Here is a 72,089-nt window from a genome sequence, read left to right on the forward strand (position 1 = left end):
TGACCCAGTTTCTTAATGAGAAGTCAGCTTTTGATGATGGAGCACTTATTGCTCACGCAACATTTTAATGCCTCATTATAGTGGTCTCACTTGTTCACATTCCCACCTTTAATTGTTGACTTTAGTCTTAAACAACTTAATTTACTGTTTCCAAGAGCTCCTTATTAGCAGTGAGATGCAAATGACAAAGGAACCAGCAGTTCTCCATCTATTTTGTCCCTATTCACACCTGTGTGTATTGATTGTGAATTATCTGGTTTAATAAAACATTTGGAAGAAAACTAAAGATATAAACCGGGAGTGGTCTCCCCTTGACTTTCTCATATACTCAGATATGGGGATGGATATTTGAGGAGCAAACCACAAGACAATGATTATATTTTTATATTATGTACGTTAAAGAACCATTAACAACAAATCACATCAAGTTAATAATATATTGAAGAATTATTATAAAAGTAAAGTTGAATAAATCGGACTCTGCAGTTACATGAATTAAAGGTAAAGTACCACCTCCGGTTAGTGGAAATAGCCCAAACATTGATAGAAATCCACGTTTTGTACCTCAAACATTTAAACAAAATTTGGTTGACCTAAGAGAAAGCGAACTCAAGTTATCGTGTTTACAGACACACACACACTCACAGAGACATAATTCCAGAAATTATATTTTTGGACTCAGGGAGGTCTAAAACATCGAGATTCATCACAATCTCAAAATGGGATTTTTGGAGGATTCCAATATTTTGCCTCTACTTCATACACAAGAAAGTCAGGGAGGTCTAAAACATCGAGTGTCGTCAAAATCTCAACATCAGATTTTTGGACGATTACAATACTTTCCCTATAGTTCATACACAAGAAAGTAAAAAAAGTGAAGGAGTGAGAAATACTCATCTGTTTATAACTACAAAACATTTGGATGATATTTTTGGTAGGAAAATAATCTATAATAAAAGAATGACCTGACATGGCAAAGTTAAAACTCTAACAAGCTACAAAATTAAATAACATTGATTGTTAGTAAGGACTGGACTGAAACAAAAACCTTAGGTTTAGGTTTAGGTTTATTTGTCATAGACGTTGCTTACAACTGTTGTAGAACATGAAAAGGATGTCACAACCCACAACTAAAAATGCAGTCTCCATATAAAGAGTCTGCTCTGCCCTTTCTTCTGCAGTTCCTCTGAGTTACAAGACCTGTCCAGCCAGTTATTGATGTGGACCCCCAAGTATTTGTCTGAGTGTATCAGTGGTGAGTGTATCAGGAGCCTTTTCTTTATTTAGCCCAGAGCTTTACATTTGGATAAACAATGTCCAGTCCAAATCTAAAGAGAGATGATTGGTTGTTGGGAAGCGCCACCTTCCATACTGTAAGCTGTGATGAAGGCTTGGAGATTGGTTTGGTGACCTTGGAGGGAGTTGGGACAGGTGGAGAAGGCATCAAAGGAAACATCCATCCATTATCCAACCCGCTATATGCTAACTACAGGGTCATGGGGGTCTGCCAACACAGGGTGCAAGGCCGGAAACAAACCCCGAGCAGGGTGCCAGCCCACCACAGGGGGCGCGCACACACACACACCCACACAGTTTAGGATTGCCAATACACCTAACCCTGCATGTCTTTGGACCGTAGGAGGAAACCCATGCAGACACGGGGAGAATATGCAAACTCCACGCAAGGAGGACCCGGGAAGCGAACCCAGCAGTGCTACCACTGCGCCACCGTGCCGCCCATCAGAGGAAACACACAGAGAATGTCCTGCGACTGACAGAGAGAGGTCGACGATGGCTGTTAGAACCTGAGCTGATACACCACCCTACTCAAACTTTGTTTTAGCTTCAGTCCAAAAAGGTTCAAAGGGCATTAATAAAACAGGCCATTTTGTTTTGTTTTGCTTATACTCTTCAGGATTATGGTGGCTCATTGATTCTTTGTTAAATGAAAATATGTATATGGGTAAATCTTGTTTTTTTGATTTTAATGTAAAAAATGCAAACTTCAAACTCACACCAAATCAGTTTTTCATGCCACGGTAAAGTAACGACACATTGACAAACAGCTTGAGTCCAAGCATATTTATTTCATTTCACCATTTCACTGTGTGGTGCTGTTACCCTTCTTTGAAGAAAGTGTCCAAAAAAAAGCAAAAAAGTGAATAAAAACATAAAAATTCTTACAGTTCTTACAAGTTGGCACCTGGGGTACCAGCAATATGTACACAATGATCACAGAGTACTGTACAGATAAATTGCATTAATCTTGACTTATTCCTTTATTATTTTTTTTAACCTTAACATCTTCTTTTAAAAGTGATGTGCCCTTTTCTGATTGAATGACGACACGATAGAACCTTATCTAAAAAAAATACAAGTCTTAGGGCAACTGGGAAATCAAATGAGTGTGTCATTCTAAAACCTAAACATGACAGATAGATAGATAGATAGATAGATAGATAGATAGATAGATAGATAGATAGATAGATAGATAGATAGATAGATAGATAGAGTTAGGTCCATAAATATTTGGACAGAGACAACTTTTTTCTAATTTTGGTTCTGTACATTACCACAATGAATTTTAAATGAAACAACTCAGATGCAGTTGAAGTGCAGACTTTCAGCTTTAATTCAGTGGGGTGAACAAAACGATTGCATAAAAATGTGAGGCAACTAAAGCAGTTTTTGAACACAATCCCTCCATTTCAGGGACTCAAAAGTAATTGGACAATTGACTCAAAGGCTATTTCATGGGCAGGGTTGGGCAAGTCCGTCGTTATGTCATTATCAATTAAGCAGATAAAAGGCCTGGAGTTGATTTGAGGTGTGGTGCTTGCATGTGGAAGATTTTGCTGTGAACAGACAACATGCGGTCAAAGGAGCTCTCCATGCAGGTGAAAGAAGCCATCCTTAAGCTGCGAAAACAGAAAAAACCCATCTGAAAAATTGCTACAATATTACGAGTGGCAAAATCTACAGTTTGGTACATCCTGAGAAAGAAAGCAAGCACTGGTGAACTCAGCAACGCAAAAAGACCTGGACGTCCATGGAAGACAACAGTGGTGGTTAATCATAGTATCATTTCCATGGTGAAGAGAAACCCCTTCACAACAGCCAACCAAGTGAACAACACTCTCCAGGGGTTAGGCGTATTGATATCCAAGTCTACCATAAAGAGAAGACTGCATGAAAGTAAACACAGAAGGTGCACTGCAAGGTGCAAGCCACTCATAAGCCTCAAGAATAGAATGCTAGATTGGACTTTGCTAAAGAACATCTAAAAAAGCCAGGACAGTTCTGGAAAAACATTCTTTGGACAGATGAAACCAAGATCAACCTCTACCAGAATGATGGCAAGAAAAAAGTATATAGAAGGCGTGGAACAGCTCATTATCCAAAGCATAGCACATCATCTGTAAAACACGGTGGAGGCAGTGTGATGGCCTGGGCGTGCATGGCTGCCAGTGGCACTGGGACACTTGTGTTTATTGATGATGTGACACAGGACAGAAGCAGCCGAATGAATTCTGAGGTGTTCAGAGACATACTGTCTGCTCAAATCCAGCTAAATGCAGTCAAATTGATTGGGTGGCGTTTCATGATACAGATGGACAATGACCCAAAACATACAGCCAAAGCAACCCAGGAGTTTATTAAAGCAAAGAAGTGGGAAATTTTTGAATGGCCAAGTCAGTCACCTGATCTTAACCCAACTGAGCAGGCATTTCACTTGTTGAAGACTAAACTTCAGACAGAAAGGCCCACAAACAAACAGCAACTGAAAGCCGCTGCAGTAAAGGCCTGGCAGAGCATTAAAATGGAGGAAACCCAACATCTGGTGATGTCCATGAGTTCAAGATGTCAGGCTGTCTTGGTTTTCAACCAAGTATTAGAAATGAATATTTGATTTCCAGTTATTTCATTTGTCCAATTACTTTTGAGCCCCTGAAATAAAGGGATTGTGTTAATAAAATGCTTTAGTTGCCTCACATTTTTATGCAATCGTTTTGTTCACCCCACTAAATTAAAGCTGAAAGTCTGCACTTCAACTGCATCGGAGTTGTTTCATTTAAAATTCATTGTGGTAATGTACAGAACCAAAATTAGAAAAAAGTTGACTCTGTCCAAATATTTATGGACCCAACTGTAGATAAATAGATAGATATTAATTTTAGTACAGTAGGCAGGATAACAGATAATTAAATCTTGATCTTATACAGTGTTTCTCATTATTTATGGCTTAATATACATAGGTTGGTTTTGTGTCCACATATTTTATATGGTGCCTTTCATATTTACCAGATAGATTTATCTTATATAGTGTCTTTTTGACTAAGACACTAGATAGATAGATAGATAGATAGATAGATAGATAGATAGATAGATAGATAGATAGATAGATAGATAGATAGATAATAGCTCTTCCCTAAGCACATTGTATTTTATATCCCACTTTTCCTATTTGTCCGGTAGACACAGACCCAAAGACAGAACTCTGACATATTACGTTGTCAGGTGATTTCCCAGTCGTGTGTCAAAGCCACACAATTGACAGCCCTGGTTTCTGGACCAGAGTAGAGCAGATCTGATTTATTTGTCACCTTCATGATTAGTATAGTGCACTGTTTCAGCCATAACTTTATGACCCTCATTTCCCCTTTGCAGCACTTCTTCCTGATGCTGTCTGTCATTCTCCTTATCAGGAGGAGTCTGGTGTCACTTCTACAAATAACACCATTTTTCATTTCTGTCCTGCCATTTTTCTAACACCGTTTCCAACTCAGAGATTTATTTTCCTTGCAACAGTACAAGAAAAATGTGTTGTTACCACATAAAGGCATTAGCAGTGTTGCAAACTGGAATAGTACAATTCTAAAGACACACAAGCTAAAACAGGTTTATTTCATTTCAATAACCAGGACTTCTATGTATTAAATCACAACTCAGCCTGATTGCATTCACAGTACTTTAGCTACTGGTGTTTGCTTTGAACACATTAAGAAGCACAAAGTGAGAAAGGAGTCAAAAACGACCATATTTGGCTCACTAACTGTAACACTTGCAGTGATGGTAAAGGCAGCTGGTGCACTACACGCGTGAACAAACCTCACTTTTCACCAAAAAAATGAAGCTGCAACATTCAACCATCTACTGACACTGCGAACATGGACAAAAGTGTTCACAGCTTGATTTGGTTATTACTGGCACTGTGTTCTCAAATGAAAAGTAGAAAAAGGAAACAGTCATATTCATCATTGAAATTAGAATAATGGGTAGGAGACCTCTTCAAAACGTTTCTGCACTTTTTATGTCTCCAAGCCATTTTTGGTGAGAAGGCTCACTGGGACTGTGCATGGTTAAAAGTCTTTGTCTGCTGGACTGGTGCTCTGCTACCCATCTGTATGTTGTTTGCAGGGCTTTGTGTTGTGAGAAATGTCAAGGAGGGCATTGAAGGAGTTTAAAATCACACCTGGTTCTCCACACAATATGGGAAGAATGCGTTACCTTGCCAGAGTGGACAGATGTCAGTGACAGACACAGCATAATCATCATGGCAGCCCACAGCTAAAAAGCTGTCGCTGCGGAACATGGATGGGGTGGAGACAGAAGTGGGCAAAGTCAGATGTCAGACTGTTACAATATCATAGGAGGTTTTTGTTGTAACATCATGCCTTCCTTAAATGGCAAATGCCTAACATCTGACTTCACCCACATCCAGCCATGCACCATTCAACATTCCACCAGAGGGTTACTTGATAACCTTAACCACTGATGAGAAGCCACAAGAAGTGAAGCAAAAGTTAATGTCTACATTAAGCAAAGTGTAGCAAAAGAGGAAGCTGTACTATGACTAGGAGTGGAAGAAGATTTGAAGTTGGTGGCGGGATGAAATAAGAAGCCCTTAATAATTGGGTTTACACTCAAAAAAATCTGGAGTGGTCTCCCCTCGACTTTCTCATATACTCAGATATGGGGATGGATATTTGAGCAATAAACTACAAGAAAATGATTATATTTTTATATTATATACATTAAAGAACCATCAACAACAAATCAAAATCAAATTACAAGTAATAATATATTGAACAATTATTAAAAATGTAAAGATGAATAAATCGGACTCTGCAGATTCATGAATAAAAGGTAAAGTACCATTTCCGGTTAGCGGAAGTAGCCCAAAAGTTAATAAAAAATCGAATCTGTTTTGTACATAATACTTGTATGCAAAATTTGGTTGATCTAAGTGAAAGTGTACTCGTGTTTACAAAAACACACACACAGATGTAATTCCAAAAATGGTATTTTCACACTCAGGGAGGTCTAAAACGTTGAGATTCATCAAAATCTCAAAATGGGATTTTTGGAGGATTCCAATACTTTCCCTATACTTCGTATACAAGAAAATCAGGGAGGTCTAAAACATCGAGATTCATCAAAATCTCACGATCAAATTCTTGGACAATTACAATACTTTTCCTATACTTCATATATGAGAAAGTAAAAGAAATATGAAGGCATTCAGAACTTGTAGATTACTGGTGTAAGTGTACTGAGAAGGTTTGACAATATACTAAAAAAATAATGAACTTGAAATATTACTTTAACCAAAAAAATATTAAAAATAAAGTGTAGAATTTTTGAAGGTCTCTTTTAGATAGATAGATAGATAGATAGATAGATAGATAGATAGATAGATAGATAGATAGATAGATAGATAGATAGATAGATATGAATTTTAGTGTAGTAGGCAGGATAGATAGATAGATAGATAGATAGATAGATAGATAGATAGATAGATAGATAGATAGATAGATAGATAGATAGATAGATACTAACGTTAGTGTAGTCGGCAGGATAGATAGATAGATAGATAGATAGATAGATAGATAGATAGATAGATAGATAGATAGATAGATAGATAGATAGATAGATAGATAGATAGATAGATAGATAGATAGATAGATAGATAGATAGATAGACTTTCATATGTTGTTTTCCTCACAATATTTCATCACAGCATTGCAAATGAATTGCTAAACTACATAAAGGGTTTTAGGCCGATTAGATAACCGACCAGGCACTTTCATAGGCGGTGGGATGGCAAAATATCCAAGGACTGCTACCCCAAGTTCTCTGCCAAACCCCCCCCCCCCCCATCCTCACCACCCCCAGATGACCACTTTCAGCCTCCAGCCCGACTCGCTGTGACGAGCGTTATTAATATTTCCCAGGCCGTCTAGCTCATAAGAGGCACACCCACACATCCACCCACAAGAATGCGGTTGGATTCACAAGCAGTTGTGGCAGCCTGGCAAGCTTGTAGTTACATATCACTTTGGGGAAGTGGAGAGAGCCATGTTAGATAGCGTGACAACAACACATGGAAAAAAAAAAAAAAGAATTGCTTTTCTTGCTGCTGGTTCCCAGTACCATTGTATTTTCCTTCACATCTCCCAAAACCACACAACCCACATTTTCAACACTAAATCATTTCATTAACAGCCTTGCCAGGTTTGTAGTTCTGCCCAGACAAGTAGTAGAAGGTGCTGCTTGTGAATCTGCCCTTCAGAAAGGTGAGGGTGGGCGCACGTGGGCCCATTTTTTTTTTTTTTTTTTAGTTTACTTCTTCATCTGGTGGGCCCCTCTGACGGCGCTCTTGGCAGGACTCAAAGGGCCATTTTGTGGCCCCTCCAAATACGTCAATATGCCTGTCGTCCCATGACGCCACGTTGCCCATGCTAGTCTCCGTGCAGTCGGCCAGGCTGTGTATCTCAGAGGGAGTGAGGACTCTGTCCCACAAGTTGAATTGGGCAAGCTCACCTACCAGGGCTTGGGTAGCATCAAAGCGTCCTCCAAGTGTATCCTGCAAAAGAGGAGGAAGAAATCAGTGCCACACATATGCACCAATGCCTCAGACACTGAAAATATGTGAACGACTGACTCACAGTAACTTATCCAGCCATCATTTTATTTCTTAATATGTCCAATCTAAACCAGAGACACAGACAGCCTGGGACAATGTGTGACATCACAAGACATGTTCATACACAAACCCAAAAGTTCTCAAAAAGTAGGTCAGTTTAGAGCCACCAGGTAACCAAATCTTTCATTGTGGGAGAAAGCGGAAGTGATCTGAGGAAAGCTCATGTGGACAAAGAGAAAACAGGCAATACACATTGAGCATGTCACAATCTCAGCACATGTTAGTTTTCTAATAATTGTTGTTTATCATGTGGCTAATTATTTTTTATAACTTTAGTTCTGTACAATAGTAAGACTGTTACATCACCATTTTGGATTTTTGATTGCTATTTACACCATGTCTAACTTGGAGGACTGTCCCATGTACAGTATACATGAACTTGTGACATCAGATGGCATAGTCACATGGTTTAGTCATGTGATTTATTAACTGTCTGATATTTATTTTGATAAATAAAAGACTGTTATTTATTTATTTATTTAGAGAGAGAAAGTTTCCTTCTGGGCGGCACGGTGGCGCAGTGGGTAGCGCTGCTGCCTCGCAGTTGGGAGATCTGGGGACCTGGGTTCGATTCCCGGGTCCTCCCTGCGTGGAGTTTGCATGTTCTCCCCGTGTCTGCGTGGGTTTCCTCCGGGTGCTCCGGTTTCCTCCCACAGTCCAAAGACATGCAGGTTAGGTGGATTGGCGATTCTAAATTGGCCCTAGTGTGTGCTTGGTGTGTGGGTGTGTTTGTGTGTGTCCTGCGGTGGGTTGGCACCCTGCCCAGGATTGTTTCCTGCCTTGTGCCCTGTGTTGGCTGGGATTGGCTCCAGCAGACCCCCGTGACCCTGTGTTCGGATTCAGCGGGTTGGAAAATGGATGGATGGATGGAAGTTTCTTTCTTCGGCAGTTATTAGCATAGTTTTATTGCTTGTTCTTGTCATTTTAACCTTAAACCAGCAATGTTTTTGCTCAAACTTTTTTGCTCTATCCATTTTCTGTTTATTTTCTTAATGTTCTGCTATGGTGATGTTTACTAGTTGCAAACCCAGATTAAGACCCTGCCCTAATGGTTTCTGGGTGACTTAGCTCCTTAACAGAGTTGAACATACGTGGGTAAATCAGAAACTAAAGGCAATTTCAAAATTATGCAGTAATCACAATGGACAGAAGTTGAAACAATAAAACATGTTTGAATGGATTGTTCAAACACATCAGAGCACAGTGCTCTGACATTAGTGGAATTGAAGGCAAGCTCAAATAAACATGGTTGTCAGCCACCAAAAAATACAAGGAGAAATGAACATTGATGCACTGCTATGGGATTGCACCACTGTTGAACATCCTGCTTTGGGCTGAGGGAGTGAAACCTACTGGGTATTACCTTTTTATGGCGTAGTCGGTGAGATCTTACAATTAGATATATAGTAGACTTTAATGTTAGTATGCTTGGCAGGATTAGATAGATAGATAGATAGATAGATAGATAGATAGATAGATAGATAGATAGATAGATAGATAGATAGATAGATAGATAGATAGATAGATAGATAGATAGATAGATAGATAGATAGATAGATAGATAGATAGATAGATAGATAGATAGATAACTCAGTCTGAGCTGAGGGCAGAGGAAAACGACCCAGGAACAAATATTCATATTGATAAGATGGCTATTCAATTTTGGTTGATGTGTTTTTCCCCAGCTACCGATAGTTATAGTTGATGCATATAACGAAGAATTTGATTCATAAATAAAACATTTAAAATCAATATTGTTATTCCAGAAAAGACTAAATGAAAACAAATGTAAAATACAAATGCCTTTGTTACCTGTTCCTGTCCCAGAATGAGCACTCCGCCTGGTTTGATAGGATGCCAAGGTGCCAGGTTCTCCCCCTTTCCTTTCAGTTCTCCATCCTGGTAGGCTTGCCAGACCCCATCCCGGATGGTCCAGGTCACACAGATGTGGTGCCAGTGTGCATCTGCCAGCTGCAGTGGGAGCTGAGCCACCTGGAAACAGGAAAAAGAGAGCAGAGATGAACCTCAGTATGTAGGTCAGCTGGACACTAAAAGAGTCATCAGAAGTAAAATAAATCCTTTTGAATTAGGATTAAGGAGCAGTATAATTATTTTTTCCTGAACTACGTGATTGTGCCTTTTGGTAGATTTACCTGGCACCAACTTTCAGGCACCATACCTTATTGCAGCCTTTTTACAGTAACTGTCTTTTTTTTTACTTTGATAAACATTATGTTTCTTACTAATTATAATTTGTATTAATTGTCAATGTTAAGTTTTGTCCTATGGCTTCCTATTAAAAATTGCTATGATTTTTAAATAGATTTTTAAATTTAGGATATGAGCTTTGGCTGTTCTGAGCTGCCTTTCTGAGGAACTGTGAAGATCAGAAATGTCACAGGAAGAGCACTGAGGATCTGAAGGCTACCTTAGGTCTACAACATCTGAGAGTGTAAGCGACTCTGAGGAACGTAAAGTGGGATATATTAAATATATTAAATAACCCTGCACTTAGTTGGTAGCCCTGCGATCACGGCCACTCTGTTACAACTTATCAGAGGAGCAGCTCGAACAAAGATGGCAGGGGCAAAGATCCAGAGTGGGGATAAAAGTAAGCTAAAAGTAAGCTAGGCAAGTCTACATTGCTTTTTAAGTTGAAAGAACTAGCGAGTTTCAATAAATTTAGCTATTGTGGTATTCTAGGTATTTCAGAGAGAGAGATAGAGGGGTTGGGGGCACTGATACGGCGCATTGCCAAACCACCTCAGGATCCCAAATTAGGATCTGAGCACAGCCGTGCAACGGTTGATACCTCAGCACCACACCAGTTCGAATGGAGTGGAACAGTGTGAGGCTTTTTACAGTGGCTGGAGTGCAAATCCTGGCACCAACCCCCAAATTTTCCCTGTAAGTTGGAGGTCCTGCTTGCAGGCCTGGATGCAGGTTAATTTCATACCCAGGACGGAGTAATTGCAGGTTAAGGGCCTGTTATGGTGTATAAAATCTGTACATTTTGGTTTAATTTTCCATTATATTTTGTTCGAGACATGACAACAGATGAACTACATTTAATACAAATCAAAGCAGGTTTTCTTCCCTTACACCTCACTTTTAAAACAGCTGTTCCAACATAGAAAGGAAGACATGCTAGTGGCTCAATTACTTTATAACATGGGAAAGGAAGACTATGCCAACACCTCTGGTCATTGATATGGACATCTGGGACAACAATTTGGTTTACAGCCTGGGAAAGATGGACATGAGGCAACATCAAAAAACTTTGTTATCTGGGAAAGAGTTTCATCGATTATATTGACAGACAACCAATCAGGTGCATTTGTTGTGAAACCACGGCATGACATTTCATAATAAATATGCCTCATTTTGAAACCAACGCCAGAGAAGAAGAAAGTAAAGAAGAAGAAGAAGAAGAGAAAACAGCAACGAAGACGTCACTGGTCGTCAGAAAAGCATCACGAACATCGATTGCTAAATCAAACGCCTCCCTGGGACATTCATCCTTGTCATCTGTAACTTTTTTTCGTAAGCTTTTTCTAAAGACTATATATATTCAGACTTTCCTATCAGTACCTATTTTCTGTTATTCTTTGTTCCAATGGTATTATTATTATTCTTGTAATAAATGCCATGCTGCTTTTAACTTTCTATGCTTTGTCTTAATGTCTAGAGTGATTGAAGTAATAAGTTAGATTTCTTTGAGCACCTGGAGCAGCCACAGACATTCGCCATTATATCTGTGCTGCGAGGTTTATAAGGCTGAGAGTGAGGAGCTCCACTCGATAGTTGGAACAGTACGAAAAGAAGGTATTCTTGGCTGATAAATGGCCTATAGTCAAGAGTGCCGAGTCTTTGTATGTTTAAATGTATTCTTGTAGACCAAAAGTAATGTTTAGGTCTGAGATATCATTAAAACATCGTATATTGTTTGTGCCGATAATAAGTAAGTCCCTTGAAGTGCTGAGTGACAGGCTGTGTTATTCCTAAAGCACTTGTGTGGTTTAAAGTGCTAAGGGTTAATCAGCATGTGTGTGTCATTCATGGGGCACTGTTGTGGTTAGGGTCTGTGTGTATGTGTATAGCTATGTACAGTAAGTGTGTGTTCATCTTAAAGTGCAACAGTACACCAATCCAATAACGAACTTGATGAGAACACTTACCCTTGAGGGAAAACAGGTAAAGGGTAAGTAGAGGGAAATAATACGATAATACAGGGCCTGTTAAGGTTTAGGATACCCAAGTATCCCCATATCCACATTGAAGTTATCTGTGAATGTCACCTAGGCAGATTTTCACCTTCACAAGAAATTAAGTCACCGCACATCTTTAGAAGGACATGTCCTTATCAGAGCAGAGCTATGAAAATAATGGCAGGATTTATGTTATTTTAGTTTGAGGTGTGAGACGGCAGATGGAGCTTCTAATTTCAATGCCTGGCATTTCAATATTGTCAAGCAGGTCTTGCTAAGTGTTTCTTTTATAAGGGTCTTGTGGGACCTTCATATTTAACAATCAAGATGACCAATACATTTATAAATAGTCATTCTCCTTTAAGTTTTTCTAGATGACAATTAAGTCACAAGTTGACTTGTTAAGTTGAAGATCTTGCTGCATGCTGTGGTGCAAATCTGCTTATATATACAATACATATTCACATCCATAGCAACAGACAGGCTCAACAAAAACAAGAAAAATATTCCTGTAATGTCACATTTGTTATATAACTTGTTCTTTGGTGTGTAATTAATTGCTGCTAGGTTATGTCAAATATATTCTGAGATATTTCAGGTAGGGAAGAGAGAATTTTCAAGGTAAGGTTATTCTACTTACTAATCAATGATGAAATGTTGCATGTTAATTACCCCATGGATGAATTTCAAAATATTCAGTACATGTAACAAAACCGACCCTGTAAACCCATGATGTTACATTTCAGAGCGCGTGTGTTGAACCTTTGAGATCTTTCCATATCCAGAGAAGATTCAATATGGAAAATAATGAAATAGTGGCATTAGGGATGAGGTCTGGGTGATGCAGAAAGGGACAGGAGATCATCAACTAAATCACATCCACCAAACAAAACTTGTAATCTCTGAGTATGAAATCAAAGTTAAAACCTAAGACTAGAAATGAAAATGGAATAAAAATAACTACATTCAGCATCCTAATGACCACACTAAACAAAGGACGGTGCCATCAACACACAACTTGGCACGTAAAGATAAACAAACATCACACAAATTAAAATGCTACAATGCCCTGCTACTTTGGATGGCATGCAAGCGTGTGGTAGTGACACCTGAAATATAAAAGTGGGACACCTGATGACATCCAAAGAATCTCACATGGGCCCATTGGTGACTTAACTTTCCAGAATGATAGTTCACCTGTTGTTAGCCCTCAACTTCTGGGGTACACCTCAGGATGCCCACATGCCCTAAATAGCATTTATTTCAAATTAATTTTGGAGCAGCAGATAGGCAATTAAGTTTAAAACGACAACTAATTTTAAGAACAAACAAAACCAAACAACTTTTAAATAAATAATTAAAGAGAAGATAGGAGAAGGGAACAACAGACACAGAGAATAACTCAATGCCTGGGACCTGTGCAGCCTTTAAATAAGGTTGATGATGGCAGCACCGGGAGACCCCACCTCACTAGGCTCAACATACAATCTAATAGAGACAATTCTATGGAATGGACTGTAGATGATGGCCTAGGAATCCCGATGGAGGCCAGATACTTCATGCAGATATTCCTTACTGTACTGCAGCTTTGTGGGATCAAGCACTGCCCTGTCCAAACTTGTGGGACTGATTTTGCACAGGTGTTGACGCTGATCCTGGTTTCACCAGGCTACAGAATGTTATTTCTCACAATGTGAGAGCCCTTCAGGTGCCTTTTTGCAAACTCTACATGAACTTCCATGTGTCTTTTACTGAGGAGAGGCTTCTGTCTGGCCCTTCTACCCTAATGTCCTAATCGGTGGAGTAGTGCAGTGATGGATGTCCTTCTGGAAGTTTCTCTCATCTCCACACAAAGTTCTCTGGAGCTCAACCAGAGTGACCATCAGGTTGTTGGCCACCTTTCATTCTAAGGCCCTTCTCCCACAATTGCTCAGATTGGCTGAATGGTCAGCTCTGTTTGATGTTAAGAGTGGTGTTCTACAGGGGTCAGTGCTAGGGTTGCTGCTATTTTTAATATTTACAAATGATTTAGATAAGAATATAAGTAACAACCTGGTTAAGTTTGCAGATCATACCAAGATAGGTGGATTAGCAGATAATTTGGAATCCGTTATATCATTACAGAAGGACTTGGATAGCATACAGGCTTGGGCAGATTTGTGGCAGATGAAGATTAATGTCAGTAAATGTAAAGTATTACACATAGGAAGAAAAAAAGATAGGTTTGACTACTTAATGTTGCGGTCAGAAAATCAAGAGTACACCTTATGAGAAGGAGTTAGGAGTCATAGTGGATTCTAATCTAACGACTTCCCGACAGTGTTCAGAAGCCATTAAGAAGATAAACAGAATGTTAGGTTATATAGCGCCTTGATGTGTGGAGTACAAGTCACAGGAGGTTCTGCTCAGCCTTTATAACACACTGGTGAGGCCTCATCTGGAGTACTGTGTGCAGTTTTGGTCTTCAGGCTACCAAAAGGACACAGCAGCACTAGAAAAGGTCCAGAGAAGAGCGACTAGGCTGATTCTAGGGCTACAGGGGATGAACTATAAGGGAAGATTAAAAGAGCTGAGCCTTTACAGTTTAAGCAAAAGAAGATTAAAAGGTGACATAACTGAAGTGTTTAAAATTATGAAGGGAATTAGTCCAGTGAATCGAGACTGTTACTTTAAAATCAGTTCATCAAGAACACGGGGACACAGTTGGGAACTTGTTAAGGGTAAATTTCGCACAAACATTAGGAAGTTTTTCTTTACACAAAGAACAATAGACGCTTGGAATAAAAACCAAGTAGTGTGGTAGACAGTAAGTCTTTAAGGACTTGCAAAACTTGACTTGGAAGAACTAAGTGGATAGGACTGGTGAGCTTTGTTGGGCTGAACGGCCTATTCTTGTCCAGATTGTTCTAATGTTCTAGAAAAAGTTGTTGTTGTTCCAAACTTCTTATATTTAATAATGATGAAGAACACAACGTTCTTAGGAACATTCAGTGCTGCCAAAAGACATTTTCTGGTAGCCTTCCCTGATCTGTGCCTAATAACAATTCTATCTTTAATCTCTGCAAACAATTCCTTTGACCTCATGGCTTGGTTTAGGTTCAGCTGTGGGACCTTCAATAGGCAGGTATGTGTGTCTTTCCTAATCATGTCCAATCAATTGAACTGACCACAGTTGGACTCAAAACAAGGTGTAGAAACATCTCAATGGTGATCGACAGAATGGTGCGACTTGTCAGTCAAATCTCCAGTGTCATAGCAAAAGGCCTGAATACTGACAGTAATGTGATATTTCAGTTTATTTTTTTATATAATCGGCAAAAAAACTCTAAAATTCTGTTTTTAGTTTATTATTCTGGGGTATTGGATGTTGCTTGATGAACATAAAAATGAATGTAAACAATCCATATTACTAACCGAGAATGGTAAACCGGATATGGATGCAGGTACATGGCATGCCCATGGACGCAGGAGACATAGTGTGCAGGCGCCGACAGCGAGCGAAGTCTGATCCACCGAGAACGAAGGAGTCACAGCTCAACAACTAAGGAGCTCAACTAACGTAAATAAGAAATGAGGCAATGCGCCCATAGTTAACGACACAACCACACAAAAAAGAGGATTCCGCGCTGCACCCCAGAGTCAAACGGAAGAGGCTACGGAGGCCCCACAGGTCCACAAAGATAGTATGAACGGCGCATGCGCCTACAACGCGCTTCTGAACTAAACGGCCACACTACACAGCATGGTCCACACGCTTCTAACACACCTACAGAGGCCCCACAGGTCCACAAAGATGCGAGCCCGCATGGATAAAAACAATAGACATGGGCGTCTACAACGCACGTCTGAAACCGCGGAAGCAAAACTGCCTCAGCTCCAAAACCAAACAGCTCGACTAACAGAGCTACAAAAACGAGCCCGCATGGACAAATACAATGTACATAGACGCCTACAACGCGTGTCTGAAACTGCGGAAGCAAAGCAGGCACGGGTTCAAAACGAACGACCACAACTGACGGAGATACATACAGAAGCGAGCCTGCCTGAATACAATTAATGAACGTAGGCGCCTACAATGCGCCTCTCAAACAGCAGAATGAATAGATAAATGGCAAAGAAAGGAACGACAGACGGCCGATAAACAATTCTGCCAATTAGCTGACAACGCATTCTGTAATGAGTCCACTATTAGTGGACATTCATTAGGATTAATGAATATACTTCCTTTGTTCGTCATCTACACCTTTACACTCCAATATATCTCATACATTCTTCAATGTATTTCGGGTTACCCAACACCGGGGGTTGGCGAGCGAAGCCCCCTTGTTTTAGCAGAAGGCTGTAACAGAACAAAATGGGGGAAAGGTGAAGGGTCTCAATACTTTCTGAATCCACTGTAACTGGTTAATATTGTGACAATTTCCATTTTCTGTTTGACATAATCAATTGGCGAAGGTGCTAGGAAAAGCAGTCAGAAAACCCCTCTGTTTGTAAAGGCTTTGGATTCAAAGTAGGATGGTGGGATTTCTGGAGAAATAAGAAAGCTCCATACAATTTGTTGAACGTTTCCCGATTAGCAGCAGTGATGTGGCCACAGTAAATGCTTCACCTTTGTACAGCCGGACCATTGGAAGCCACTGTATCATATAATGATGGACCTTTTTATCGGTAGTAGGAGTGGGGTCCAGCAGTAAAGATTTTCCACATACCATAAATTCATCTTGGCTGACAAGTTCAGTTACATTAAATATTAGACAAAAAACCCTTCATTTGCAGCTCTGGCCAACACAAGCATGAAGCTCCCATGCATTGCCCACCTTGTCATTAATGAGCAGCTCCACTGGATTGTGCACCCCTTGAAGGAGGACGATCTCGTTGGCCTGTCCAGGAACAGAATAAGAGAAGGGCGTCCCGATGGCAGTGGCAGAGCGTGGAAGGAGCCACAGGCAAGCAGTGAAGGCGTACAGCTCTGGAATGCTGTAGCGGACCACCGCATACATGTAGTTGGTGCGCACAGGGAAAGAGATCTTGTAGCCTTCGGGCAGCTTGTATTCTGAGGCTGGAAAAAAAAGACAACAACATAGGTTGTGATGGGCATTTGAAACGCTAGGTTTGGAGCAAGGAAACAAAAAAAATCAAAGAACCCCAGAGAAAAATCCCAACTTTAGATTAGAGGAGTGGACCCAAGGGTCTTCCTTATATTTTTGTGACTACCTTTTCCCATGGTGACTTAGAGGATCAGAATGCATCTTTTAACAAAAGAAAAGGAGACGGGTCAGGAGACTTGCTCAGAGTTGCACAGTGAGCTAAACATGGAGGTTGAACTGGTAACCTTGTGATTTCAAGTGCAGTGCCTTAGACCACCAAAATACACCGACTGCCTTCTGATGAAGAGCACACAATAATGAGAGAGACACCTCACTAAGAGCGATTTTGCCATGCTGGACACTCACACGTAAAAAGGATTGTTTTTGCCAACGTCCCCTCGGGAAGATTACCCTACCTTTCTCTAGCTCAGTCACTCGATGGTGCAAGGTGTTGAGCCCCTGGTCAATCTCGTGTCGATTGTGCTCCGAATCTTTCAGCAAGGAGGCCTTCTCTTTCTGCAGCTGGAGCATCTTTTGCTGTAGCTGACCTTCTAGATCTTCCATCTTCCAATGCATTGAATCAGCTGGTGGCCAGGGGGCTCCAGGGAGGTGAGTGGATGAGTTTGCTTGAGACAGCAAGTCCTGCTGTGAAGTGAAAGGAAAGACAAAGAAGAAGGAATGAGAGAATGTGAGGATGGCCTTCTTGTTGGTCACTGCACAGGATATATTGATGAGGAGAGCATGATTAGATCAAGCAGAGAATTAATATTATTTTTATTATTATCTCTAATTGTCATGTCTTATCCAGGGTTGCTTCCCTGGTTAGGGTTCAAATTTATGTTTTGTGTCTTATTTGTCCATTTTGATTCTTTTATTTATTTTGATTATGTGCATCTTTTTTAACTTTTGTTGATTGTTTTGCACCCTCCCTCGCCATAACCTATTGTCTATAGGGGAGGAGTGAAAGCTTTAGATTCGTCAAAAAAGTTTGATCTCCAGTTTTTGATGGATCTTGACGTCTGATGGACGATCACAGGAATCGTCGGGTAAAGGGGTCCTTTCATTGGATTGGCTGGCACAGCACTGTCTCAGCTGTGGAATGGCCAGTTGGGGTAGGAAGCTTGATGGCTGAGGTCTCCAGGACTCTAAACAAATCCAAATCATATTATGTGATTTTATCAACTGTTAAATTATGCTCTGTTCTTGTAATATTTTTATTTTTATACTGTGTTAAGGATTACTTCTGTTCTGTTCTGTGTATTGTATTGTATGGACCCCCTTCCTTTTGACACTCACTGCACACCCAACCTACTTGGACAGGGGTCTCTCTTTGAATTACCTTTCTCAAGGTTTCTTCAATTTTTTTCCCCACTAGGGTTTTTTTTTGGGGAGTTTTGCCTTGTCTTCTTAGAGAGTCAATGCTGGGGGGCTATCAAAAGGCAGAGCCTGTTAAAGCCCTTTGCGGCACTTCTTGTGTGATTTTGGGCTATACAAAAATAAATTGAATTGTATTGTTTTAGGGTCCCCTGATACCGAAAACATCGACATCTCGATGATGGCTGTGTGTGTGTGTGTGTGTCACAGTTTCTTGAGGACGGTCTAAAGCTAAAAAAGCGGAAAAATACCAAACTCGAAACTTAAGCCTGTCATAAGATGCCGATGTGTTGATTATTTTTTTGAGCCAAATCGTGCAAGAGAAAGTGGTTGCACTCTAGAGCAGGGGTGTTGAACTCCTATCCTAGAGGGCCGCAGTGGCTGCAGGTTTTCATTCTAACCCTTTTCCTAATCTGCGAACAGTTTTCGCTGCTAATTAACTCCTTTACCCTTCCTTTTAATAGCCCTGTTATTAAGGATTCAGTCCACTCAGTTGATTCGTTTCTTCATTAAATGGCAGCCAAACAGAAATGAGAAGTGAAACGAGCCAACAAATGAGCAGCTAAACTGGGATTTCAAACTCCAGCCAATTTCGCTCCAATCACTTTCTTAATGAGAAGCCCATTATTCTTACTGTTAATTAAACTCATTATTTAATTCCATGGCTTGTTGCTGCTGTCATTCTGCCACAGCAGACATTCCCAAAACTGTTGAGTTTCTGGTTTTTTTCTAAAAAACATGCTCACGATGTTTCGGTGACCTGAGAGATCAACCTTACTGAGACCGTCACCTTTCTTTATTTTCAGATACTGTGGTTAGCTGCTCACGTTTTGGCTCGTTTTGTGTCTCATTATTGCTTGGCTGCTGCTTAAGGAAAAAGAAACAACTAAGGGGCCTGAGTCCAGTTAATTAAAACGAAGGCAAAAGAAGTTAATTGGCACCAAAAACTGGTCATGAATTAAGAAGATGGTGAGAATGAAAACCTGCAGCCTCTGAGGTCCTCCAGGACCGGAGTTCGACATCCCTGCTCTAGAAGAACCCTCAAATACTGTAATTCTGCAATTAATTACCCCTTATAAAAAGTTTTGTCATTTCCACATAGTGTGACCAAAACGTATCCAAATCCTCCTAAATGAAAGTCTGTAGTGTGCACTTTAATCACATCGGAATTGTTTGATTCGTAATTTTAAACTGTAGATCAGAGGGGGAAATCAAGAAAAGATGTGTCTTTGTCACAAATATTAGATAGATAGATAGATAGATAGATAGATAGATAGATAGATAGATAGATAGATAGATAGATAGATAGATAGATAGATAGATAGATAGATAGATAGATAGATACTTTATTAATCCCAAGGGGAAATTCACATTATATTATTATTATATTTTTATTATTATATTATGCATATAGTGGGCGGCACGGTGGCGCAGTGGGTAGCGCTGCTGCCTCGCAGTTAGGAGACCCGGGTTCGCTTCCCGGGTCCACCCTGCGTGGAGTTTGCATGTTTTCCCCGTGTCTGTGTGGGTTTCCTCCGGGTGCTCCGGTTTCCTCCCACAGTCCAAAGACATGCAGGTTAGGTGGATTGGTGATTCTAAATTGGCCCTAGTGTGTGCTTGGTGTGTGGGTGTGTTTGTGTGTGTCCTGCGGTGGGTTGGCACCCTGCCCAGGATTGGTTCCCTGCCTTGTGCCCTGTGTTGGCTGGGATTGGCTCCAGCAGACCCCCGTGACCCTGTGTTCGGATTCAGCGGGTTGGGAAATGGATGGATGGATTATGCATATAAAGACTGATTAGCCTATCACACATGTGCGCATGGGAAGCAGCTAAAGGGTTCAAATGAAGGTAATTATACACCAGACCAGGAAATGGCAGAGTGCACTGATCCCTTCTTTTGTTTTCCATCGGCAGACCAAACATGGGAAATTTTGCCTGGATTTGATGACGTCACTTCTGGTTCCGGGTCCAATGACATCACTTCTGGTTGCGGGCCTAATGACGTCACTTCCGGTTTCTATGCCCGAAGACATCACTTCCAGTTCCGACCCCGAGGATGTCACTTCCGGTTCCTGCCCTGATGACATCACTTCCCCTGCCTGACTTTAAAATCACCATGTTTTCCTTTCTGTTTATTCATTTTTTGGACTGAGATCTGTTAAGACCAGTTTAATATGAACCAAACCTTCATCTTTGGCAGCCATACTTCAAGTATATGGGCGGCTGACCCCAAACCTTTACTTGTGTTGTCTGAATCTTTTCACAGGTACATAATACAATAGGGATAAATGCATACCCTAAAAAACATAGTCCAGTTTAGGTTTAATTGTACTTTATCTAGTGATTACTCTCTTAAAAGATTTCCAAAGAACTTGGCTTGCCATCTGTTTTGTCTTGGTAGAGTTTACACTTTTGTATTATTAATATGTAGCCTTTGTCAGAATGCCTCAGATCTCACAGACTTACCACTGTTTATAAGGTATTATAGTATAAAACTTCTCCCCACCTTCCCTTCTACATGTATAACCTCAGGCAATTAGGTGTAGTAAAAGACGAGCAGGAGTTAAGTTACACTTTAAACAATGTATTATTGACAATATTCATAAATAATAACAATATGCAAAGTACATTTAAATATTGGCAGCCATACAACCTGATAAATGGTGATGTGTAGTTTCACAGACTTGTTAGTTACTTAAAATGTCTCAAGTTAAGGCTTTTTGAGGTCAGCTTTCTTCAGAACAGGCCACATGCCTGTCTCAATATGGCTGCCGAGCTGTGCTCTCCATTGTCTTGTCCTTTTCAGTTCATGATGTGTGAGATGGTCTTTCATCAGTTTAGTAAGAGAGAGAGAGCGAGGTAAAGCAAGCAAATTTATAGGTTTTCTGTCCAACCCCTACAGCCAATAGGACGTCATGGTACTTAAAGGCTTCTGATACAAGCCCGTTCCAAACAGCCATATTTCAGACCAATGGGGGGATAGAACACCTTCACACCAGCCACCCTCCTAACCATATGCTAAGGTAAAGCTTGGCGGTTAGGCAGTCTGGCTGTCCTGTGGGAGTAGACTGGGAAACTTCAGCAGAGAAATATTAGCCAAACTTGTTTGAGGCACTTCCCTCCCAACCCTGTCGTAAAATTACAAAGAGACCCATTCCTAAAAAGGGAGAAGGGGTTCTTAAACCATTGCTGTTATTATCTATAATGTAACGATAATATTACATTGAGGTGTTCCGGGCACGTCCAACCGGGAGGAGGCCCCGGGGAAGACCCAGGACATGCTGGAGGGACTATGTCTCCCGGCTGGCCTGGGAACGCCTTGGGATTCCCCCGGAAGAGCTAGAAGAAGTGGCCGGGGAGAGGGAAGTCTGGGCATCTCTGCTCAAGCTGCTGCCAAGGATGGATGGATGGATGCTTTGTCTAAGTTACAAATAAAGACATACAGAATATTTATCAACTTGTATGTAAAACATTTCACATCACAACACCATGTGTCCGGCTAGAACCGGAAAAGGGGGGTTTAGAGGTCAGTGTGAGCTGAAGATAATCCTGTGGCATTGGAGAAATGAGAAATGAGAAGCACCTGGACAGGACTGGTGGAGGGACCAAAAGAAGGGTATTAGCTTCTACTCTTTGCCACCCCATTGACCCAAAAATGCCACAGGAAAGCGTGAAACAGAGATAAACATGAGGGCAAATCTATCATCTGGTCCCTCCACAGCCACTGCAGCGCAAGGCCCTGCCAGAAAGACTGACCAGCTTGGTGCGTAACACAAGAAGACATTCCACCTGAGCACTAGGTGTGTTGGCTGCTTGGCCTTTGACATGAAGCACAGTGATCTGTCCAGGGTGTATTTGGGGTAAATGCCACTGCCACGTGTTACAGCTTTGGTTCAGCTATAGCAGCGTTTCTCAACCTTTAAGTATTTGCAACCCAAGTTTTCATAACAGTTTTAATCGCGCCCCCCCTAACGTTTTTTTGAAAGGAGCCCACTAATACCAATTTATTTTTTTTTAATTAATGATATATCATAGATGCATATTTTATTATACCTATTGTGGAGGATTGCCGGCTTTCCAGTCCGGCCCTCAAACCCAGGCCGCTAGGAGGAGCCCTCCGGACAGCATGATGGTGCCCCGACTTCCAGCAGGGCCTCATGGACTCTGTAGTTTATACACACAGCCCTGCTGGATACCTTGGGGGCCACCGGGAGTCACTGTAGGGGGGCTAGTGGGCTCTTGTGTGCCCTATAACCCGGGAGTGCATCACAGTCACGTGACTGGAGGAAGCGACGTGCTCCCGGGATGAAGAAGAGGACTGTTTGCCCTGACCCGGAAGGAAATGGACTTGTGGGTTGTGCTTGGAACCACTTCCGGGTCAGGAGCTATAAAAGGACTATGGGAAGCCCAGAACACGGAGCTGAGCTGGGAGGTAGGGTGGCGACGTGTCTGGGTCGAGGAGGATTGTTTGGTTAGAGAGAGTTTATTGATTATATGAATGTGGTGTGTGGAGTGCTTGGTGCACATTATAATAACAAAATAAATAGTTATTATACTTTCACCTGGTCTGAAGAGTGGTACCTGAGGGTTCAAGAGGTGGACAAAAGCCTTAACTGCTACACTACTTAACTTTTATCGACATTTATCTAACTCTATATTTATTTTTCTAGTATCAGAATGTAGTTTAAGTTAATTTGTTTTGGTTTCAATAGATGTATTTTTCATATTTTCGATTCATGTTTTCTTTTTTCACATCTTCACGTCCCCATTTTTGTTACTTCATGCCCCCCTAGGGGAGCCAGCCCCACAGTTTGAGAACCACTGAGTTATAGGCATATTTCAGGACTTTTTATGGTTATACTATAATGAGTGAATTAAAAGTTGTTCCCGCTCCCCTGCTTGAATGAGGTACCCTCTGTTAACTGTCTCTGAACAAGTTATTGATCAATAACACATGCAGTCAATCACTGCCTGATACCTGAGCAACAGATAAACAGATATAGGTCAAATTAGGGATTTTATGGGTGAAGAGGGGCCCCTCTATGACAGCCAAGGGAGTAATAAACATATCACAGAAAGTTTTGGGTTATTGGGGCACAAAAGATGGAAACCCCATTTTATAATTCAAAATTCTTTTATGGTAAACTACAGCAAAAAATGGACAGACCACCAGTCCTTCAACAACTTTGCTTCAGTAAGTGTGGCCTCCATGGGCTCTGGGTGTGAAATGAATGGAAGCTTCTGGTGGCATCTTGTTTTATATGCAGGCGGGGACAGAAGAGGCGGAGCCTCCGTCTGAGGGGCGGAAGTGACATCATTTTTCACCTGCTTGGGAAAACAAAATGCAGGTGCTTAGCAACCTCCATCCTTCCCCGTCTGTGTTACCTGCTCCAGCAAGTTTCTGCGTGTGGCGAGGACTATGTGAAAAAGTGAAGATGTCAGCGTAGTCAGCTCTGATTTAAGCTAATGGTGATCACAAAAGGAGTTACAGACTGCAGGCTGCAGACTGGTAAGTTTATATACTAAGAATGTGGGTCCACTGGTTTGGGATATTTAGGTCTACAGAGAAAAGTGTCCTAAAGTGAGGAAGGGTGGTAATCTTCAACACCTTCAACACCATCCAACCTCTGCTCCTTAGGGACAAGCTGATAGAGATAGGAGTAGATTCATACCTGGTGGCATGGATCGTGGACTATCTTAAAGACAGACCTCAGTATGTGCGTCTTGGGAACTGCAGGTCTGACACTGTGGTCAGCAGCACAGGAGCGCTGCAGGGGACCTAATCAATGACTTTGTTAAATGGTGCGACTCAAACCACCTACAACTGAACACCAGCAAAACTAAGGAGCTGGTGGTGGATTTTAGGAGGCCCAGACCCCTCATGGACCCCGTGATCGTCAGAGGTGACTGTGTGCAGAGGGTGCAGACCTATAAATACCTGGGAGTGCAGCTGGATAATAAACTGGACTGGACTGCCAATACTGATGCTCTGTGTAAGAAAGGACAGAGCCGACTATACGTCCTTAGAAGGCTGGCAATCTTCAACATCTGCAAAAACATACTGCAGAAGTTCTATCAAACAGTTGTGGTGAGCGTCCTCTTCTATGCGGTGGTGTGCTGGGGAGGCAACATAAAGAAGAGGGACGCCTCACGCCTGGACAAACAGGTGAGGAAGGCAGGCTCTATTGTAGGCACGGAGCTGGACAGTTTGACATCCGTGGCAGAGCGATGGGCACTGAGCAGGCTCCTGTCAATCATGGAGAATCTACTGCATCCACTGAACAGGATCATCTCCAGACAGAGGAGCAGCTTCAGCGACAGACTGCTGTCACCGTCCTGCTCCACTGACGACAGACTGAGGAGATCGTTCCTCCCTCACACTATGCGACTCTTCAGTTCCACCTGGGGGGGTAAACGTTAACATTATATAAAGTTATTGTCTGTTATACCTGCATTGTTATCACTCTTTAATTGAATGTTGTTATTATCAGTATGCTGCTGCTGGAGTATGTGAATTTCCCATAAGGATTAATAAAGTATCTATCTATCTATCTATCTATCTAATCAACAGACCTCCGCACAACAAAACATGTTTGTAAAGTGCTTCCATACATTGCTAAGAGGACGATAAGATGGGCACCATAACTTACCCTGTCCCCCTAAATCGTCTTCAAGGCTTAAACGGATGCCTTATGACTCAAACTCTGTTTAATTCTACAGTAACACACCATCTTGCTCCGGCCTATTTTTTTCAGCACAACCCATTCCCTCCATAAATCAAACGAGACATCTAGTTGTTTCATTTACAAAGTAATTAATCAAGTTAACCTCATAATTACAGCACACAATTCTTCCCCTAGAGGCTCCAATATTTTTTATAGGATTGCCTGTGCTCTATTCAGTATTTCAACAGATACAAGGCACTTCAGGCGTCAAGTTCATAAATGGTTTCTTTTGTTCCAATAAATACACATCATTTTTCTAACTTCTTCCAATTTCTTGCCGTCATCTAAGGCTACCGCTAAGTTTTCATCATCGGCTGCATCGGATTTTATGGCCAGAGTGCTGAAACTTGACGTGCAGATATATTACACAAAGAGGCCCCAAATTTCCGTTAATCGAGTTCTCCTCTCCGAGAATGATTTCTATGATATTCCAGACACGTGTTGATCGTCCATTTGAATAAATGACCCATTTTCGCAGGTGAACCTCTGATACATTACAAAAATGATTTGCTCAGACTGCACTCGTGCGGCTTTCTGGCGGCCCCATTCACTCTTTTGCATAATTACATTTGCTGCAGAGCCCATAAAGCTTTCCTGAATTCTTCAGGACAGGTAATAAAATATTCAATATCAAATTTAAAAAATAACCGAACACAGACCGAAAGGGGAAAATGCAATTAACAATTATGGCGGCTCTCGCCAAAGCCCCAGTGACAGATAAAATAAAGCGGGCTGCCTCTGTACGATTCCATTTGTCTCGCGTGATAGTAATACAGTAAGTGTTACTGCACCGGGTCACCATTTGAAACAACTGACATTATTTACGGCGCTTGAATTAAAAGAGATGTAAAAAGTCATCGATTTTATAATAATAATAATAATAATAGCTTACATTTATTGAGCGCCTTTCACAAACCTAAGGTCGCTTTACATACAGAGTAATAAAAAAAAATTACACAAATGACAAAAGTTTGTAGAACAGGAAAGTTTTCAGTTGCGATTTAAAAATGCAGAAACAGGAGCAAACTCGGAGAGACTGAGGAAGAGAGTTCCAGAGTTGAGGTGCCATAGCACTGAAGGACCTGCCTGTCCTCCCAGGGTGGAGAGTCTGGTGTGTCGGACAGTAAGGAAATAACTGCGCGAGGATGTGAGAGAGCGACAAGGAGTGTAAGGAGCTAGAAGCTGAGTGAGGTAGAGGGGGGCAAGGTTATGTAGGGCTTTGAAGGTGAGAAGCAGAATCTTGAATTTAATCCTTGATGGAACCGGTAACCAGTGAAGCTGGGAGAGAACATGGGAGATGTAAGCAGAACACTTTATGTGGATGAGGACTCTGGCTCTGAATATACTGGAGCTTCTGTACAGATTCTGCAGGGAGGCCAATGAAGAGGGAATTACAGTAATCAGTACGAGACATTATGAAACAATGAACCAGAGTCTGAGCATCAGACAAGGACAGAAATGGACGGAGGCGGGCAATGTGAAGGAGATGATAGAATGAAATTTTGGAAAGAGACCCAATGTGTAACTCAAAGTTAAGTGATGAATCAAACAAAACACCAAGATTTCTGACAACAGGAGCAGGTTTGACAAGTGGACCATCAGCAGAAATAGAGAAATTGAATGCCTTAGAAAGTTGGGATTTTGGATCTACCAGTAACACTTCATCTTTATTGGCATTAAGTTTGAGAAAGTGATTTTCCATCCATAGCTTAACATCAGTGATGCATTCCTTGAGTGTGCTGGGAGGTGAATCTGTAGGGGAGATATAACTGTACATCGTCTGCATAACAGTGGAAGTTAAGTGCCATGTCTGAGAATAATCTGACCCAAAGGAAGGATATAAAGTAGAAAAAGTAACGGCCCAAGGACTGAACCCTGAGGGACACCACGCGACACAGGTGAGGTGGAGGATTTATATCAGCCGAGTGTGACAAACTGTTGCCTATTAGAAAGATATGATGTGAGCCATTGAAGGGCTTAGCCAGAGATGCCTACAGCAGAGAGACGTGACAGGAGGATTTCATGGTTAACAGTGTCAAATGCTGCACTTAAGTCACGAAGGAGGAGAATATTTTAATACACAGTAACCAAATTTATTCATTCAGCTGTTTCCCTTACTTGAACATACTGTAAAACAGTTCTAATAGGCCATTCTGCACAGCAGGGTCCAACAAGCCTCTTCAACACAACACAGCATAACATAACAGAACAATCTTCAAATTTAGGGTCATGGGGGCCAGGGCCTATCCCAGTAGCATCAGTATCAATGGTGGAATCACTCACAAATACACACACTCACCCCTTTTATAATGCACTGTACAGTGTTGTCAGTCGTTTGTATCACACAACTGTCACCAGTCTGCAGAAGATTTACAGGTAAGAGTCTCATTGAGCTATGAGTGCCCACCACTGTACACTTTGTAAGTGTTATGAATCTCGTGAGTTCCCAACCATAAACATCCAAAATGTCCGGCCAGTACACAGGGCAAACTCAAGATCTTTGTAAAATTAAAAAATGAATTTTTTCAAAAATGTCCTGGAACACAAAAGGAACAAGCATATCTTAAGCAATAAGGCGACCCAATACAGAATCCAAGAGGTGAACTTTGAATATGTCAAAACGGTACAAAATAGTTCACAAAAGCAAAAGTGAATGTTAAAAAAAAAAATAATTGAAAATTTAGAATCTGGGGCTTAAAGAACCACCCCCCCCCCAAAAAAAAAGAAAAAGGCATAAAAGATAATAACAGACCCAATTACAGTCTGGTGGGCATTAATACAATTTTCATAATTTGGTCTCTGTGCACCACCACATTAGATTTGGAATGAAGCCATCAAGATGTGCTGGAAGTGTAGACTTCAAGTTTTAATTCAAGGGGTTTTACATCTTGCCTGAAGAAGGGGGCTGAGTTGCCTCGAAAGCTTGCATATTATAATCTTTTTAGTTAGCCAATTTGTGGTGGGTTGGCACCCTGCTTCCTGCCTTGTGCCCTGTGTTTGCTGGGATTGGCTCTAGCAGACCCCCGTGACCCTGTGTTCGGATTCAGCGGGTTGGATAATGGATGGATGGATGGATAGTTAGCCAATAAAAGGTATCATTTTGCTTGACTTCTCACTACATCCAAAATGGCTAACACAGTACAACACTCTAGTACTACAAAAACATTGTATGAGCCATTTAGAAAAGACAGCCATTTTATTATACATGGTTCCCACATTTTCAGGGGCTCAGAAGAATTGGGACAGATTAACATAATTATAAATTTAATGGACATTTTCAATGCTTTGCAGTCAATGACTGCCTGAAGTCTGAACCCACAGCCTTCTCCAAGTGCTGGGTTTCCATCTTTCTGATGCTTTGCCAGGCCTTTACTGCAGCTGTCTTCAGGTGCTGCTTGTTTGATGGCCTGTAGTGAAATGCATGTCCAGTTGGGTTGAGATCAGTTGCTTGACTTGGCCTTTGAAGAATATGTCACTTCTTTGCTTTGAAAAGCACTTGGTTTGCTGTCACAGTATGTGTTGGCTCATTGTCCATCTGTACCGTGAAGTGTCGTGCTATCAGTTTTGCAGAATTGGTCTATATCTGAGCAGACAGTATAGCGCCCTGTACACTACAGAATTCTTCCTGCTTCTTCTTCCAGCAGTCATAGCATCAATAAACACCAGTCACCGACTTCCATTGGCAGCCATGCATGCTCAGGCCATAACACTTCCTTTACCATGTTTAACAGATGAAGTGGTATGCTAAAGATCTTGAGCCATTCCTTCTCTACTCCATACTCTTCTCAATCCATCATTCTCATACATATTGATCTAACATGCCTTTGTCCAAAGAAACTTGTTCCGGAACTGGATAGGCTTTAAGAAAATGCTTTCTTGAAAAGTCTAATCTGTCCTTCCTATCCTTGAGGTTTATCAGTGGTTTGCACCTTGTGGTAAGCCCTCTGTCTTTACTTTCATGAGGTCTTCTTTTGATTGTAGACTTTGGCTGTGATAGGTCCACCTCCCGAAGGGGGTTCTTGGTTTGGCTAAATGTTGTGACTTGGTTTTTCTTCACTAAAGACAGAATTCTGCAATCACCCATCACAGCTGTCTTCAGTGGTTGTCCGGGTCTTCTGGTGTTACTGAGCTCACCAGTGTGTTCCTTCTCTTTACGAATCTATGAAATGGTTGACTTGACCACTCCTGGTGTTTCTGTTATCTCTCTAAAGGGTTTGTTTTACTTTTTTGTCCTATTGATGGTCTGTTTTTACGTGCGTGGTCAGCTCTTTGGACCTCATATTGAGAGTTCACAGTGACAGCTTCCAAATACAAATTCCACACTTGGAATCAACTCCAGACCTTTTACCTTCTTGATAATTAATGCAAGAATGAGGGACCTGCTCACACTTGCCTATGGAACAGCTTGTCAGTCAAACCATCCAAATAGAAAATGGGGGGCCATGTATAAAAATGGCTGTCATTCTTAAAGGGGTCATATGATATTTCTGTTAAAGTCTTTGAATTAAAGCTGAAAGCCTACACTTCAGTCGTTTAATGATTCCTTCATTTCAAATCCATTACGGTGCCATGCAGAACCAAAATTATGAAAATTGCGTCACCATCCAAATACTTTTGGATCTAACTGTTGAACACTTCTAACACGTCTCATCACTAACCCTTAACGTTAAACTTAACCCACTAACAACTGGGAGTTACATTCTGATGAATGGACAACTAACGTCATGTACCCCATAAACAAAACAAAAAACGGAAATATCATAATAATGAAATATATTTAATCTCGGAGACTTAATGTGAACAATTCAGTAGAATGAAAACCACCGAAAAAAATCAAAGAGGAGTCCCTGGAAAAATGTATGAACTACATAGTTTGTCGTCTAAACCGTTACATTCCTTGATTCTGTCAGTCAGCTCTAAGAGTTCAGTCTTGGACTGCTTTGAACGAGGAGTGGGAGTTAAATCTTCCACGCTATAGTAGTCACCACTCATCGTGTAGCTCATTGTGAAGCGTTTTGCTGATCCACAAGTCACAACCCTCAGTACTTAGCTTGTTTTTATGCAAACACATGAGGTTCCCCAGGGGAGGTGCTCTAAATAGAGAAATATCAATGTCCCCCCACCAGGCGAATCTCAGACTGTCCCTTCAGATCTCCCAAAAAGACTGGCACCAGTGAGCCCAGGAGGCCTCAGTGTCTCCTTTCGGTGAAGCTCACAGATTTCCTGAGCGCTGAGGCGCAGATCCCTGACAACACAATCACATCGAGGAGCTCTTCATTTAAGGCCCTGTGCACAGTTATGTACCTTACAACTCCCACCAATCCTTATAACTTAATTTGTCAGTCGAAGCCGAGCAAAGAGAATCCTGACTTCATTCACGTCATTAGGCACACAGCTGGGAGGCTAGAAAATGGAACTCTATACTTTGCAACTGTAGGTCTTTCTGTGGCTCACAGTATGACTCTGACTAAATCATTGCACCCCTGTGGGCTCCAGCAGCAAAGCAGAACGTTTCTGTACGTTGAGCAGTTAACATAAATCACCTGGAGTTGACTGTGAACCATTAAGGATGTGATTCAGTCCCAGAAAATGCTTGGCGGATTTGTACCGCTCATCGCCACTTTTGTGTTTTTATATTGCATCCAGTTTATCAGTGACAAGAAAGCTTAATTTCTTTCCGAGCTTACTTGTATTATTTTTAGTTTTGTGAAGAAAGTGAGCCGATGTTATTAGTATAAAAGCAAAAATGCAAGATATAATCGATTACTGTATCCAAAGGGGGGGTGCACACTTCCTGGGACATGGCACATTATTATATAAACTGCAGCTACTAGTGTAGTCCAACATCCATGCTTGTATAGTGAAATAAAACAAGATGAAGAAAGAAGAATACACGTCATGCCAGCTGTTACAACTCCGTGGATCAGTCTGATGCCAATGAGTGAGGGTCCTGACTCCTCCCTCGTTATTTGCGTGATCGTCTCTCAACTGTGATAATGGCTGAAGTATAGATATGCCTGCTCTTTGGTGATTTTAGGACAGTCTTACTGATCAATGAAATGCAGTGTCACACACATGCGCATGGGAGACAGCTGAAGGGCTCACAAAGGGATAATTCCGTGCCAGACCAGGGGGTGGCAGAGTGTATTAATCCTTCCTCTTTTTCATCAGCAGATCAACCACGGGAAATGTCGCCTGGACTCGAGGACGTCAATTCCAGTTCCTGGCCCGATGATGTCACTTGCGGTTCTGGGCCTGATGACGGCACTTCCGGTTCTGGTCCCAATGACATCATTTGCCCTGCCTGGCTTTAAAACCGCCATGTTTGCCTGGTATTGTCATTCTATTGTCAGAGGGGGACACTTTTACATTTTTTTGTGCACTGGGTGGTTCCATTAGGCACCCACTGTTGGGACTGTGGGGTGAGAAGTTAAAAGGCTGTCTGTACTATTAATGGTATTTGCTGTCTTGCAAGGGAGTCACTGCTTTGAAGTCTGGCCTTGGAGGATGTCTGTATTTACCTGGCTTGGAAATATTGGTTTCTAATCAGCATATCTGTACTTATTAATGTTTGGTAACCATACATTTTGTTAACTTGTGTTTTCCTTAATTGTTAAACCCAGGCAATTTAGATGTGCCATTGATTAAACTGTTTGTCCAGGACTGACAGCAGCAGGGACTGAAGTAAATATAAACTCCTGGGCAGCAGAAGGCAGGAGGGACAGTCCACAGGAAACGCCGCCAAGACACTCCAGTTCTTGTTTTTACAGACTTTTAGAGTGTGGACTGTGTATTTTCCTTTTAAAAAAAGGAAATTAATTCCTGATATGTTTAGGTTCTGTTATGTTCGTTTATCTTTTTAATATACCTTATATTGTCTTGTACAATAGAACTTACTGTTGCTTTTTTCTGAAATTACTGTTATGTCTTTCATTGTGTGTTTACTCACCGCCCAATTTAAAGAAACCTGTGTGCTATTATTGGTAAATTTCAGGAGTTCCCAGTCTCTTAATAAAACTGGGTGGCGTAGTCGGATATTTTAATGGTGTCTAAGTTAGATTACCTATAAGTGTGACCAGACACCTGTTACACTATTGTTGGACTCCAGTTTGTTGAGACCTGTCATTTGGAACCAATCTTTCAAGAATATGGGTGGCTGTCTCCAAACCTCTTTCTGTGTCTGTCCAACCATTTCACAGCAGAAACACTTTGTTAGATTTTACCTGTTATGTTGCAGAGAATTCACAAAGTGTTCAGACCCCTCTACTTTCTGCACACTGCATTGTTGTCGTAAATTTGAAGTTGATAAACTTGCCATTTTTGCCCATCAATTTACATGTAATAACCCATAATGATAAAGTGAACATATTCTTTGTTTCAGAAAGACTTGCAAATTTATTAAAAATCAAAACCTGAAATCTTATTCATGTAAGTATTTATACTCTTAATTACTAATACAATTAAAGTTCTTCCCCACGACAATTATGTGTATTTATATTCAGATATCAGGTTATGCGATGTTATGTTACACAGGCACCAGCTGTATCAGCGGACCTCTCGGCTTCCTTTTTCTGCTTGAGTTTCTTTAAATGAAATCTGGTTTTATCCAGTTTCTTGGTGAAGCCTGAATTTTTTATGTCAGACAGTAAGCAAAAGACTAGTTCCAATAATGTGACTAATGAAGCTCATCCGGGATTTGAGGTCGACAGTGGAGATGTCCTGGATAATTCTGTAAAATATGAAAAAGGGCCAAATGCGCTCTTTTTATTTTATTTTAAAGAGATCCACATGCTGGAAAGCTGGTGACCAGGCAGACATGAATAGCTGGCCTTTCTTTCCCCTGGGACACCAATAAAGGAGTGTCTGAGAAGAGCAGTGGAGAAGGCTAGCTGATGGAGAGGCTGTGCTCGTCTAGTTTTCTGGCTTCATAAATGCAGATGAACTGCTGGCTTTGGGTGTAAAGGTCCTTGTTGAGGCAAATGAGATCAGCGGCATAATGCAGTTTAGGGTGCTTTCTCTTATCAGCTACCGTACCTCCATTAGCCTCCTTTGTTATAAAGGTTATGATTGTATTTGGTGTAGTGTTAGACTAGAAAGTGCATTATAATGAGATAAATTGTACCTACTGCGTTAAACACCATGGGGAAGGAAAACAAAAACATTTTTATTCTAAAATTAGCTTTAACAATATTTAATGTCTTTTTGTAACCCGCTTAGGTTTGTGGGAGCCTATCCCAGCTAGTATAGGTTACAAGGCAGGAAAAAACCTTCGGCAAAGTGCCAGTCCATTACAGACCGAACACAAACACACATACCCACACACCGCAGCCAATATGGTGTCACCAGTTTACCGAACACCCGACGGAAACCCACACGGAAACATGGGAGGACCTGGGATGTGAACCCTGGACCCCATACTGCAAGGCATCAGCACAACCACTGGACCCTGATGCTGCTGCCCACTTCAACAATATATCATCTTTTAACAGTTTTGTCCACTTCATTGCTGGAGGAGCTGCTTATCTGGCTCACCAACACTGGCACAAAGCCAGCCCTGGATACCGTACGTCGTCTGTGCTGGGATTCATTTTCAGCAGTGGCAGACTGTCAGGGCCTGCAAGGCCTTCTCTGCTGGCCTAAAAAAATATCTGAATCACAAACTGATGTTAATTATATTTTGTCCATGAATACTTATTAAATAATTCCAAATAGTCTAGCTTTTCCGATGGCTGTGCTGCTTCCAGACATGTATTTTCGTATTAAAGCATTTAACCAATCACATTTCAGCCATCATTTTTTGCCAGGCAGGGTCAAAGTCAAAGAAGTCTGCCCGGGATGCCTTCACAATCCGTTCTGCAGGCCCTCTAACACAAAATAAATGTCGATTAAACTGTTGCTTCAACCAATCAGATTTTGAGTTGGTTTCACTAGGACCCGCTAGCAGGCGTACGGCAACATCACCGTATTCAGAACCGTTGATTGGATAGGATGGTGTAATACAAAAATCTGAATGAGAGCATCATGGGGCAGCTGTACACATTGGTATGTTTGGCGGTGAGCATTCTCGTGTTCACTGCTTCTGTCGAGCGGACATTTTCAGCCCTAAAGCGAATTAAAACTTATGCCAGAAATACGACAGGGCAGGTTCGACTTTCAGCATTAGCTTTGATGGCGATAGAAAGGGACTTCGTGATGGAACTGAAGCGCACAGATAATCTGTACGACAGAGTAATTGAACTGTTTTTGAGGAAAGAGAGGAGGATGGATTTTGTTTACAAATAATCTGAATTTTTTGTGAGTAAAATGTTGAGATTTTCCTAAATAATATTGCAAGTTTATGAGTTATTATTGATGTTTTTTATGTGTGTTGCGGGCTGTAGCTGCAGTAGAAAGGAACTTGTTCACCCCTGGTTTGTCTATTCAATAAAGGCATTTATTGTGGCTACAAGAGTTATTTATCTGCGATGCAACGGCTCTTTATACTGTATTTCTGCATATTAAGATGGTTTTTATAACCATAAATTAGTTTTTGAGGGGCGGGTTGATTCAGACAGAGCACTACTGAAAGCCTAGGTGTGAAATGCACGGTCCGCCACTGATTCTCAGTGTCTGCTGCCATTGCCCGTAGTTGGTGTTGTGCTATCTATCTATCTATCTATCTAATCCTGCCTACTATACTAAAGTTATCATTTATCTATCTATCTAATCCTGCCTACTATACTAAAGTTATCACTTATCTATCTATCTATCTATCTATCTATCTATTCCTGCCTACTATACTAAAGTTATCACTTATCTATCTATCTATCTATCTATTCCTGCCTACTATACTAAAGTTATCACTTATCTATCTATCTATCTATCTATCTATCTAATCCTGCCTACTATACTAAAGTTATCACTTATCTATCTATCTATCTATCTATCTATCTATCTATCTATCTATCTATCTATCTATCTATCTATCTATCTATCTATCTAATCCTGCCTACTATACTAAAGTTATCACTTATCTATCTATCTATCTATCTATCTATCTATCTAATCCTGCCTACTATACTAAAGTTATCACTTATCTATCTATCTATCTATCTATCTATCTATCTATCTATCTATCTATCTATCTAATCCTGCCTACTATACTAAAGTTATCACTTATCTATCTATCTATCTATCTATCTATCTATCTAATCCTGCCTACTATACTAAAGTTATCACTTATCTATCTATCTATCTATCTATCTATCTATCTATCTATCTATCTAATCCTGCCTACTATACTAAAGTTATCACTTATCTATCTATCTATCTATCTATCTATCTATCTAATCCTGCCTACTATACTAAAGTTATCACTTATCTATCTATCTATCTATCTATCTAATCCTGCCTACTATACTAAAGTTATCACTTATCTATCTATCTATCTAATTCTGCCTACTATACTAAAGTTATCACTTATCTATCTACCTACCTATCTGAATATCATAAAGAGACATTTGTAGACAGAACCATCCACATAGGAATATTTGCACGATCTAAAGAAACATCGTCAAAGGAAAACGAAAAACTGAATAACTGGGAGAAAAGGTTTAAAAGTGTCAGAATGAATGTGGTGGATAGAATCCGTTGAGGTCATCCAACAAAATCAAGAACGAAAAACATGTTGTTATTGTCTGAAATCTGTAATGTGCAGTGAGCTAACTAGTAAGACACTAACTGACCAAGAAAACCAGAACTTGGACAGTGTTATTATATGCAGCAAGGAGTCCTTTTAAAATCGGGAACCCTTGTTATTTCAGTAATCTTTCATCATCTATTTGTAATTATTTATGCTACTGATCTAAATAAATGAAATCTTCGTTCTGGAACCTTCACATAGACATTTCTTTTGGACACCAAAGTTGGTTCCCTTATGGCGTCGCTTTGAAGAAGCACTTTGCCACTTTTACTTTCAAGCAGTGCACCTGCAACCAAGGGAGGGATGATCAATGGCACAGTGGCTTTCCAGGCCTGAATCCTGGCTAAGGTACTTTCTTCATGGAGTTTGCACGACCTTTCTTAAAACTACGATTTTCTTACATATTGTTGATCGTGTGGGTTAAGCTGGTTGGGACTCTGTGCTCTGTGCCCTGGGCTCTGTTCCTGCTTGGCGTCTGGCTTACACCCTGTAGCCAGTCCTTGTACTCCCCTCATCATGATCCTAAAGATAGAATAATTAAATGGGTTTGGAAAAATGAATGAGTGAATGAATCTTATACAGCTTAAAATAGTCGACATTTTATCTATCTGTCTTATGGGCTGACTTTTTCTGGTGCACAGTGTAGAGCAATGGCGCATATATTTAATAAAATATAAAATATTATTCCAGTCTCTTCATGAAAGTACATAATATGTACTTAATTGAAGTTTTTGACATTTAATATATGAAGTATCATGTGGTAATTATCTATAAATAAGTTCATAATAAGTGGTTAATAATGCATTCCCAGGCCTAATGTATTACCTTCTATTCTTCAGTGGGCCAATCTGTCTTTGTGTCTTTGACAGCCAGCTAATAATGGAAAATTCACAAGGGAGAGACGTCAAAAGAATATGGGGGGGGTGTGTGTGTGGGGGGGGTATAGTCTGAACAAGAGAAAGAGCAAACGGCAGAGTGTGGAGTGAACAGAAGAAGAGTTACCAAGTGAAAGGCCGACAATACAGAAGTTGTGCAACAAGCATGCGAGGTGCAGCACCAGCTGCTTATGTGATGTTTAGTCCACAGGCTGTTGAAGGAAAGTTTATTTAATTTGCTAATAAGTGATAAAGTCATACTTTACAGGGAGCACGTGGGTGTTGAACACCAGTGGCTGCACCAGAGACGATTAAAGGGGGTGAAAAACCACACAATAAGATACTCTGTGCTTCATATTTGCAGCTAATTTTGATCACTTTGCAGAGATCTCTATACACTTTGACATTAAAGAGTCTTTTTCTGTGGATCAATGTCAAAAAAAATCCTGTGAGATTCAATGACATATCTCTCTATTACTGTATAAAAAAAAACCTTGGAAGGAGACAAGATGTGATTTTCTCAGAAAGACACTTATATGTCCCGCAAGAAAGAGATTTAACCATGCCATGGGGTAGGAAATAAAAGACAAAGGGTAGAAGACAAAGTAGAACGTCGTAAAATAATTCAAAAACATTGGCGCAATACACATACAGAGCAGGTTAGAAATAATGGAAGTACAAAAATTCAAAAGCCTCAAAAAAAAGGATAGGAAAGACAGCATTAGTGCAAACAAATGGAAATTATCCATCCATCCATTTATCCATTGTCCAACCCGCTGAATCCGAACACAGGGTCACGGGGGTCTGCTGGAGCCAATCCCAGCCAACACAGGGCACAAGGCAGGGAACCAATCCAGGGCAGGGTGCCAACCCACCGCAGCGCTGGAAATTATTACTCTGTGAAATAACGGAACAACAAAAAGAGAACAGATCGAATATATTGTTCGGATTTAAACTTTAAGTTGGAGACTTGTAGATCGTCTAATTTGTGTTGCCAGCGAGAATTAAAAGATTCCAAAAATGTTGGCACGCTATTTAGTCCCATGAGATGGAGACTTTTAACATGAGATTGTTTTAAGTCACGCCCTACTTGCAACCATTTTCAAACAAGACCACGGTCACCTAACCTCAGTCGCGTGAATGCTTTTGGCAGACGCACTTCTTGTGCTCCCAGCTCTTATAAATTTTATCAAGATGGTACATCAACGACAAAGTGAAGAAGAAAGAGCATGGACAAACAATCGAAAAGTTGTTTTAATTATTACAGAGAAAGAAACGATATTCACTCACAGGCAGTTATGCTTTGCATTGTCATGATGAAAGTCCAAAAACGGAATCAAAATTCAATGCGATCTTGAAGAAAAGTTCATTCCAAATATTGTTTGTACAAAAGTTTTAAAGTAAAAGTGAAAATAATGCATATGTAACAATTCCCATAAAAATAACAATCTCTTAAAATTGTAGATCCGGTAAACCAAACCCGGGGGTGGGCGAGTGAAGTGCGCAGGAGCGGAGCCCCAAACTTAATAATAAATTTTGAAAACTTCCAATGGGTGAATACGTTTTATAGGAATCACAGTGTTTCTCAACATTGTAGGTGTCATGATCCAATATTGTCTTCATGACCCCGTCTCCTTGGGGGGTGGGGGGTTCCACCTGTTTAAATTGAGGTTTAGCAACCTACTGGTGGTAGAGCCCTTGAGCCACTCCAGTGGTCTATGGTTGCCATGGAGCTTTGGGATGCTCTGCCACATCGAAATGTCATTCAGCACCATGGAGAGTTACCAGGGTAGGCAGTGGGGTTTAGTTCTGTACATTATAAAGTAGCAAGAAGCTTCCCGGAGTGTTCAGTTTAGTCTGTGATATCATTATTGTCATAGCGAAAAATTTTTTTTTCCTCGTATATGCCAGTCAACATGCAATATGCTGCCACTCTCCAGCGCCATGATGTGTGAGGAGATCTAACAACCTTACTTTAAAACGTCAAACCTTCCTTAATTCTTAAGGTGTGTGTCTCACTTCTACCTTGACAGTTTTTAGGAGAGGCAGGAAACTGGACCCTTGTGTGCTGCAATCAATGCTGGGATTTTGCAAGCTTCCAAATTTTTACAAAAAATAAATAAATAAAAATCCTCTTGTTCTCATTTGTACTCAGAACACAACTAACAAAATGTCACAGTCTGTTCTTTCTGGCAGCTGGTGGTCTTAAAAGGAGATCCCAGCTGCACCACCTCCACATCCCTCACAGGTTCAACTCTTTTAACGATGCATTAGAGAAAAAGCCGTCCAGCTGTAACTCTCGTCTAAGGCCACCAGAACTGTATGTGTTTAACTATAAAATATCTCCTTAAATTCCCGCATCCTTATGTGTGTGTGAGCCTCAAAAATCCGTGAAACATCAAAAAGAAACCGAGTGTTTTCTGTATGCCATGTTGGAAGTACATGACCCTAATGGTGATAATGTCCTGTGACAAAGGAGACGGCTGACAATTTTTTTCCATTAACATCCAAGCTGGTAAAACGGGAATGTAGTGAGAGCTTGTTAGCACTGCTGTGTCCAACTGGAGTGACATACTTAGTAAATCATCTCGGAAAATCACGACGCTCTAAGCAGCACAAAATTGTATTTGCTGACATTAAGTCCGAGTGGAAGTAACCGCTTTTAAATAATTTAAAAAGTAATCATCATGAAGCCAAAACCATTCAACCAAAGTAAACTAGAAATGCTGCAGCAGCAAAAGAGGATTATAGAGTAGGGATGGCTATTACTGTCCAGATATGATTTTGTGCGCTTTAAAAACAGACACAAGACATTAAATCAATGAGAGAAATGCTAGAAAGGGAGTTAGAGAAATAACAATGCAAAGAACAACATCGGGGAGTGCATAATGATTTTGGATACACTGGCAGAGATTTTCTGTCTTAAAAGATAAACGAAAAAAAATCATCAAACGGTGCAGAGAAATCATTACTATAACAATGACAACTATGAGAGAAACAAAAGGCAAGAAGCAAAACTCAACAAAAGCAGAAAAGAAGTCGTTCAAGAATTCAGGGACTTTGCACTACATCGCCTCTTTAGTTTAGCATGAGACTAAATACACCCATTGACACGATCCGTATCTACATAACCACGCCCCCATATGTGTGCAGAAACGCCCCGTATTGGCATAGTCACGCCCTCATACACAATTATCCACCCTTCAATACGTATGTAACCACGCCCTCAAACAGATACATAACCACGCCCCCGTGCATACATATCCTCAAGTCCAGCGTCAAACAACTGCACAGCAACAAACGAAACGGCACTGAAGGAAGCGGGTCACAAACAGCAGCAAAAATTATATGGTAGAAAACAAAACAAAAAAAAAAATATTCTAGACATTTTCTCAGCTAACAGTTTGGCCAGGGGTTCTTAAACTTTTTTATCTAAGGAGCCTAGTAAGATAAAGAAAATCGCTATAATACTGGGAGCCAAGAAGAGTAACAATGCTCCTTAACAGCAATGCCCAGATGGGATGACATTAGAGAAGGAAAACTCGACAGTGCTATCCTACACAAAGCAATTTCTATTAAATGGAAGAATCCTAATCAACACCACCAACACACACATACGCACACACAAACTAAATAAGAACAGGATTTCTTTTATTTTCTCAAGCTCTGTTTGAGAACTCCGGGTAATATTATCTCTAACACAATTAATTCACCATTTTTCATTAACATTATTCCAAAATAAACATGTCGGGTTTCAGCTAAACCTTCTCAGCTGTCCTAATATATCATTTCAGATTGGCCGCTGATTGTCACACATCTCTTTGAATTCAGTTGAGTATTCAATTTGACTGCACTTTGGTGCTCAGAACACAATGTTTGCAGTGCTGTGTTGATTTTATTTTCAACTGAACTGACTTTAGTTTATGATTTGTGATTTGATTTACCCCAAGTAAAGTCAAGTTTGGGAGCGTGCACTGGTACAGTGCGTTGCCGCACCCACTACACAATGAAACAACTCGGGATCCCGGTTTGCAACCCCCCAGGCAGACACGTAGTCCAGTCCCACCCTCTGGAAATGACCATCTATCTGCCACAACCAGGTGTTACGTGGGCTACCACTTGGTCAGGTCCAGCCATTCAGGTCCCCAACAATGAGGATCTTATGAGCTGGGTCACCCTGGGGGAAACGTGCCACATGACCGTAGTGCCGTAACTAACGTTCCCTCACAATGCAGGTAATATGCCTCATTCGGTACTCCATGAACAACACAAAGTCAAACCAGCAGTACCCAAGAACTCTCCAAAGAGACACAGTACCAAAGGAGCCCAGTCTTCATCTCAGGTCACTGGATAGCGTCCATGTCTCACAACCATATAGCAAGACAGGAAGCACCAGGACTCTAAAGACTTGGACCTTCGTCCTTTGGCATAGATATTGGCAGCGCCACACACCCCTTTCCAGCAACCTCATGACCCCCCATGCTCTCCCAATCCGTCTATTGACTTCATAGGAAGAGTCACCAGAGACATGAATGTCACTGCCAAGGTAAGTAAACCTCTCAATGAGGTCAACACTCTCTCTACAGACAGACACACTGCTGATGGCTGTGCCCAAGAGGTCATTAAAGGTCTGGCTCCAGGTTTTTATCAGGACACTCGCAAGCCCAGACACTCAGACTCCTCACTCAGTCTCTCGAGCACCCCGATCAGAGCCTCCATGGACTCTGTGAAGATCACAGCATCGTCAGCAAAGTCAAGATCCGTGAACCTTTCTTCACCAACAGATGCCCCCCAGCCGCTGGACCCCATGACCCTACCCAACACCCAGTCCATACAAGCATTGAACAGAGTAGGAGCAAGAACACACCCCAAAAAGATTTACCCCAAACAAAAATATTTGTTTTCTTTGTTAAATTAATTCAATTTTAAACCCTGTTAATTCATTTTATATCAGCAATCCACAGAAATCGTGACTCGGCTGAAACGTGAACCTAGGTTTCAGGAAATGTGACACAGTAGTGACCACCATGCACTACAATTCTGTCCTGGTAGTGAAAATGAATACCAATATGAACAGCCTGAGCTGAAGAGCAAGCAGATCTAAAGTATTAGTTGTAGTTTAATAAACTGAAAAATGCTGTCTTATTAACGAATTGGCTGCCCAAAGTTCTGCAACACACATTTCTTTGACACGATGACCAAAACACTCCAGACACAAGTACACAAAAACAGTCAAGAGTTCTTTTAGTACACAAAAAAAAACAAACAGTTTGCACTAATGCGATCTTTACTATCAGTTTTTTTGAGACTTTCAAATTTTAGTACTTTCATAATCTCTAACCTGCTCTGCATGTGTATCGCGCCAATGTTTTTGAACCTATTTACGACATTCTACTTTGTCTTCTACTCTTTGTCTTTTATTTCCCAACCTGTTTGCAGCAGAGAGTGCAGGAACTGTGTCTGACAATAGCATTCACACGAATGAGAAGTTATTGGACTATGGGCACTGCTGTAAATGTTTGACTTGTCAAAACCTCTTGGCAAAAAAGTCTCACCTCGCGGGACCTGAAATGATCTCTCGTGGAAGTTGAAATTATCTCCGAGAAAGTCTCGTCCCAGGATTTACTTTTATAATAGAGAAATAATAACAATAAGCAAAGTACAAGTGAATATTGGCAACCATACAACCTGATAAATGGTGATGTGTAGTTTCAGATGGTACACAGACTTGTTTGTTACTTAAAAGGTCTCTACTGAAGGCCTCATTTTTGGTCAACTTTCTTCAGAACAGGCCACATGCCTGTCTCAATATGGCTGCCCAGCTGTGCTCTTCATTGTGTTGTACTTTTCAGTTCATGGTGTGAGATGGTCTTTCATCAGTTGGTAAGAGAGAGAGGGAGGGGTAAAGCAAGCAAATTTATAGATTCTCTGTCCAACCCCTACAGCCAATAGGGCAGCGTTTCTCAACCTTTAAATATTTGTGACCCGAGTTTTCATAACAGTTTTAATCGCACCCTCCTAACATTTGTTTGAAAGGAGCCCACTAATACCAATTTGTTCTTTTTAAATTAATGATATATCATAGATGCATATTTTATTATACCTATTTAACTTTTGTCGACATTTATCTAACTCTATATTTATTTTTCTGGTATCAGAATGTAGTTTAAGTTAACTTGTTTTGGTTTCAATAGATGTATTTTTCATATTTTCGATTCTTGTTTTCTTTTTTTCACATCTTTGTGCCCCTCTTTTTGTTACTTCTTGCCCCCCCCCACCCCCCAGGGGGACCCGCCCCACAGTTTGAGAACCACTGCAATAGGGCATCATGGTACTTAAAGGCTTCTGATATACAAGCCAATTCCAAACAGCCATACTTCAGACCAATGGGGCACAGGGTTCGGTGGCAACTGGGCAACAGTCAACTCGGCAAAATACAACTTGGTGAAATGCAACTCAGCGAAAAGACAAGTCGGCGAAATGTAACTCGGCAAAAAGACAAGTCGGCGAAAAGACAACCCGACAAAAAGACAAGTCGGCGAAATGCAACTCGACAAAAAGACAAGTCGGCGAAAAGACAACCCGACAAAAAGACAAGTCGGCGAAAAGACAACTTGGCGAAATACAACTCGCCGACATCCTTTACCAGTTAGGTTCAAAGAGATTTTTTAATTATATTTAAATGAAAACATAATTTAAAATGTTCAAAGTAAATTTATTTAATTGACTAACAAACTTTATTCTGCAGATGGAACAAACTCTATCTTACATTATCTTCTGCAACCAAAATTGCTAATCCTTTATATAAATTTTATTGATTGTAATCATATGATAACGTTATTTAGAATACAAAAGGTGACCTGCGAGATCGGCTTAAGGAATATCTTTACTCTCAACGTATTGGGACTCTCATAAAGCAGGTGATTCTGTGGATTTTCCAGTGCCCTACGTTGTCATTTAAATATCATTAAAAAATCTCTTTGAACCTAACTATTACCTAACTGGTAAAGGATTTCGCCGAGATGTCTTTTCACTGAGTTGTCTTTACGCCTAGTTGTCTTTTTGCCCAGTTGTCTGTCACCCAGTTGTCTGTCGCCCAGTTGTCTGTCGCCCAGTTGTCTTTTCGCCCAGTTGTCTTTTCGCCCAGTTGTCTTTTCGCCCAGTTGTCTTTTCGCCCAGTTGACTTTTTGCCTAGTTGACTTTTTGCCTAGTTGACTTTTTGCCTAGTTGACTTTTTGCCCAGTTGACTTTTTGCCCAGTTGTCTTTTCGCCCAGTTGACTTGTCGCCCAGTTGACTTGTCGCCCAGTTGACTTGTCGCCCAGTTGTCTGTCGCCCAGTTGTCTGTCACCCAGTTGTCTGTCACCCAGTTGTCTTTTTGCCTAGTTGTCTTTTTGCCTAGTTGACTTTTTGCCCAGTTGTCTGTCGCCCAGTTGTCTGTCGCCCAGTTGTCTGTCGCCCAGTTGTCTGTCGCCCAGTTGTCTTTTTGCCCAGTTGTCTTTTTGCCCAGTTGTCTGTCGCCCAGTTGTCTGTCGCCCAGTTGTCTGTCGCCCAGTTGTCTTTTCGCCCAGTTGTCTTTTCGCCCAGTTGTCTTTTCGCCCAGTTGTCTTTTCACCCAGTTGTCTGTCGCTCAGTTGTCTTTTTGCCTAGTTGTCTTTTTGCCTAGTTGTCTTTTTGCCCAGTTGTCTTTTTGCCCAGTTGTCTTTTTGCCCAGTTGTCTTTTTGCCCAGTTGTCTGTCGCCCAGTTGTCTGTCGCCCAGTTGTCTGTCGCCCAGTTGTCTTTTTGCCTAGTTGTCTTTTTGCCTAGTTGTCTTTTCGCCGAGTTGTCTGTTGCTCAGTTGCCCCTGAATGGGGGCACAGAATACCTTCACACCTGCCCCCCAAAACCATATGTTAAGGTGAAGCTTGCCAGATTGGTACTTGGCCTCCATGTGGGGGTTGATTGAGAGAGTCCTGTGGAGAATCACTTGCCAAACTGGTTTAGGCAGTTCCCCCAACCCTGTCGTAAAATTACAAAGGACTGGATCTTAACCATCAAACCACTGCTGTTCTTATCAATGATAGACATTAATGTTATAAGTTACAAATAAAGTCATACAAAACGTTTATCAACTTATTTGCAAAATTTCACACCACAACATATGGATATTGCTTTCTTGCCACACTTTGGGCCCAAGTATGCCAATCAATCATCGCTCGAACACCACGGCCTATTTGAGCATTCTTACTGACCATGTGCATCCCTTCATGTGCCACGACTTACACATCTTCTAGTGGCTTCTTCCACTGGATCAAAAAGCAAAAGTCATTGCAAACTGGTTTCATGAACATGACCGTGAGCCCAGTGATTTTCAGTGGCCTTCTCGGCCATCAGATCTGAATCCAACAGAACACCTTTGGGATCCGATGGAATTGGAGATTTGGAGCTGGCAAACCAGCATTCATGTCAAAATGAAAGGGAATCTCAAAGGAATGCGTCCAACGTCTTGTAAAATCCATATTCAAGAAGAACTGAAGTTGTTTTGAGAGCTAATGTGGGGCCTACACAGTGTTGGCATGGTGTTGGTACTAATTTGCTCAGCGAGTGTAAATTGAATTTCTCACATCAGAATATAAATGGATTAAGTTTGAATTAAGCAGACACATGCCAAACAAGCAACTGTATAGAATAGAATCAGAATCAATCAGGCACCATAAAGAAAAGAAAAAAAAGAAAACCTGCTCTGCATATTTATAGTCTCCAGTCACATATCTGAGGATTATTAACCTTTTAAATAGTCCTTGATGTGCACAGAGAGCAAATCATCACAACTAGGTTATCATCCCTATTGGAGCTCCTTCTCCTATTAAATAAAAGACAAAGCAGAACATCTTAGGTAGGAACATTCAGGGAGGGGATGAATGAAGAACATCTTTGGAGCTCAGCTTTTGGAAATGTTGAGCTCAAGCCAGTATAACGTCACCAGGACGGACTTTTCAAAGCCTAACATTGCATTTTCCAAGCTGCTTAATCCAGTTTAGGATCACCAATGCCATTGCCACTCCTTTTCAGGGCCAGTTTGCAATCACCAGTTACCATAACCTGTAAGTGTTTAGGGATGTGGGAGGAAAACCAGAGTGCAGTGCAGAAGGTGCAAAATCCACACCGGCAAACTCCAGTTAGGGGATTTATGATGCTGGATCTGTGAGGAGTCGGCACTGCCAAACAAAGTCTGGACTGTTGTGGTCGCAGCACTGCATTTCAATGGAACCCCTTGTGGGGTTGGCACATTCTTTGTGGGTTTTCTTTCCACATCCCAAAAGAAAGACGAGTCAGGTAATTACTGTGGGTGTGCTGGGTGACTGGGCACTGTGGTGGACTGGTGATCTAAGGCTAGCTGCCGAAAGAGCCCTCATAGCGTTATAAAAAGTTATTCTAGTTTGAAGATGAGTGTAGAGATGGGTGGACAACTCCACTTCACTTAATGGGAACAAAGTGTTGTAGTTTAACCTGACAGCGCTAAGACTTTATAAAGCATCTGTCCAGATCATTCTGTGAGAAATGGTGACAGTTAGGAGTTAATATGACATAACACCCTCTTTATTCAGTACAGAGTACCAAACACAGTGGAAGGAACTAACAACACCCCTATTCCTAACCATTCCAATCGTACTGACTCAGGGCCATCTTAACAGCATTATAGGCCCCCGGGCAAAGCAGTGCATTGTGGCCCCTACCTACACAACCACTCACAGGAATACAAATGTAAATGGTTGATAAAATGAAACATAAGTTTATTGTATTGGTATGTCCAACAAAATCAGTGTTTAAGCATTAAAAACATGCTGTACAGCAAAGATTAATCAACACAAACGTTTAAACAATACAACATGAGCCTTGAAAAACACAAAACTTTCCACATTTAATTGATACTCAATTTTAAACCATACAGATGGAGATGGCACAGTATGAAATCACTGTGAATTATGTATTATTAATCGTGTTCAATACAAACATTTGTGAAATTCCTTTGCAGAGAATTGAGTCCAAGTGACGTTAACATATACGCTTCTATGTTAGTAGTGTGTGAGATCCGTACACATGCATGCGAGGTTGCAGAGGTGACCATGATACTAAATCAGAGGTGAATGACAATGTCCACTTGTAACACAATAACAAATCTTTATAGTTTAGTATAGTCTAGTATTTGTTTATTGACAGCAAGTCACAACAGACATAGATTCGCATGGAGCAACTGCCCAGCGTGCCAGTGTGTCAAGATGGCCCTGTATTGACTGATGTAGCCAGTGATTGACAGAGCCACAGCTCAAGAAGTCCTGCTCTGACTATTTAACATCTGACCAGATCACAGTCCAAGATAAAGAATTAGCCAGCTCACAGTCTGATTAAAGCTCCTGGCTGCAGAGTAACACTGCCGGGATGGCAGCGCTGCCTCTGCTGTCTCACATCTTATAAAACATTCATTAGCTCCTCAGAAATACAGTTTTTGAACATTTGTCAGGAAGCCAGTGGCACTGCAGAACAGAGAGCAGAGCACAATGTGAAGGGGGAGCAGGAGACGCAGAGAAAGGAAAAAAAGGTGCAAGTGAGGGAAGAAAGGGGAGGGAGAAAGGAAGAAATAGAGAAATGAAAAATCATTAACAATACACCAGAGAGAAAAGGTGGACTGTCACAGATATGTGAGTGGAAATGGAATAAGAAGAAAGAGGGAGGAGGGTGGAGCAGGGAAAGAACAACTAGGAAACGAGTAAAGAGAAACCGAAAGATATGGCAGAGAGACTGCAAGAGGGGAAGCTGGCCGTTGAAGGTGGCTTTCTAGTACACTGCATGATAGACAGATGAATTAACTTTAGTATAGTAGGCAGGATCTGCGATGGGCTGGTGCCCTGCCTGGGGTTTGTTTTCTGCCTTGCGCCCTGTGTTGGCTGGGATTGGCTCCAGCAGACCCTGTGACCCTGTAGTTAGGAGATAGATAGATAGATAGATAGATAGATAGATAGATAGATAGATAGATAGATAGATAGATAGATAGATAGATAGATAGATAGATAGATAGATAGATATTTACTTTAGTGTAGTAGGCAGGATAGATATAGATAAAGTAAATATCTATCTATCTATCTATCTATCTATCTAGTGTAGTAGGCAGGATAGATAGATATTCACTTTAGATATTATGGCGGCGGATGGCTCAGCGCTGTAGTCCAGAGAGGTGGGCTGGGAGAGGACGATGCGGGTGTGCACTTCTACGGGATAGATCGGCGTGTTTGTGTTTACTTTTCAATATCAGTAAAATAACTCTCACACAAATAACAACAATTTGTAAAGACAATATAAAAATGGCGTCCACAAGCGAAGTGATTAGTTCCTGTATTATAATATGTTCTGTGGTCATACGTAAATTCTGCTTCATACGCAATTTCCATATTGCGTGGTCATACGTAATTTCCGTTTCAAACGCGAAAAGATAGATAGATAGATAGATAGATAGATAGATAGATAGATAGATAGATAGATAGATAGATAGATAGATAGATAGATAGATAGATAGATAGATAGATAGATAGATAGATAGATAGATAGATAGATAGATTTTATCTGTCCCCAATGGAAAATTTAAAGTTTATTGAAATTCACAAGAAGACTGTAAGTGCCCTAATGGATGTACTGGCACCCCAAATGGGATGACCTGGCCTTGCCAGGAGACTGTTCATGATGAGCACTTTACATGGAGGTGTAACCAGGACAGGATGGTTCTTAATTCTTGTCCCAGTTGTGGTGATAGATTAATAGATGGACTTAGGGATACTATCTGTCAAGAGCAGTTCCTTCTCCAGTACACATCTGTTATCGTCCCAGTATGGAACCCTGCTGGGTTACATGGGATTCGTAGTCCAGGAGGACAACCCTGTTGGGGTTCTTGAGTCCTACCATGGGGTGCTGCAGGGAGGAGACCTACCTGTGCTGTGGGTGTTTCTGCCTTCTTAAGTACTCCCCAGTCCAATGTAAAAGGAAGGACATTCAGTGTAAGGGCATTCACTTTTAGTGCGCTCTTGCTTAAATCCTCTTTAAGAAAGTAACAGATGGCTGCCTATGAAATAAATGTTGTAGTCCAGGGACATCTCAAGAGTTGCAAGAGCAACAAACTGAAAAGCACAAGCAATTTGCTCCATGTATTGAAGAGGACATTCGAATGAGTTTCTGCACAAACTCATCACACAAGGGTCAGAGCGGCCATCTGATGACAAAGCTGCTATTTCAGCTGTTGCAGCTCCGCTCCTTCAAATTGTAGGGCTCTTTATAACTCGAATTTTATTTGCACCCAGTTTCACATGCTGCTCCAGGAAATGACAACTCAATCTGTGTATCTGAGAATATGTATTCGGTTGACAACATTCAACATAACGATGTGGCTTGACTGCATTGTACACTTCATTGGAAAAAGGTAGTAAATAGGGATAGTCAACCAAAGCCGTACTCACACACATGGAGAATAAGTTAACTCTACAGAATCGGACTCCAGGCCCTTCAGTTTTTCATTTTTTAAACCTCACACAAAAAACGCTGCATACTCAAAGCAAACCCCCTTCAGTTCCCTAAAAGTGTTTATCCGTTTACTATTGCTACCAGCTGTTATTACACTGCATAATCTTTACGCTATTTCATAAATAAAGAGTCCAATCAGAATGAATTTCTTCTGATCGAAATGCATAGGCTGTGACAATCCTGTCTTCTGCATTGAGGAAGCACTGGAGTTAAAGACGAGTCTCGCCATTACTGGGCTATCGTGTGATAATTACGATCAATATGCCTTCCCTTCGCACCGCCCTCTGTCTTGTCGATAATGAATCTGTTCAGCCAAGTGGTGGAGCCGCAGAAAAACAGCGAGCTGGCAGACCTCGGAAAGTCGCACGGTCTCAGTATTTCTTCCATTTCTTTTTGAAGTAAATCAAATCAAGGTCGTGAGGCTGGCCGGAGCTCAACACGCAATCGCATCGTGCCAGTTTAGGGTAGCTACATGAAAGGAGTCGAGCCCTTTGAATGTGGTAGGAAAAAATATGAAGAAATCACGTGACGAACGAGCAAAATCCACACAGACAGGCATGTGAACTACAGACGTGAGGCAGCAGGGCTTACTAGATGAGAGATTGTTGCTAGAGTGGCGCAAATACTAGTGTATATTATATATCCATCCATCCATTTTCCAACCCGCTGAAACCGAACACAGGGTCACGGGGGTCTGTTGGAGCCAATCCCAGCCAACACAGGGCACAAGGCTGGAACCAATCCTGGGCAGGGTGCCAACCCACCGCAGGTATATATATATATATATATATATATATATATATATATATATATATATATATATATATATATATATATAGTATATAATTGCAGTACGAGCAAACAAAACTGGACAGACAACAGAAGATCCAGGTTTGGATTACTATGCGACGATCGATTTCTTACTGCACATTGAAGAGTTCTGTTTTGTCCGCATATTAAGAATCTTTTCAAAGCCCAAAGGACCAACTTCATATACACCAGAATAAAGTGCTGTTTTTGTCACGCAATATAGATCTACAAGGAGTCACACAACTCAGTAAAGTGCCATTGCAGAGCCGTTATTTATTGATGAGTGTGAATATGGAACGAAAACAGACAGGAGTACCACAAAGCCACAGGGAAAACGTGCAAACTAAGGCCACCGGCTACAGTCGTGAAAAAATGTCGCGGTAGTTACGAATTCTTAACAGTCACGTCTTATTTCGCGCAAAGCTGTCCAGACTGCATTGATGGGGATTATTATGGAAGCACACAGCTGCAGATTAGGAGTTGAGCCTTCATTGTACAGAAGTCTGTCACCGAGCAGCTGACGCACTCAGCCTACCTGGAGGGCCTTAAAGCTGAAGAGGGTCTGATGAGCATGCTTAATGGTATATCTCGTTCTGTGTATTCCCTAAACGCCTGGAGCTGATTCTGTCTAATAAACCAAAGCAAGGAGGAATGCAGCGTGGCACCCTCACCTACTCGCCCCGTGCCAATGTAATTATTGAACTGATTCGTTCATTCATTTATTGTCTAACTCCACCCTTCCATCCATTTCCCTAAGTCGTTTAGCCAGGGCAGGGACACGGGAGTCTATCCCAGCCACCGTCGGGCGTAAGACAAACGCTGGACGGGACGCCAGTCCGTCGCAGGATGAACATTCACACACAAACACACCTTTTCAAGGTTTAGCAACGCCAAACCGCCTGACCTGCATGTCTTTGGACCGTGGTATTATTCTAGGTCCCTGCAGTCACTGACAGAAGTGTAGAAGACACAGGGTGGTTTGCCAGCTCATCGCACGACCCGCGATGAGTCCAATTTAGAGATCAGTCAGTGCTGTGAAAGTTCGTGCGAAGACTGCATTTTACGGTCTTCTCTTGTTAGATGAATCTGTAGACACCTCACTTGTGCTGAATGACTAATTTCGTATTGCCCCCAACACCTCGGCCCCATTGTACAGGACGCTTCTTGATGCTGGCTCAGCTAAACGAACCCTGCCGCGAGGAATAGATGATCCAAGCTCGGGACGCCGAGTGGGGCGGGGCGGAGTTCAGAAGGGCGGGGACTTGCTGATCCGAAATTCTAAACCCGCCTTTATATGGCCACGCCCTCAGATCTTCGCCCAGCCCCGTCCCGCGGCGAGGGCTACTTGGAGCGGAGTCCCGTCCAAAACGGATTTGATGTTCTTGTTTTCATACACGCTCTTAAAAAATACGGTTACGAAAAATTGCTTGTGTGGTTACTCACGGAAGAACAATTTCTTTCCACGAAGGATACTTTGGGCTTTGAAAAGGCTCCCAATAGATGAACAAAACAGAAATCTTTAGGGCTACGTAGAAGGATACCAGCAGACCAACAAAAAAATAAATTAGCCTATGTGATTGTATGTAGTGAGAGTCCATTTAAAATCAGGAACCCACCTGGATTTCACAAATCTGTTATCATCTCATATTAATTGTGGAACCTGTCAAAGACCTAATACGAAGGTTATTTCTGGACCCATCATCTGAATGGTCCTTTTGGGAACCAAAAAGGGTTTCTCCTTGCATTATTTCTCAACCACTGTGTCGCGCGCTGGCTGTCGCCGGTGGGTCGTGACTTGCTATTGTCCGTATTGTTAGTAGGCTGTATTGGGTCAGGATCAGACAGGGGGACCACCACCATGGTGAGTCGAGAAGACACTTACAAGGGAAAAAGTGGGTAGCTGTGAAGAACGACAGTTGAACCTTGATTACTAAGAGTGTGCGTGAACTTCCAGTGACTAAGAATAGGATGAAACTCGCTTGAGCATTATTATTATTATTGTTGTTGTTGTTTAGATAGATAGATAGATAGATAGATAGATAGATAGATAGATAGATAGATAGATAGATAGATAGATAGATAGATAGATAGATAGATAGATAGATAGATAGATAGATAGATATTAATTTTGGTATAGTAGGCAGGATAAGATAGATAGATCTTTTTATTTATTTTGTCTAGACCCTTCTGCGGCACAGTTTGGCACAACGAACCTCAGCTAGCGGCCTCCGATTCTCGGCGTCACACACAATTTGAAACTGACAAGCGTTACGCGTTATTCCATTAGCGCGTCAATTGAACCTCTGCTTTACGTTTTTAACACGAAGCGGTTTTGATATTTTAACATAACTAATTGTCAATTCACAGTATGTGTAACGTTAAAAGAAATCGCCGAGGCAGCGTGTACACAACACTCTAGAAAGGCGAAAAAGTAAATTTTATATCCAGTTGAACCGCAGTGTCCATTAAAGCACATGTTGCGCTCACAAGCATCCTCGACTTTCAAAGAGGACATTTAAAATGAAATGCTTGTCTGCTGAATTTAAGAATGAGGAAATGTAAATTACAGTTCAGCATAGCAGAATATGAAAATTTAAAGAATGGCTACAGAAAGAATATGCGTTCTTAAGAGCGCAAAACAAAACCTCGAAATTACATTTGTGAACGTAGGTTTTCATCCCAAGGCGTTTCAAAATGTCAGGCAGGCGCATCTCGGCTGTTAATTGAATTTATAGTTCAATCAGTCGACCTGCCTCACCTCTCAGATTGTACAGTCTTGGAAATGACTGGTGTCACGGGTTTTACTTCTAAAGGTAATTCAGGTTATTGCTAACAGGTTTATACACTTTAGTGGGTGTAGTTTCTTGAATATTTCGTTCTATTTTACATAAGACATTTGACAAACGAGTGGAGACCATGCAGACCACCGAGCTCGTTTATCTGATAGCTAAGCTGTCCTCATATCTCATCCACTTAAGGGTTGTCAAGGTTTCTCCTTCAATTAAATGGCTCGGAAAGTTTATCATGACATACAGCCGTGAAACTCTCAGGGTGGCAAAGGGACGGAGCCAATCTCAACAACAGGGGGCGCAAGAGAGGAAACAGCTGGGGAGACGCCGCTCAGGCACATGTACGCGGTAACTTTAAAATCTCACAAAATAAAATGAGAGCACACATAAAATTAAAAGTTTGGTTAAAACTCAGAAAAAGGTCAGATAGTGCCGTCACGTGACCTAATGGGCAAAGCTTTAGGGACGAGAAGAGTAAATTGGAGCAGCCAGGCAGACACAAGGAGAACGTGCAGATTCTATGCAAATAATGACCTGGCTGGATAAGTGATGTAATGTATGAGTTCTTTCTTTCTTTCTTTCTTTCTTTCTTTCTTTCTTTCTTTCTGGTTGATCACAGAGTAAATGTAAATATTACACGGAACCTCACTTTGAAAGAAGAAGAAGTGCCAAAAGCAGTTCTTCGGAGCTAACCATTTTTTGGTTATCAAAGGACCCATCCACATGTAGGTTCCAGAAGAAAATGATATATATTATTTACATCTTTAACACGTTCCATATTTAGCCTAAATGTTTTGATTGTAATCCCAGCGTGTTCCTGATTATCAAAACACTTTGCTGCATACAGTAACAGGGGCTAAGTTCAGGTTTTCTTGACCTGTCAGTATCCTGCTAGGGACCCTATAATGATTTATGTTTTGTCCTCAAATTAAGTACCCCTTTCAAAGCCCACAGAGCCAATTACATATGCAAGAAATGAAAGGGCTCTGCTAAGCAATTGGTTCTGCAAAGAATCACACAGCCCATTAAAGTGCCATTAAATAGCCGCTATTCATGGGCATTGGACTACACCGTTTCCTCCTTTTCACATTTCCTGAACAAACATACATGGACAACAAAAATGGAGCAGAATAAAAGATAGCGATAAATCTTCTAATCAAAAAAAAAGAAATGAAGAACCAATAAGCTATCGTATATACGTACAAAGCCAATGTGCAGAATAAACTCGTCTAGACAAATAAGACAATCCGTCAATGCGACGCGCGTGCGCGCGCGCTGTTCCGTTAACTGCGGAGTGAGCTTCTAATTGGCTGGAGCAAAGCTTAAACTGAAATAAAGCGTGAGGGGAGCCGGAGATTACGGCTTTATTGTCCTGAAATCGGGTCTAGACTGGAGGCCGGTCCAAGACTAATTACACAGGAGACCCGTTAGCCAACAAGTAACGCATGATTTTACAAGACGATCCCAATTCTATAAGAGAACGTCGTTTTCCCAAAACAGCCACACGAAAGTTCCTGAAAGAACCTTTATTTATTTGTATACGTAAGAAGTTCATTGATTATTATTACTTATTATTTGACTGATTTATTCAAGACAGCAATACAATGGATTTCATTTCTTTTCCTTTTTTTCAACTGGAGCACAAGCAGGTGAAGTACCTTGCTCAGGATCACACAATGTCAGTAGCAGGATTTGAATCCACAACTGCAGGGTTTAAAAATGCGCTAAACCACTAAATTGCCTGCCCTGATGATAACACATTTGTGAAATCCCAATAAGTTCCTGGTTTTTAGGGACTCTTACTGCGTACAATGACACTCGCGGCGTTCAGTATTCTGCTGGGTGTAGCCTACGATACATGCAAGATTTCTGTTTTGACCAAGCGTGTCCAAGCCCAAAGTGTGATATGCGAAGAGTCATTCCCAGGATGTGATGATTCTTGGTCACGTATAGTGGTTCTACGTGGAACCACTTTAGAACCGTAATTTGTAGGAGTGTGGATGGGAACAAACATATCAAAGCGCTTTGGACGGAACGCCTCATGTAGGCGCACACTGAGTTTGACCGAGCGAATGTAATGACTGACGCAAATACTAAGGAGAATTAAAACAGCGTTTTAGGGGAGCAGGAGCAAAACTAAACAGATGGCAGAAGAACCAGGTCTGAATGAGTCCGATTTCCGAGGCAATGACGTATAGCGTATTGCTGTTTTGTGCACATGCTGCATTAGGAAACTTTGCAAAGCCCAAAGAACCAATTTCCCATGCAAAGACCCCTTCCCAGAATGGTAATAGCTCTAGGAGGAGCCACATAAGCCAGCAAAGCGCTATTAGAGAACCGTTATTTATTGACGTCCATCCATCTGTGACTATGGAAGGAATGCAAATCAGAGTACCAGAAAGCCACGGGGAGAACGTGCAAACTCCAACTCACTGGCAAAAATGAAAAATGAATACAGTACTGGGGGGTAAACGCAAAGCTGAACATATAGCAGAAGGACCAGATATGATTTATTACAGTCTTATAAATCAAGGTGCCAGAATGGTCCTTTAGACTGGGGGAAACATTTTTTTTTGGTTCGCAGAGAACCCATCCACATGAAGGTTTCAGAAATAACCGTTACTTATGTAGGTCCATAGCCGGCTCCATACACGGACAGATGGTAACAGATTTGTGAAATACCGACCAATGGCTCGTAATTTTATAAGGACTCTTGGTGCATGCAATAACACAGGTTAAGTTCAGATATTCTTGGTTTGTTGGTGTCCTGCTAGGTAGCTTACCATACATGAAAAGTATTTTTTTTTCTAAATAAAATAGTTTTTCAAAGCACAAAAAAAAAAAATTCATATTAAGAACCCGTCCCAAAATGAAATTGTGCTTTATCAAGCAATAATTTTTCGTGGAACTACACAATAAAGAAAGTGCAAGTAAAGACAGTATTTTAAGAATATATTGAAATGATTTCCAATACAATGACAATGCTAAACCTCTATGTTTATGCACTTATTTATATTCTGCTGAAGTCTCGTTTCTTCAGTCTCCATGTGTATGCAAATCAACGTATGCACAATTAACCCGTCAGGTCCCTACTACGTATTTACATCTTTTATATTGAGTTTAATATCGCCGACCGCATAAAAATGATAACCCATGATGTAAGCTCCGCACTTTTCCCTACATAAAATCGTTTTTATTACCCATTTTTTTTTCTAATACTTCACTACCTTTTATTTGTATATTGCAGACCACTTTAATGACGCCGACGTTCACATGCCCGTAATATTGTAGCCCCCTTAACGATTTAATGGCTCATTGACCTGCACTCTCCGAAGCGCTGTCCTCTTTTTCATCTAATCGTGGCGGCCTCTCCCGCGTAATTAGAGTAATAGACACCCCCCCCCCCCCCCCCCCCCCCTCTCTGACCGGCCCATTTGCACTTGTTTAAACATATTGCTGGTCACCCGACATTGACTTGCTGCTCGAGGTTGCCTTTAATCAAACAAGACGTGTAAATTGATTTGGTCATACGTGCGCGGAGAGCTCCGGTTTGAAGGTGATCGGAATAAAGATTAGCACGTGGAGCCCCGGAGAAAGAAATTGGTGGGCTTCTCCATGTTTCGAAAATGAGGCCCATCCAAAATTTAACTTTAAGCTGATATAATCTTCGAAGACCCTAAAAAGAGACAGATTGATCCTTTTGTTTTGAGTAATTGTTTCATAAAGCACCCTACTGGCAAGAAAACGCTAATTGCGTTTCTTACGTGTATAACGTACCGTTAAACAAACATCTGCATTACTGAAGTAAACGATTTTTTTTATATATATATCCCCAAAATACTGTTAAAACAGGCTGTAAAACTGTTTTCATTGGTGGTGAAATTACCTCAAGTTTCTCGATCCGGTCTTTCAGATGTCGGGTGGCTTGCTCCAGTTGCTCCACCGCCCGAATCGTGTGCAAGTTGGCCGCTGGCTGGGGTCGATCTCCAACCATCCGACTCGTGTCTCTCCGTGAACCCCAGAGAGCCGCCGCCGTGCCCGCCAGACTTTTTCCATTCACACTTCGCTCCTCTAGTCCATTTTCACACTCATTCAATTTGTTCGTCAGCTCCCTGATTGTCTCCTGGTCATTTAAAATCTGGTCTTTCTGTGAGAGGACGGTCTGCCGGAGCTGATCCGCAGTGGAGCGAAGGTAACCGTAGTCTTCCCCCGAATAAAGAGTCGGGTCATCCGATTGAGGCTGTTTAGAGTCCTGCTTCGATTTGCACTGATCGGCTGGAATCGGCGTGCAGATCATTCGACTAAAACTGAACTGTTGCTCCGGTTGATGTTGACCGCTCAAGCCGTTGAAAGTAGGGGCTTCGGCACTCAAACCGAAACCCCTACCCCGGCCCAAACCCTGCCCTCCGTTGGCCGCTTCAGTACCATGGAGAGCGCTCAGGTAGCCCACCTCAGGGGATGAGCCAGAGTGCTGCATCGTGGCCGAGGACAGCGATTCATTGAGGCTTGACGACGGCGGAGGGGCTTTGCCGAAGCCGGGGTAAACGCTGGCGATGATGCAGATGATTGCCCCGAGGAACGCCAGCATTCCCGCGGCGAGGAGAACAGCGAGAAACTTCAGGGTGACGGCTGGTGTGGGACGATCAGAAGAGAGAAAGCTTTCAAATTTCAGCTGTTTTAAGGTTGAGAAGAGAAGTAGACGGAGATCGCGTTGGAAAAAAAAAATTAATCACCTTATTTGCAACCTGAGCATGAACAGAATGTGCACGAGAAAGATCATCCCATACAAAGGGGGTCTAATCAGTGAGCTTGCTGCTCGTACGCGTAGGTAAATCGCACAGCCGTGCTGGAGAGTCGTGGATTTCAATTATTCAGCAGCTCTGCTGAGTTTGCGCTCTCTCTCTCTCTCTCTCTCTCTCTCTTACTCACTTAGTCACTTCCATAATGGAGAGAGAGAGAGAAATGCGAGGATGAAGCCTACAGACGAGTAATTCGACATGAAGAGGGAGGGCACGGGAGGGCGGCAGATACAGAAATAAGGATCAAGATAGAGGAGAAGAAAAATAAAGTGGGGGGCGGAGAGCGGAAAACCCCTCCCAGCCCTCATAATCTAACAACCTAGAGCGGATAATTTAGGGCATCAGATTGAGCAATCCTCGTGGGGTCTACGGCATCTAGGTTTTATTGTGTGCGTGAAGCGTTTTAACCCTTTTGTAGTCATTAGGCCGCTCAATTCGAGTAACCAGTAAGTCATTCAGCCTTGAAAAAAGCTCGTTAACAGCCGCAAGAGGACGGCGCCGGGAGCTCATAGGTGATTTGAAAGACATTGACCAGGGGCGGAATGACAGAAAGGCAGGAAAATGTCAGTCATTTTCTAACTCGCTTAATCCTAAACAGGGTCTCGGGGGCATTGCTGGATCCTATCCCAGCTAGCATTGGGCGCAGGGCAGGGACAAACAAACACTTGCCCATTGCTGGGCAAACACACACATCCAAACCTCCAACCACACACTAGGGCCAATTCAGCATCAACAGTTCACCGAACCTGCATGTCTTTGAACTGTGGGAGGAAACCTGAGAAAACCAATGCAGACATGGGGAGAACATGCAAACATCACACACTGAAAAAAGTATAACATTGATGTTAGCACTTTGGGATTGCTAAAATATAAAGTGCAATATAAATAAAATTTATTATTATTATTATTATTATGTTGTTCATTCAACGTAAATTTTCTCTTTCAAGCAACTTAAGATTAGTCATTCAGTGTTGCATTTTGAAATATTTGGTTTCAGATCTCAATCAAAGTAAAAAAAATTGTACCAAATTAAGTTATGGTGGAGGGAATAAACGTAAAAATCCTATTTCAGTTAACTTGATATTTTAAGTTGTTCATGTGCTGTGTTTGAGGGGCCGTTTGTATATTCTTTCGGTCGAACTTTCCGGTCTGATGGCTTTCCAACTGCCAGAAAAGAAGAACAACTTAAAAAATAGATTTACTTCAGTAAAAAAAAACAAGTGAATTGCACCCAATCACTCTAAATGATTTGCCTCAACTTAAAAATTGTGGGATCAATAAGCTAAAAAGAATTATATTAGTTCAGATTGAAAATATTTAGTGTGAATCATCACATTTTTTTTTTCAGTGCATGACGAGGACCCTTGGATGACGAACCGTGGTCTCCATACTACAAGGCAGCAGCGCTGCCACTGCACCACTGCAGGACAATGTCAGTCAGTCAGATATCCTAACTACAGGGTCACGTGGGTCAGATGGAGCCAATCCCAGCCAGCACAGGGTGCAAAGCAGGAATAAACCCCGGGCAGGGTGCCAGCCCACCGCAGGGCACACACACACACTAAGGACAATTTAGGATCGCCAATGCACCTAACCTGCATGTGTTTGGACTTTGGGAGGAAACCCACGCAGACACGGGGAGAACATGCAAACTCCACACAGGGAGGACCAGGGAAGCAAACCCAAGTCTTCTTACGGCATGGCAGCAGCGCTACCCACTGCGCCACCCTGCAGGACAATGTGCTACTGATAATTCAAAATCAGATTCTGAACTTTGAGGAAAGGTTTATATATATTCACGAATTAGGAACGCTAAAACTGAGTAAGACATTCGTTATACTCTCAGAACAACTCCAGTTCATTGTGGCATGGATTTCGTAAGATGTTGGAAAACATTTCTTTGAGATTATGGTCCATGTTGGCATATATGATTGCATCACACAATGTCTGTAGATTTGTCAATTGCGGGTTCATGCCGTGAATCCCCTGTTCGACCAAATCCCATGGTGTTCTATCAGACTCCGATTCCAACCACTTAAGAACACTGGACTCATGGTCATGTTCATGTTTTTCAGGTAGAGACCACTTCTGCTTTCTATCATGGAGCATTATCATGAAGGGATACACTTGGTCAGCAAGAATACTAAAATAGACATTCTAGTGATTGGTATTAATAGGCCCAAAGTGTGCAAAGAAAACATTCCCCACACCATTACACCATCACCACCAGCCTGGACGGTTGGCACAAGGTAAGTTGGATGCATGGATTCATGCTGTTGGCACCAAATTGTAACCCTATACAAACACCAGTCAGGATTCATCAGACCACGGTAAAATTTTCTTCTTATGATTTGTCTTCAGCTGTCTAGTTCTGGTGAGCCTGTGCCCACCACAGCCTTAGCTTTCAGTTCTTGGCAGGCAGGAATGGAACTCAGCATGATCTTCAGTTGTTGTAGCCCATCTGCCTGCAGTAGTTTCAACATGTTGAGCGTTCTGAGATGTGTTTCTGCTCCGCACAATTGTACAGAGTGCTTATTTGAGTTAGCGTCACCTTAACCTGAGCTCTAACCACCCTGGCCATTCTCCTCTGACCTCTCTGACGCTCACTGGACATGTTTTGTTTCACACACCATTCTCTCTAAAGAGTGTTGGGTGTGAAAATCCCAGGTGATCAACAGTTAGAAAAACACTCAAACCAGCGTGTCTGGCACCAACAATCACACAACACTCAAATCACATTTTTTCCACATTCTGCTGTCGATGGGAACATTAACTGAAGCTCCGGACCTGCTTCTGTATGATTGTATGCATTGCGCTGCTGCCATGTGATTCGCGGATTAGATCATTCCATGGATAAGCACGGGGTACAGGACGTGTTTCCAAGAATTTGACCAGTGAGTGTATGAGCAGGGCCAGCGCCACCATTAAGGCGATTTAAGTATTTGTCTAGGGTGCACATCATAAGGGTTGTGGGACGGTAACCCAGCCACACAGGTAAGCTATGGTCAGTTGGTGCACTAATAAGCCTGGCCAAGGGAGCAATATAACCTAAAACCGGCACTGTGTAGGAGGCATCTGTCTTATTTAATTCAATAAAGCAGTCATCAATATTTATTTTATTTATGTACAGCGCTCTTCATTGACCATCGGCTCAGAAGGGTGTAGCACGTTTACAGGTAAAATTAAAATAACGGCTTTCAAAAATTACAAAATGTGCACACCTAAAACTACAGATTATGTTGAAATCACAGTGAAGAAAGTAATTTTACATCTAGTGGCGGACATTTTTGGGGTACTGATGCTTGAACTGTTACAGGGGCTGCACTTCACAAACAGCAACGAGGTCTGAGGTTTTACTGGTATCTATTGTCCTCTTAGATAGATAGATATGAATTTTAGTGTAGTAGGCAGGATAGATAGATAGATAGATAGATAGATAGATAGATAGATAGATAGATAGATAGATAGATAGAAATGAATTTTAGTGTAGTAGGCAGGATAGATAGATAGATAGATAGATAGATAGATAGATAGATAGATAGATAGATATTGTGTGTGCCTTATAGATCGTTATTTGTCCCGAAGGGGATATCTGGCTTTCTACAGAAGTTCTTTAAATAAGTCAATGCATAAGAGTGGGAGGCACGGTGGCGCAGTGGTAGCGCTGCTGCCTCGCAGTAAGGAGACCTGAGTTTCGCTTCCCGGGTCCTCCTAGCTGCGTGGAGTTTGCATGTTCTCCCCGTGTCTGCGTGGGTTTCCTCCGCGTACTCCGGATTCCTCCCACAGTCCAAAGACATGCAGGTTAGGTTCATTGGCGATTCTAAAATTGTCCCTAGTGTGTGCTTGGTGTGTGTGTGTGTGTGTGTGTGTGCGCGCGCCCTGCGGTGGTGCCCTGCCCGGGGTTTGCTTCCTGCCTTGCGCCCTGTGTTGGCTGGGATTGGCTCCAGCAGACCCCCGTGACCCTGTAGTTAGGATATAGCGGGTTGGATAATGGATGGATGGATAAATAACGATATGGTATGAACACACACACCGGAATAACTAAAAAGTAAGAACATTAAAAAGAAAGAAAAGAACATTTCTGTCACTTGGCTGTCACAATCACAATGAGACGTCGTGCAGTCATGGAGTTCGAGTGTTGCACTACTTGTTTTTCATGGGGAGTCTCCAAGTTCCTCCCGGGGTCGCCTCCCTAACTTAAAAAAAAAAAAAAAAGGTCCTCTGGGTTTGTGTGTGAATTGGCCCCGATGGACTGTAACCCTTATGCCTTCTGCCAAGTGCCAGAACTGGACCTAACAGGTTTGAAAATGTTATGTGAGAAGAAAAAAAAAAGTGCCATTTCACTACTCCAAGAACTCGGGTTCAACGCTTTTTTATTCCTTTCTTCCCCTTTGGGGTGATTTCCTCTCATTTGCACTTTAGGGCAACTGCCCGTACAAAACTGTCCAATAATGAATGCGCGTCTGTGTCTGGGTGCGACTATCCAACCAAGTATGACACCCGCCTTGTGCGCAGAGCTAAAATGAACTGAACCTTTCTTTGATCTTCGTATTTATTATCATCATTATTATTATTTGTTAGTTACCTCTCACTCGCTAGTCCACTCAGGTGATCGATCAGTGTACCTCGATCATGTACGTGCCCCGGTCCCTAGAAATACAGTTGTGATTGCGAGCCGTATTAAGTAGGCAGACGGAGTGAATAAGCGCACACGCACGGCATACAACACGTAGTCATTTTTTTTTTATCAAAACTGACGTTAACGAATTCATGAAAAAGTTTCAATTAATTTTTTCCACACATACGGTGACACGCATCCGCCAAGCTTCTACGCAAATCTCATTCTCTGACGTATATTGCTCGTTAATAAAATATCAATGAGCGTAAATCCATCTTGTGGTAAATCTTCATTTATATAATCTTTTCTATACATGTAATGAAGGAATGCCGTGCTGTGCCAGAGCTACCATTTAGTGCTATCTATCTATCTATCTATCTATCTATCTATCTATCTATCTATCTATCTATCTATCTATCTATCTATCGCGCAATGCATCAATCTCAGTGAACAAAAGAATCCCGTTAACACGCTGATTTCTAATCCCTTTCACTTCCACACAATTAGTCATTCATTCAACGAAGCCATTTCTTCATTTTATGCCATAGGCAGCATTTCTTGTGCTGCCGTAGATAAACCGGATCGCTACTCGGACTACCATTAAAATTCAATTACAGGTGGATTATTTGTATCCGGCGTGTCCGTCTTTAATGCTGTCTTGTCTATTTTTTAACTATTTAAACTTAACTTGAGTGCCGTTGTAAGCCGGTTAGCGCCTAAGCTCGGCTCCACACTCTTATAAATAACCTGTAATAAAATGCGCTACTGGGTTGTGTGGTCCTCATTGAACACTTGCTTGACAAAGAACAATTTCATTAAGGGTTCTTCGCATCTGAAATTAGATCTTTGTGGCTTTGAAAAGTTTTGTAATATGTAGAGAAAGCATAATTCTTTAATAGAAGGCTAAATAACAGACACTAACCGATCAAAAACACCCGATCTCAGCCTGTGTTGTTACTTGCAGAAGGATTGATCTTAAAATCGGGAATCGGCACTTCACAAATCTGTTATTACATGGTCAGTTATGATGCTGCTTTCCTGGAACCAAAAATGGTTCTCGCAGAAAAATACGCATTTGAGGCGTGACATTGTAAAAAACTATATGGCCATTTAGCTGTATTGGCAGGCCTTCGTTCTTTTTTATTTTGCATCATTTTTGTTTAAAAGACCAAATGCAAAAGTTTATTTTGTTCAATGGCTTTATAATGAAAACATAACGATCAAAGCTTAGCATAGTTTAGCATTAAACCTGCCATCCTGGCAGGTATCTTACAGCGATGGTGTCGATAATTTTAATTTTCATCATTTTCTTATTAACCATATAAATTATATTTAAGCCTTTGATCTAAAAGGAATACACCTCGATAAAATCGACATATAATGATTTTCTCTTAACATTTACCCATGATTCCTGGTTCTCAGTTTTGGTAATGTATGCAAATATGTTACTTGAACTATCCAATTAATGCTCAGCATCCGTTTTTCCAGGGACACCCGGGTGACAACAGCGGGAACGAATGCCAAGTCTGGAATCATCAAGTTTTTGATGGTGGTGAACAACAGAGGATGTGTTAATGTAAGCCCATTTATGCCATTTTAAAGTCTCCGTCACAATGTCCTTTAGTTAAAAGTCTCGTTGTGTTTAAAGTGTGTATGTTTAATTAAAAAGCCAGGCGTCTTTTAGCTTGCGGGACAGTTTGAAACGGCTCAGGTGTTTGGAGAAGAGTGCAGAATAAGCGATACAGTCGACTTTTCTTTCACATTCGGTTTCGTATCATGCAGTTGTATTGTTTTAATGCATATGCTGTGGTTTGTTGTTTTAAGCTAATCTTAATGCATATTATTATCTTTTTTTTATCCAATCATCACAGAATGTACTGTACTGCAAACCCTCAATAGAAGCACGTATTGTTAGTCAATTAAGTGTATCACCTCTCATCTACTACGGAAACGGTGTGGCGTGGAGGTGGGGGAGCGGTGTGGGAGGGGGTCTAGTAAAGTGGGCTGGGGAATTGGTAATGGGCGGCAAACATGCACCTTACCTCAGGCCGTGTTTTGTAATGCACCGACACCAACCACACACATCATGAAATAAGCCCTGAAATGAAAAAAAATGTCATTTTCGCCCGTCAAAGTTGAGAGGGCGGGCTCTCGTGAATGCTGTTTTTTGATTGGTGAATTGTCAATGACGTAGACGCTCCAAGTCTGTGGAGGATTTAATTGCAAGAAAAGTTACTCAGAATTATTGCACACAAGGTGGCAACTTTCTCAAAATTCGAGAAGCTTGGAATTCATCCTGAGGAGTCTGCTCCTGGCCCTTACTGTAATTGGCCGATGATTCACCAATCGTAACTCTTGTTTTTTGAGTAGCAAATCTCTGGCCCGTCGAGTTGCTTCATTTATTGGTAGTCATCACATGTCAGATGCAGACACCTGAGAGGATGATTGAATTGTAATTGCGTAATCGGTTCTTGCACTGGTATCCACCTTGGATGCGGTCGGCCAACACTCTGCGCGCGCGCGCGCTTTGCTTGTCGTGAGAACCCTGTGACTGTGCACGCCCCCCGTACTGACAATTCACCAATCAAAATATAGAGTACACTCTAGAACCCGCCCTTCACTTTGACGTGTGAAAATGACAGCCGTATTTCACGTTGTGCGGATTGTCACTGAAATACATGAAGAAATACGCGAAGAAATAACTAACAAAAACATATTTCATGACACATGTAAACATTTATGCTAACATATCATTGAGCTTTTATGCATTTATTGCATTTGTGAATTTCCCCTTGGGATTAATAAAGTATCTATCTATCTATCGTTACATTTCACAATAAATGTGTTTTTTTGCATGCTTATTTATTTGATTTTGTTCAGAGTATCCCTTCACACGTTAGCTTGTCATGATTTAAATTTTAAGATCCATGATGGTAAAGGATAAATTGAGTTTCTGTAAGCAGGGTAGAGTATTGGCAGGCCAATATAAATCTGTCACGTTCTGAAGTCTACCGCACTGCTCCAAACAGTCCCAGCAGGTCACTTAGCAGGAGAACTTCACAAATTGCAGATTTATGCCTCAGGAAGTAACTATTTGTTTTGGGGGTTGGGGTTTGATGGGGGTCTTACATTGATCATTTTTGTCTGCTTTTCCCCGTGAGAGAGTCAGAGTGACAACAGACAAGAGTGAAATGCCAGGACATGAACCACAGATTTGGGAAGTGCATCGACTGGGGTTGTCTGGGGCCCTGACCTTAGAAGTGCGGTCAAAAGACCCTCTTCGGGTGAAAAGGATGATGCAAGAGATCTGCTGAATACACACAAGGTGAGAGGAGGCCACAGAAGAAAGAAAAAATAAATAAATAGTGTAATGAGTTAATCGGCTTAGGGGCTTGCCCACTGTCAGGAAGGGAGAGAGGGAGCTATCCTCAATGGGACCCCAGCTAAAGTTCTCAAGCAGAGAAGACCGGACCACTTAGACCAGACATTAGCACCTAAACAGCGAAATCCGACAGAGAAATCAACCTTTGACAAACGGAGGCATTTAAAGCTTTTTTAGAAAGTGTTTGGACCCCTTCACTTTTTCACATCGCATTACTCGACTTGTGCTAAAACCATTTCATGTCATTTTTTGTTTCCCTTCATCAAACAAAACTCTATCCCCTAGAACTACAATAGGATTTTAGAAATTTTATTCTAAATAAAAATTTAAGAAAAAAAAAAAAACCCTTTACATAGAGCTTTGTCAAAGCCCCCCTTTGCCCACGATTCCAGCCTGGAGTCTATGTGAGCCTGACGTGACAAGCTCCACACACCAGGATTTGGGGATTTTGTGCCATCCTATCAGCTCTATCATGCTGCATGGAGACTGTCAGTATACACAGTGGGGTGTGCACCACACCGAGTAACCCCAAAATTACCACTATCAAGGCATCCTGGCTGGGCAAGGGCCCCACTATATACACTATATTGCCAAAAGTATTGGAGGACCCCCCTCCTCCAAATCACTGAATTCAGGTGTTCCAGTCACTTCCATGGCTACAGGTGTCTGAACTCAAGCCCCTCGGCATGCGGATGGCTTCTGCGGTGACAGAATGGGTCGCTCTCTGGAGCTCAGTGAATTCAAAATTGGTACCGTGATAGGATGCCGCCTGTGCAATAAGTCCATTCGTGACATTTCCTCTCTCCTAAATATTCTACAGTCAACTGTCAGTGGTATTATAACAAAGTGGAAGTAACTGGGAACAACAGCAACTCAGCCATGAAGTGGTAGGCCACAGAGCGGGGACAGTGCATGCTGAGGTGTACAGAAGTCGCCAACTTTCTGCAGAGTCCATAGCTACAGACCTCCAGAAGCTCAAGAACAGGGCAGCATAGAGAGAGAGAGAGAGAGCTTCATGGAATGAATGGGTGTCCACGGCCGAGTGCAACAGCGACAAAGTGCAATGCAAAGCATCAGATGCAGTGGTGTAAAGCCCACCGCCCGTCCTTGGACGCGTCCTCTGGAGTGACGAATCACACAATCCGATAGATGAGTCTGGCCAGGAGAACGGGACTCGCCTGACTGCATTGTGCCAAGTGTAAAGTTTGGTGGAGGGGTGGATTATGGCGTGGGGTTGTTTTACAGGGGTTGACCTCTTAGTTCCAGTGAAAGGAACTCTTCATGCTTCAGCATATCAATCCATTTTGGACAATTTCATGCTGCCAACTTTGTGGGAACAGTTTGGGGATGGCAACATGACTGCGCACCCACCAGTGCACAAAGTGAGGTCTAGAAAGCAATGGAGGAGCGAGTTTGGTGTGGCTGCACGCAACCCTGACCTCAACCTGATAGAACACCTTTAGAGCGGAGACTGCGAGCGAGCCAGGCCTTCTCATCCAACATCTGTGCCTGACCTCACAAATCCTCTCCTGGTCACAAATTCCCATCAACACACTGCTATACATGTTCTCCCCGTGTCTGCGTGGGTTTCCTCCCACAGTCCAAAGACATGCAGGTTAGGTGCATTGGCGATCCTAGATTGTCCCTAATGTGTGCTTGGTGTGTGTGTGTGTGCCCTGCGGTGGGCTGGCACCCTGTGCTGGCTGGGATTGGCTCCAGCAGACCCCCGTGACCCTGTAGGTAGGACAGTGTTTCTCAAACTTTAAATATTTGCGACCTTTGGATTAAATGGTTGAACCTTCTTTGGCAGCTGTAACCTCTAAGAAGAGCTTCTTGTAGCATAGATGAGACCTGCACAACGTTCAGGAGGACGTTTAGATCAGCGTTTCTCAACCTTTTTAAGTATTTGCGACCCGAGTTTTTCATAACAGTTTTATTTGCGCCCCCCTAACGTTTTTTTGAAAGGAGCCCACTAATACCAATTTGTTCTATTTTAATTAATGATATATAATAAAATATGCATCTATGATATCTACTTAACTTTTATAGACATTTATCTAACTCTATATTTTTCTAATATCAGAATGTAGTTTAAGTTAATTTGTTTTGGTTTCAACAGATGTATTTTTCATATTTTCGATTCTTGTTTTCTTTTTTTCACATCTTCGTGCCCCCCTTTTTGTTACTTCGCGCCCCCCTAGGGGGGCCCGCCCCACAGGTTGAGAACCACTGAGTTAGGATATAGCGGGTTGGAGAAAGACTGAAACTCCTACACACCTTGTGGAAACCCTGCCCAGAAGAGTTGAAGCTGTTAGAGCTGCAAAGGATGGGACATCTCCATATAAAAGTGAGTGGCATGTCATTAAAGTTCACATGTGTGCAAAGGCAGGCTTCCCAATACTTTTGGCAAAATAGTGTACATGTTTGTAATATGGAGACCAAAGCTACACACGATATTCCAGGTGAGGCCCTCAGTAGTGTGTTAAAAAGCTTAAGCATTACCTCCCTTGACTTGTACTCCACACATCACACTCTACCACCTCATATCCTATTAGCCTTCCTAATCGCTCCTGAACTCTGCCTGGATGAGTTCACTGTGACTCGCAGGTCCTACTCAGCAGGAGTCCTTTCGGGTTTCAGATCTCCCATTGTGTTTTCAAATCTAACATTTCTACTTCCTACATCTAATACTTTACATTAACATATATTAAGCACTTTAACCAAATCAATATACAGTGCAACTTCGATTTGCGAGCATAATTCATTCCGGAAATGTGCTCGCAGTCCAAAGCACTCGTGTATCAAAGTGACTTTCCCAGTAAGAAATAATGGAAACTCAGATGATTCGCTCCACAACCCAAAACTATTCTTATAAAAATGGATTAATACAAAATATAAAGTAAAAATACATAAAACAAATTAACCTGCACTTTACCTTTGAAAAGAATCGTGGCTGGTGTGAGTGAGTTTCTAAACTCTTGTGGGATTCCACTCAACGGGACGACATGTGGAAGAGCGTCCCAAAGCAATCGCAGTCTCCCAGCGTTGTAGCAGTTCGCCGTAAAAGCGAATCCGAAAAGATCGCGGGCATGCTATAAGCGCCTGCCGTCGATTGGGTGATACAAGGAACATTATAAATGCGCAGGACACAGTACTACTTGGCCACGGCCCTGCCTGACTGCTGTGTCTGTGTATAGGAGAGCGGCAGATCCCGCTACAATAAATAACCGGGCTGTTGTTTGTTCAAGCTGAATAAAGCTGGTGTTGCTAAAGTACTGAGACTCAGCTTCGTGTTTTGGGGTGCAAGACGGGGACTCGCACATCACAACACATGCATGCGCACGCACGCACGCACACACACACTAACACAGTCACAATGCTGTAGTAAATAGTATTCGCTCGTATGGATGTTGACTATATGAGTGAGGCACGCCGACTCAGACGGAGAATAGGAGACGATTACCCACAATCCCGCAGCGAGAGAGAGAGAGAAGAACCATCAGCTCAGTTGTGATCACATGACGCTCAGCAGACAAAGCGTGTACATACTACTCGTATTGCAAGACCTCGCTCGTTTATCAAGTCAAAATTTATTAAAAATTTTAGCTCGTCTTGCAAACCAAGTTACTCACAAACTGAGATTCCACTGTACATTAAAAAATGGACTTTTATGGAGACTAGGGGGCTCTGCCCCCTGCTTGCTTCGCTCGCCTATCTACAGGTATTGGTTTACCAGATATACAATTTAAAGAGATTGTTATTTTCATGAGAATTGTTACATCCATCCATTATCCATCCTGCTATATCCTAACTACAGGGTCACGGGGGTCTGCTGGAGCCAATCCCAGCCAACATAGGGAGCAAGGCAGGAAACAAACCTCAGGCAGGGCACCAGCCCACTGCAGGAATTGTTACATATACATTATTTTCACTTTTACTTTAAAACTTTTGTAAAAACAATATTTAGAATGAACTTTTCTTCAAGATCGCATTGAATTTTGATTCTGCATTTGGACTTACATCGTGACAACGCAATGTATATCTGCCCGTGAGTGAATATCGTTTCTTTCTTTCTAATAAATAAAACGACTTTTTCGAATGTTTGTCCAGGCTCTTTCTTCTTCGCTTTGCCATTGACGTGTCATTTAGAACGTATAAAATTATTGTCCTGATAAAATTTATAAGAGCTGAGAGCGCATGAAGTGTATCTGACAAAAACATTCCACGACTGAGGTTAGATGACTGTGGTCTTTTTTGAAAAGAGTTGTTAAGTAGGGTGTGACTTGAAAGAATCTCATGTTAAAAGTCTCCATCTCACGGGACTTCATACCGCAACAACGTGTTTGGAATCTTTTAATTCTCGCTGCCAACACGAATTAGATGATCTACAAGTCTCCGACTTAAAGTTTAAATCCGAACAGTATATTCGATCTCTTTTCGCTGTTCTGTTATTTCGAGTAATAATTTCCGTTTGTTTGCGCTAATACGAGCTTTCCTATCCTTTATTTGAGACTTTGTAATTTTTGTACTTTACATTATCTCTGAACTGCTGTGCATGTCTACCGTGCCAACATTTTTGAATTCTTTACGACGTTCTACTTTGTCATCTACTCTTTTGTGCTTTATTTCTGGCCCCAGGTGTGGTTAAATCGCTTTCTTGCGAGACGTATAACGCCGCTCGCGTTGTGAAGAGGTGGGAGCTGAACGCACGCTAAGGAGATGCGGTCGGATCAACTGCTGGCTTGCTGCTGCTGGCGAGCTGCGTGTTCTGCTTGTTGCGCTGCAGGTCGATCACTTAAAAGCCTGTACAGCAGCGGTTCTTTTGTCTCACATGACGTCAAATTGTTTTTTGAGATGATCACGTCTCGTCTCCCACCCAAGATATATATATATTTTTTTATAATAGATCTAAAACCGAAGGGAATGTGGCACAGCCTAACTTGCTGTTCTGTTACTTGGCTACAAATTTTTGTATGCTAAGGCATCAGAAGCTGGATAAAGTGAATTTCCCCTTGGGATTAATAAAGTATCTATCTATCTAAAGTTTCACAACCCCCTCACTGGCTTAGTTAACCAAGTGAAGGTAATCTCACTTAGATGTTCAGTGTATGCTTTGATCTGTGCTCCAGTCGATGGTCATTATTATTTTTCTTTTAAAGATCAGGACATCAGACTGGTGTTGAAGGTCCACCTTCCAGCAGGACGCAAAGCAAAGACAACACAGCAGCGGCTCAAGGAGAACTCTGTGAATGTCCTGGAGCTGCCCATTCAGATCTCAGTCTCGAATCTAATCAAGATATCTGAAGACCCCCTGTCCACCCAGTGTGGTAACCATGGACAGACCCTCAGGACCCTGGATGACTTGGATGAACAGAGCTCCCTAAGCGCGAGTTGATCACACATTAAACAAAGCCGGACATAGATATCCAACCAAGAGTGGTGTTTGGGGGGTGGCAAGTGGGGCGACCGCCCCAGGCCCCGCGCCAAAGGGGGCCCCACTTTTGAGTTCCGTGTGTCCCGTTCGAGCGGATTTATATTCTCGTTATATTTTGATAAAGTCTGCGTGTTACCTTGCACAAATTTAGCTGAATACTGTAACGAGAAAATCTGGTGTACGTTAACATTATTTTTATTAAATTCACATGTAAGTTTATACAGTCCACACATACAGGTTTAACATAACCAGCCCCACATGGAGTTAGCCCTAAGCCCTGCATACCCCCCAAGGCCGTCTCTGGGTACAGCCATTTAATGCAGCGCCATGATATTCACTATCCATGCCATGTGGACACTCCTGGGTATGACGTTAAACTGCATCTGGTCCTCCAACCTGCAGGGAAATCATGGGGGTCGGTAGCAGGATTGGCACTCCAGCCCCCGCAGATGTGAGATGACAGACAGGATTCCTGTCTGTTTTCCATGGGAGTAGCTCTGCTGCAGCCGCCCATAGGAAGGAAGCTTGCATTATGAACAGGAGGGGGGAAAACCCTCGAGTCCCATCCCTGGAAGAGGCAAAACCGTCAGAGAGCCAATGGGGTCAGACATGTTGGGGATCAGAACTGGTGTGTTACTGAGGTGTCGCCCACTGCACGGCAGCACTCAGGACCCAATTTGAGGCGAACCATCCAGGTAGGCGTATGGAACGTCTCATCTCTCCGGCATGATATATTTATAGGGCGGAGTGGTCGCTCTGAGGCTAAGGATCTGCGCTGG

At 41.8% G+C, this 72,089-nt stretch overlaps 1 protein-coding gene across 1 annotated transcript; it reads right to left on the reverse strand.

Annotated features, from left to right (window-relative positions):
* Positions 1–6,719: 6,719 nt before the first annotated feature.
* Positions 6,720–58,075, reverse strand: nptxrb (neuronal pentraxin receptor b). The gene is made up of 5 exons (XM_028816742.2): positions 56,964–58,075; positions 17,699–17,927; positions 17,013–17,254; positions 9,800–9,979; positions 6,720–7,867 (listed from the first exon to the last, which is right to left on the reverse strand). Exons 1-5 carry the CDS (start codon positions 57,663–57,665, stop codon positions 7,619–7,621), a joined length of 1,602 nt encoding a protein of 533 aa, XP_028672575.1. The 5' UTR covers positions 57,666–58,075; the 3' UTR covers positions 6,720–7,618.
* Between the last annotated feature and the right edge of the window lie 14,014 nt (positions 58,076–72,089).

This window comes from Erpetoichthys calabaricus, chromosome 12, assembly GCF_900747795.2.
Source record: "Erpetoichthys calabaricus chromosome 12, fErpCal1.3, whole genome shotgun sequence".
NCBI lineage: Eukaryota > Metazoa > Chordata > Cladistia > Polypteriformes > Polypteridae > Erpetoichthys > Erpetoichthys calabaricus.

Excerpts from the sequence above, each read along its gene's own strand:
- nptxrb (XM_028816742.2), bottom strand. The coding sequence starts at position 57,665 with ATGCTGGCGTTCCTCGGGGCAATCATCTGCATCATCGCCAGCGTTTAC. Across the intron at positions 9,980-17,012 it reads AGCTGCTCATTAATGACAAG|GTGGCTCAGCTCCCACTGCA; the intron begins GTGGGCAATGCA and ends TCCTGTTTCCAG. Across the intron at positions 7,868-9,799 it reads TCATTCTGGGACAGGAACAG|GATACACTTGGAGGACGCTT; the intron begins GTAACAAAGGCA and ends CCTCTTTTGCAG.